At 45.5% G+C, this 60,948-nt stretch overlaps 3 protein-coding genes across 8 annotated transcripts; 1 reads left to right on the top strand and 2 right to left on the bottom strand.

The window, feature by feature from the left end:
- Positions 1 to 361: 361 nt before the first annotated feature.
- SMC3 (structural maintenance of chromosome 3) lies at positions 362 to 17,821 on the bottom strand. Of its 2 annotated transcripts, none has more exons than XM_078582117.1 (28): positions 17,591 to 17,820; positions 17,315 to 17,404; positions 17,077 to 17,178; positions 16,809 to 16,985; positions 16,602 to 16,732; positions 11,967 to 12,045; positions 11,731 to 11,888; positions 11,577 to 11,652; positions 11,024 to 11,152; positions 10,814 to 10,958; positions 10,395 to 10,525; positions 10,158 to 10,310; positions 9,886 to 10,075; positions 6,817 to 6,950; positions 4,958 to 5,116; positions 4,579 to 4,884; positions 4,324 to 4,500; positions 4,134 to 4,217; positions 3,844 to 4,053; positions 3,672 to 3,761; positions 3,483 to 3,604; positions 3,263 to 3,415; positions 3,082 to 3,189; positions 2,954 to 3,014; positions 2,094 to 2,228; positions 1,449 to 1,536; positions 1,285 to 1,357; positions 362 to 692 (listed from the first exon to the last, which is right to left on the bottom strand). In XM_078582117.1, the coding sequence occupies exons 1-28, from the start codon at positions 17,723 to 17,725 to the stop codon at positions 572 to 574; spliced, it is 3,717 nt and encodes a 1,238-aa protein (XP_078438243.1). In that variant the 5' UTR covers positions 17,726 to 17,820; the 3' UTR covers positions 362 to 571. The 2 variants fall into 2 exon arrangements, 1 of the variants encoding a protein (XP_078438243.1); XR_013582835.1 differs by lacking the exon at positions 362 to 692 and adding an exon at positions 1,665 to 1,746 and having other exon boundaries at positions 1,321 to 1,357; positions 17,591 to 17,821.
- Positions 17,822 to 36,360: 18,539 nt separating this feature from the next.
- On the top strand, positions 36,361 to 41,052 carry LOC144708562 (uncharacterized protein At1g76660-like). Of its 3 annotated transcripts, none has more exons than XM_078581949.1 (4): positions 36,361 to 36,784; positions 38,782 to 39,601; positions 39,675 to 39,829; positions 40,728 to 41,052. In XM_078581949.1, the coding sequence occupies exons 1-3, from the start codon at positions 36,656 to 36,658 to the stop codon at positions 39,821 to 39,823; spliced, it is 1,098 nt and encodes a 365-aa protein (XP_078438075.1). In that variant the 5' UTR covers positions 36,361 to 36,655; the 3' UTR covers positions 39,824 to 39,829; positions 40,728 to 41,052. The 3 variants fall into 3 exon arrangements, with proteins under 3 accessions (XP_078438075.1, XP_078438076.1, XP_078438074.1); XM_078581950.1 differs by lacking the exon at positions 40,728 to 41,052 and adding an exon at positions 40,098 to 40,632; XM_078581948.1 differs by lacking the exon at positions 40,728 to 41,052 and having other exon boundaries at positions 36,362 to 36,784; positions 39,675 to 40,052.
- An 8,388-nt stretch (positions 41,053 to 49,440) lies between these two features.
- Positions 49,441 to 54,772, bottom strand: CLC-E (chloride channel E). Of its 3 annotated transcripts, XM_078581639.1 has the most exons (8): positions 54,366 to 54,771; positions 53,900 to 54,293; positions 52,828 to 53,028; positions 51,729 to 52,195; positions 50,504 to 50,986; positions 50,289 to 50,411; positions 49,990 to 50,198; positions 49,441 to 49,885 (listed from the first exon to the last, which is right to left on the bottom strand). In XM_078581639.1, the coding sequence occupies exons 1-8, from the start codon at positions 54,732 to 54,734 to the stop codon at positions 49,837 to 49,839; spliced, it is 2,295 nt and encodes a 764-aa protein (XP_078437765.1). In that variant the 5' UTR covers positions 54,735 to 54,771; the 3' UTR covers positions 49,441 to 49,836. The 3 variants fall into 3 exon arrangements, with proteins under 3 accessions (XP_078437765.1, XP_078437766.1, XP_078437767.1); XM_078581640.1 differs by lacking the exon at positions 50,289 to 50,411; XM_078581641.1 differs by lacking the exon at positions 49,441 to 49,885 and having other exon boundaries at positions 49,999 to 50,198; positions 50,284 to 50,411; positions 54,366 to 54,772.
- Between the last annotated feature and the right edge of the window lie 6,176 nt (positions 54,773 to 60,948).

Below are 60,948 nucleotides of genomic sequence, written 5' to 3'. Positions count from 1 at the left end.
GACGAGCTGGACAAGCAATAGTTGATCAAGTTCATTTCAAGTTGTAGTCATTTGTGTTCTTTCTTTCATGATCCATCCTGTTACATCAGCCAACCAATGTTTTTATCTAGCTCCGATAAAAACTATGATTGTAGCCACTCAATTCTGGTTGAAGCAACTGGTCAGTTTAATGGGTCTGCTTGAAAATTTAACCAATCTCCAACTCCCATCTTGTGTTTACATACTTTATAATGTTTAAATCACTTATCATGATGGCCCTCTGAGTTAACATTGGCAAGCCATTCATGTCGCAAGCCATTAGGTATCTCATCAAGATGTCTGATTGAATAGGTTACAATCTCAGTGTCCATGGCAGGACGTATCAAATATCCAGAGGAAATAATGGCAAGAATAAAATCAGACACCTCAGGCTAACCCAAGAGACTGCAAGATTTAATCAAGTGGAATTTATAGCTTACAACAGCAAGAGCACAAAGCGTGCACTAGAGAGGTTTCGAATAATTAAGAAGGCTAAGGATAGATACCTTAATCTACAGAAGACTTTATGGCTGAGATGAAGTTCATCAGCTAGCTAGGGCACTTCACCACAAGTCACAAAACTCCCTGGATCTATAGTTATGCTCTTGGTGCAGTTTTCTGTCTTGTAAATGCCGACCAACCGATCCGCCAGCTCAAACATATTATTCCTAAGGCTGTGAGTGATATAAAAAACAGGCCATATTAGTTGAAAAGATCATCCAGTTGTGACCAGACTACGCTGGTGCAGCGCATGTTTCTGAATATCAACAATAACACGTCTGAAAGAGGGGAAGAGAAAAAGGGAGGAAGAAGAGACGAAGAGGGAAGATAGTGGGAGGAGATTGGGAGGAGAGAGGGAAGAGAGATAGAGGGATTGGGAGAGGGGAAGAGAGAGAAAGAAGAGAGATAGAGAGAGGGACTGGGAGAGGGAAGAGAGAGAGGGGTTGAGAGAGGGAAGAGAGATAGAGAGAGAGAGATTGAGAGAGGGAAGAGAGATAAAGAGAGAGAGATTGAGAGAGGGAAGAGAGATAGAGTGAGAGGAATTGAGAGAGGGAAGAGAGATGGAGAGAGTGGGATTGAAAGAGGGAAGAGAGATAGAGAGAGAGGGATTGAGAGAGGGAAGAGAGTTAGAGAGAGAGGGAAGAGAGAGAGAGAGAGGGATTGAGAGGGGGAAGAGAGATAGAGAGAAAGAGAAAGGGAGGGAGGGAAGAGAGAGAGATGGAGAGAGTAACGGGGTAAAAAGGGCTGCGAATAATTGAAAATCACCTTATGATTATAAACTGTGCATCTTTCGTCCGGTCCTTCACATAATGACCGACGATGGAGACGTTTTTAAAATCTGCAAGAACATGAAATTTTGTTGAATTCAAGGATAGACGGCCAGAAAAACAGACAGTAAACGAAGATGAGCTTAGGTCAGAAGATAGTACCCAGAGCTGCATCAATCTCATCCATCACATACAGCGGAGTTGGTTTGTAATGGTGAAGGGCAAACACCAGAGCGAGAGAACTCAGGGTCTACAACAAAAATTATAGTTGTGATCATATACAACATAAACAGAGGAGATGATGACAATATATTGAATGGTGAAGCAGGAAAAGGAGAAATTTCTTCACAGAGAAGTATCCACTCATGTGATACAAACATCAACAATTTGCCTCTCCACTGACGGAAGACGATAAATTCACCATTGTCATCCACACAGAATCATCATCATCTTCATTCATCTGCAGACAAATGACAAGAATGATAATGACTCATCCTATCATCATCTGGGAAGGTCTGAATAGAGAGCCCCAAATACAAAAAAGTCATCATCATTGTCATCATTCATCTGCAGCATGGATGATGATGATTAGAACTATGATAGCACTGCATTGTCATCAATATCTGCGTACCAGTGACGATGACAATGAGAATGGGGATTCAGTATCTTTGCTGCAAAGAAATGACGATGTTCTAATACAATGGACATTTAGAAGCGGAATTTATCATCCTGGCGGCAAAGAAATGGTGATGTTCCGATTGTGGTTCAAAAAATATTTATTATCTTTTTGTATCTCGATATAGGTACCTTCTCGCCTCCAGATAAGTTGGCAATATTTTTCCAGCTTTTCTTCGGAGGCCTCACGCTGAAAACCACACCTTCTGAGAAAGGATCCAAGGAATCAACGAGTTCCAACTCCGCATCACCTCCAAGAGTTATCATCTGCCACGTATACAAAAAAAAACTGTAATAAATTGAAGGAAAAGATGAGATAGTGGACTGCAGAGAGAATTTCTGAGAATGTGGAGAAGAGACAGAAAAATCGGGGCAAAATGAACTGATCTTTATTACTGAACAGATGCCCCTTTTATACAAATTTTCACAGAGAGAGAGAGAGGTTAATGCTTTTGTCCAACGGTCAAAAACTGACCGTTGGAAAAAAGCTGCAGAAGAGATTCCTTTTTCAAAAAAGACCTCCAACAGCTATATTTATAGCTGTTGGAGGCTGGGCCTGATATAAATCAGGCCCATCATATATTAGGTCCTTAATGGACCTAATATATTCCCTAAATGGGCCCCTCACTATTGGGCCCTTAATGGGTCCTTAGTGGGCCGTTAATGGGCCCTTATTGGGCCTTTATTTAAATCCATTTTAGGTTAGTTTTTCCATTAGATCCCTAGGATTAGTCTATTACACGTACATGGCCTCAGGCCCATAAGTTAGTAAAATTAGCCCTAACTGGGCCGTGATGATCTAACAAAAACCAGTATTTAGAATGAGGATAAATCAAGCAGATTAAAATCAATAGAAAAACGGAGCTAAGTTAAATGCGAAAACAATTCAAAAAGGGAAACCAAAATATGCCAGATTAATTCAACAAGAGTACAAACAGAGACTGAAAAACCATTGAGAAGGGTAACGCCCAAGAAGAAGAGAGCCAGCGAACCTGATACATTTCTTTTAGCTTAAGAGATATGGTATTGAACCCTGCCATAAACTCATCTAACCTGCGTTAAAGCCGTTCAATCAGAAGAAAACTCGCGCAAATGAAAAAAAGTAAAGAGATTGTCTCACCTTCTCTTCCTCAAGTCATCATATTTTTTCTTAAGGTCATCACGTTCTTGAGTAGCCGCATTCAACTCCTCTAAACGTTCATTGTATAAGGACACCTTTCTTCGGTATCTGGAGTGAAGTATACGAATTAATTTGCTTCCTAATTAAACAGAAACACCAATAAACTTAGTCAGATAATTACTCTGCAATAGAATCCAGATTAGGAGTCATGTCTTTGAGCTGAGATTCAATCAACTGAACCATCTCTAAAGATCTTTTCAAATCACAGTTGGCGTTCTCCAATTCATTCAATTCAGTTTGAAGTTTAACAGGGTCAATAGCCTCCTTCTGAATTCTGCGAGAACGTGTCAGAGAAATCAGATTAAAAAACGAATTACGATTCCCAACTAGTTCACACTTACTGGTCCAAATGCCTGGAAAGACAACTCTGTAGCTCATCCAGCTTTTTCTTGTACCCTTTATTTTTCATTTCCCACTCTTTAGCTAGTTTCTTGGCGTCTTGCAATTTATATTCTGCATCTACCTGAAGGATGCAGAAATGAAATTTCGTAAGTATAAAAGAGAAATATTCAAACTCTGGGTAGAGAAACCTCAGAAGTCCTCATGCCGTCCATGGTCTTCTTCAATTCATAATATTCTTTTTTTGCGCCATCTAGCGCCTCCTTGTGTTTATCAATAAGCTGAAGAAGAGAAAGAGTAACAGTCAAACGGAGGTTTTTTCACCTAGACAAACAGCAAGGTTACAAATTATCATTTTTCTACCTCTTGTGTTTTCTTGTAATTGACTTGAACGCTGAATGCTTTCTGCTCGATCTCTTTAAAAGAGGCCATAATATTTTCTTTTTCTCCAAGAAGAGTTTCCCGTGCTTTCTTCGAATCTTCAATAACCTTTTTTAATCTTTTCAAGGTCTTTTCATTCGAAACTATCTTTACATTTTGGCTGTTGATATCAGTACTTATCTTGTCGATATTCTGAGAAAAAGTAGCGATGCGTTAACTGAAAAATTCTCTCAAAGCTCCAACCATAAAATAAAATTTAACGTTATACTCACAGATTGAATCCTCGAAACCTTGTGCTTTTGAATTTTCAGCTTTTCACCCCCTGTATTTTCAATTTTTTTCTGAAGTTCAGTTGCCTGCAAGATAAAATCCAAATTCATCAGAATTAAAATGAAACGCTAGTTTCAAACTTCACTAAGAGAAAATAAACATAATAACCTAAGAAAATAGAAAGAATATCACCTTCTCTTTCAGTTGAACGGAGCATTTCGAGAGCCTTTGAAGCTCAGATTCTTCGGCAGAAATGATTTTATCCAGCTCTCTCAGTCTATCTAACTCATCATTTCCTGGGTGCGATGCTTGCTTTAGAGAATCGAGCTGTTTCTCTATGTAACTTTGTTGGGCATTTAAACTATCAATCTGCATCAGAAAAAACAAGCCTATTAATGCTTCAAAAGAAAGAACACCATAAGAAAGAGCTGAAGATAAAATATATACCTCCTTTTGACATTTCGCCAAGTCCGACTCCAACTTAGCAGAGGCCTTTTCTGCAGACTGGTAAAGCCTGACAGCATCGTTGATTTGACGACGGAAATCCTCAAGCTTGTCAGTTAACTCAGCGAGCTCTTTCTCAGAAGCAACAACCACTTCACTAGAGACACTAGCCCGAATAGAAGCGCCCATCTTACCACCGCGGGGCCTTGCCCCACCACCAGACATTGTCCCAGACTTTTCAAACAACGCACCCTCCAACGTTACAATACGCCGGAATTCAGGATCAGCACTGTATGCAATCCTTGTTGCCTAGAACATGAAATTTAAAGGTCTAATTGTTAACATTTATGAGACATAAACTTAAAAGAGAAAACAGCAAAACCTGGTCTAAGTCTTTAGCCACAAGAGTGTTGCCGAGTGCAGAGAAAAATGCCAATTTTGACTTTTCGTCGTCAGCGCGGACAAGGTCAAAGAGTCGAGGAACTTCTTCAGGTGTTTTCACTTTCTCCTTAAGTCTCCTGGATTTATCCCCTTGTTTTTCCTAAATCCATAGCAGAATGAGATACATAATCAAAATATGTGATGAAACAACCACGAGATTCCTATCCTTCCGGATATTTCCCCTTAAAAAAAGTGTGACAGTTCCATCATAGGAAACCAAAAAACATATAAGAAATAAAATAAAACAACAATTATATTTAATATCCAAGTAAGAATTGGTTAGAATTGCAAAAAAAATGAACAGACCAATAAATTAACACGACGGCAGTTCTAAATTTGAAACTTGGGGTATGGTGTCTCACCAGTGCCCATGCGAAAAGAGTATAAGTGGGTCATGAACAAGGGCTAAAATATCCCAGGGAAAGCGAAAAAAGATTAAAAGAATGTGAAGCTTTTGCATACATTTTTATGCAATCGGGAATGAGATACAAGGTACTGTACCTTCAAAAGAAAAGCATTTATTATCTCCGTAGAGAATCCTCACCCCTAAACAACGATGTGTGTGGAGTAGTGTTCGCCCAACCGATATCCATCCGTCATCCGGTATCGGACAACCGATATCCGATATCCGGGAAAAAATGGGACGGTGTCGGATATCGGATATCGGTTGATATCCGTCTAGAAGGGGTTAGACGGATATCGGTATCGGATAGGGGGGGGTGAGGACAAATATGGTATCGGATATCGGATTTCCGACATCCGGATTTCGGAGATGGATACCAGATGCCGGATATCGGTTTTTGATATCCGGATATCGGAACCGATTTCGACCGATAAAAATAAACTATGTTTTACATTCCACCTGTTAGTTTTAATCGCATTCTATGGTATTTGATTTATGATCAATGCCCATTAATATATAGTGTGCAATTTTATTTTTCTTCCATATGGGATAACAGGATTCAAAGTTAATGTAAACTCTGAATCCCGTTATCCCACATGGAAGATAATAGAAAATTTTCTCTGTATAAATTAAATGAGGTCGATAAATTATTAATATTAAAATAATGTTTATATCTATTATCGCTATATTTTAAGAGCATTATATATATATAATATTTAATTAATAAGTACACCGTCCAATAAATAGAAACAAAAATTTCTAAATCTTTCCATATGGGATAAACGGATTCCGAGTTTAACAGAAACCCGAATCCTTCTATCCCATATGGAAAAAATTAAAAATCCGCAACTGTATATAATAGTTGAGATGTATGACCAAATAGAAAGCTCTTCCGGTTCACCCGTGCCCACGTTATCTATGCGAAATGTGGGATATCTAATAAATAAAGTTATTTTTATTATAATTCGATGCGGATATCGGTTTTCGATATCCGCATCCGATATCCAATATTGTCATCTGCCCCGTTGAGACGGAGACAGATGCCGACATTGAGACGGATATCGGTATCGGATATCGGCACTGTAGCAACCGATATCCGATACCAATATCCGGATAAAAAAATGGATACCAGAAAATGCCTTTCCGGTATCCGATACAGCATCCGTCCCGATACCAGCATCCGGTACCGGTATCGGGACGGGCGAACCCTAGTGTAGAGATTGAAACATGAACATTTCTAAGGCAATAATTTTCCTTACAAAGTCATCCCATCCATTTGCGGATAAGGTCAACTTTTCATGAGAAAATTCCGGTAGAAACACTCTTAAAAGTCTCCTCAACCATAATTATTTCCAATGGTTTGAACTAACAAGACAATAACACCAGAGAAAATTTACCAGTATCATAAATGTTGCAATGCCTAGATTTTTCTTCCGAAGCAGCTCAACGCATGCCTGTGCAGCAGAAGTTGTCTCCACAACAATGTAATCTAGACCAGGGCATGCAGTTGATATGGCAATATCATACTTTGCTGTAAGAAAACAAATTAAATTTTGATTAAAGAGATTATACATACTGGCCAACTTCAGACCAAAAAGTTTTCAGCCATGGCGAATGAAAACAAGTTTGTTTGATTTTTCTATTGGAAAATCTCTGATAATGAGTGTGGCAGAGGAGAGAACCCAATGGAACAGACAAATGAACGATGAAGATAAAAAAACGGTAGAAGATTATCAGAGGATGCAGCAGTCCCTACTACATCCGCGACCTATGACCATGCCACAAGATGAGTGGATGTAGTCTGGCATACCCTTCCCTGTCAGGGGTGCATACATATCAGTCAGTCATAGAAATCAGAGGAATAATCGACCATCAATGTATGCCGAGTCATATGGACACTAAAGATCCCCATAAAAGTGCGGTTGTTTGGGTAGCTGCACCTTACACTGAGGTTGTTTGGGTCCTTGAGGAAGAGATAGGTACCTGAAATCCCCATAAAATACTTTATGCGCCTGAGGGGTGAAGAAGATTGGTTCCATCTTTTCTTTGAATGCTCCTTCACTTGGGCAGTGTGCCACCCAGTCTATGGCAAGAAGGAGGTTGTCTCCTCACAGGAGGCCTTCTGGGAGTATCTACAGAATGGGTATCCAGGGGCCAAGGGGAAGACGAAATGTTGTTTACTGTACTCTGGGCAATATGACTGCATTGCAACAAGATCATTTTCAAAAGATGAGAGTTGTTGCAGGCTGGCATAGTACATGATGCGGAGAGTTTAGTCTCTGCTTGGTTTAGACAAAGGTTAACTTAGGCTGTGGGACCCCATGGGTCAGTGCGTAAGTATAACTTTCTACCACTTAATCATATAGGACAGATCATTGATCTCAGGTGACCCTTCCCCCGTGTTTTCAAAAAAAGATCAAATATAAAAAGAGGTGGTTAACTCTGTTTCCCCAACGGTACCAAGAAACAAAATACAATTTTACACTCAAAACCTTGATATCCTGCAGACTCGAACAAAAACAGCAACAGCTCTTGGGATTGTTTGTCTATGAATTATTTTAAGGTCCCAAAGCATGCGCCATTCCTGCACAGAGGCATGTGTGCTAACTATGGGGTCATGTCCAAAAATATTTTAAGCATTTAAGACTTAACACAAACAAGTTTTTCAATTTTTTCCCAAAAAAGATACTATTTTGCACCCAAAGCCTAATCATCCGGTAGCCTTGAAAATATAACAGAAACCAAGGGGGTGTTGTAATACGATCCCGTCTAAGGTCATATCGTCTCTGATGTAATTAGAGGATAAGGAGAGTTCCCCCGATGAAGAAGAAAAGGGGAATGGTCAGGGAGAGGCCAAACAAGGGGTACGGATCAGCCGAGGACGAGCCGCCTGAAGATGCAGTGAGGTAGAGACAATCACGAGAATGGGAATCGTAGAAGGAGAGAGGACCCAGACTTGCAGAGGGGAGACAGGAGGCCTTACTTCAATCTTCTTATTGGCTGCCCTCCTAAAGGGAGGGCATCCCTATTTAAAGGAATTATACAATAGAGATAAGACTAAAATACCCTTTTGGGCTAATATGACGAGACTACCCCTAGATATGTTGAGGATACTATCAAGGATTCTATCATGTTGGTGTTCTGGCCTTCCACATTTTCCCCGAAGTCTGGGAGTTCTACTCAGCCTGAATAGGCAATGGCTCTCTTTTTTTCTTTTGGATAGACCACTGGTTGCCCCGCGGCCCCCTGCGAGAAGCTTTCCCTCGGCTCTTGGCACTTGCCCAAACCCCAGAGGCCACATTGGGAGAATGCTCACATGAAGCCCGAGAATTGAGGCGCTCTGTTAGACCAAAGATTAGCCAATCTCTTGGGCATGCAACAAGATCTGTACCAGATCCGCCCTCGACCCGAAGAAAAAGATGGCTGGGAGTGGATTAGTGATCCATTCTCAGTGCGTAAAGCATACAAAAGGATGTGTCAGGGAAATGTGGAAGGCCAGGCTACCCACATATGCCGAGCCATCTGGCGTCAACATGTCCCGCTGAAGGTGAAGATATTCAGGTGGCTATTATACCGAAAGAGACTGGCAACACGCATATTCCGCAAGAGGATGTACCCTAATGCATCAACGGTATGTGTGTTGTGCACATGAGATGACAAGGATTGTAACCATCTGTTTTTCGGGTGCTCCTTTGCACGCATTACTTGAGCCACACGGCACAGTTGGCAGTGAACGCATCATTAGAGGCATTCTGGGAGTCCATGCAGACAATCAGTACTAGACAAAGAGAAGTGGGGGGCCCAAGCATTGACAGTGCTTTGGGGAATATGGCTACACAGAAATGAAGTGATCTTCAGAGGGAGGAAGACCTCAACGGACGGACTCACCCATGAGATTGAGAGCCTCATGGCAATATAGTTCCCTCAGGGGGGGGGTTGGAGTGGGAAGAAGTTGAGCATACATGTCATAGAGCTTTAGGATTTGAGTCATGTAATGTTCGAGTGGTTACCAATTTATTTGGTGACCGCCTTAAATATATTCAGAAAAAAATAACAGAAACCAGTTTTAAAATTGTTCCACTGAAAATTACCCTGGTTTAAGAAAAAATGACATCAGCCAATTTTAAAAAGTTGCCATTTATGAAGCATCCCCAGTGCAAGTGGCCGTACAGAAATTGAAATCCATGGGCATCAGCAACAGACCACAGAGCAAGAACCAAAAAACAACAGCATCTCACATCTGACGGAATACACAGAAAAGTGCGAAGAGAGGCTTGAAAACATGGATGTATTGTCAAGTCAACAATCAATTTGATGGCTGAAAACGTTATCATACAGTAAGAAATGAGAACCTAACTTTTTGCATATACTTGTATGTAATTTATAGGCAAGGTGGACCATGAACTGATTTCAGTTTGAACAGTAGCATTCTTTTGAAAAACTCAACAGCAGCATCTTAACGTTACCATCAATTGCCCCCAGGTCTCCCAAGCGTCCCAAAATCCCATTGATTTGTTTTGTTTCCTTTGCTTCCAAGATCGCTTTTAAAACAGCGCTCTGGTTTTTTTCAGATTCTAAAACTGAGCGGAGTTCTGTAACCTTCTGTCTTGCCGCCTGTTCAAAGGGAAGTAACTGTTCTCGCTCTTTGATCAACTCCTGCCCAGAGAGCTCAGATGTGAATCCCATTAATAAGACCAAATAGACGTAAATAAGGGAAGGAATGAGGTTTAAAACATACTAGTTCAGCCTTACGAGCGACTGATGCTGCATCATTGTGTTTCTGCATTTCATTCTGAATTCTAAAACTGTCAGATTTTTTTGCTTCGATTTTTACAGATATTTCAGACATTTGAGAAAGGGCGTCATCAAGTGAAGCTCGGGCAGAATCGTGCTGAAAATGTGTTTAACAGGATCGAAGTTAACTTTATTGAAGAGAGGAACGAATGAGACAATAACCAAAAAGATAATTATATACCTTTTCGACTAAAAGTTTCTTTTCCGTGCATGCAACATCCAGCCTTCCTTTGTGTTCAATCAGTTGCTTCTCCCATGGCTCTAACTCCTTGTGGACATCAAGAAGCTCAGACCTCAAAATCTCTGTTTCGGCTGTTATCACAGCATTTTTGAGTAAATGATCATAACAATTGCCATGAAATGTCTATAAGATGGTTTCTAAACACAAACACCACAAGGACCAAGGTGGTTCAAACTTCATTAACTTTATGGGATAAACAGTGTTCCAAAATAACAAACGAGAGGCCATACTCCAAAATAACGTTTTTGGAATCCTTAAATGAGAAACAAAAAGAGACAGGCTTTGACGACTAATCGTCATGCTTTACAAGCTCTCGTGAGGATTTTACAAATCAAACGTGAAAATTGTGGTAGTTGCACCTTTAGAATCTTCTTTGATATTATCTAGAATTTTCTCTTCTTCTCGTAAAAGCTGTTGCAATCTGGGCAGTTCCTCTTGAAGACGAGGAATTAGATCTTTTGCTTTCTCAGAATCTTTTTCCATTTCTTCAACCCTGGACGAATCCTGAAAGAAAAGAGAATTGGAGCCAGAAGGCTATATTTGTATTGCTCACAAATCCGTAACCTTACCTTGTCAAACTTCTCATCTGCTTTAACTATCTTTTGCTTGAGATGTTTTAGATCTTCCCGGTATTTTACATCCTGCCTCTCAAACTCTTTGAATTGATCTTTGCAGCCTTTGAGCTCATTCTCAAGTTCCTAAAACAAATAAACTTGGTGTCCGACAGTCATGAAACGCTAGCAAAAAGAAACAGAGAGGAACCAGATTCTGGTTCATGACGGGAAATACAAGAAAGATAGGTACCCATCAATCGGAAAACATGTGCAGTTAATCTAGAGTACAATAATTCACTAAATTAAACCAAAATCGAAGAGGCAAGGAAAATGGATCCGAAAACAAGTAGACAGAATAACCGAAAGAACATTGATTGACAAATAAGAGACATCAACACGCAGTACCCATCCAGATTAAGGAATGTAAAAAAAGCATACACGAAAGTGTTTAAGAGGATAAATGCCTCTGAGCTAGACAATTAAGACCTCTGAGAATGGTGTTTGCGAATTCAGATCCCAAAAGCTAAAAAAAATTATATTATAATAACATAAGGGGATAAATACGAGCCTCATGTTTCTCTAGATATTTGTTGTGCACCACCTCCAGCTCCTTGAGCTTTTCAGAATTTTGGCAAATCTTCTCCCTGTAAGAAGGAAGAAACGTGTCAGCCATAATATCTTCAAATGGAAACGATGATAGCTAATGAAATCAATAAATTGACCTCTCTGTTTTAAGATTTTCTTCTAAGGTGGATACATTTTTCTTTAGTTCGGATACATGGAATGTTGCATCATCAGAAGCCAATTTAGTGGCCTTCTCCTGCCATTTTAGGAGGGCCATCTCTTTTAACATGAAAGCTTCCGCTTCATTTTTGACACTCTGAGAATGAAACATGGCAGTCGTTTATCCACGGCATGCAAAAAAGAAAAATAAAAAAGGCATTATTTTTTAACAAACCTCCAGGTTATCTCTTTCTTTCTCAGCTAGTTTGACCATTTGAACAACCCCTGATCTCTTCTCGTTGAGAGATTCAAGCCTACATCAGTTCCAGGAAACAGAAGTTGTAAAAGATGAGAGAATAATGGACTATTTTCACAAGGGCACCACATGGCAACATAAAATATGAACATAATCATTAAAGGTTTTAAAGTCCACATCTATGAAGAGAAGCATTAGAAATCCAGACTAACAAAAGCGCAATGTCTCTTCCCACTAAAATTGTTTTTGTTGTCTCATCTAAATCGTCCATACCATGCTAATACAATCCTCTATCCCCAAGGGTATCAGAGGCATTTTAGCCCATTAGGAGCACTTTAGTCATCTGATGTTTAAGGTAGACTGCTTCTTTTTCTTATAAATGTGTGTAGCCCTCCCTTAAGGAGGGCAGTCAAGACTTAAGGTAAGATCGACCTCTTGGCTCACTATCTCGATCCTCCCTGTCTCGGTACTGCCCCCTTCATCATCCAGTGATCCCCTATCCCCATGATCATCTCACCGGATCTTCAGCCGTCTCCCCTCCAATCCGATCCCTTCCCCTGCCGCGTGGTTCTCTTTTCATCCTTGACGATCCTCATCCCTGCAATCGTCAACCCTTCACAGCGTCATCAGGCAGGTCATCCCTGGTTGATCCCTGCCTCCTCTGTTCAACCCCTCATATCATTCCCGTTTCTACTATCCTATCCTGGGAACATATAGCTCGCCTCAGCCTCTATTCCCCTCCCGTGACGTCAGATGATGTGTGCTGGAAGTCCCTTAGGAGGATGGCGGGTAGCAGACAGTCGAGCTGGGGAAAGGTCCTTGCGGTGCTTTGGACGTTGTGGCTTCACCGCAACGAGGTGGTATTTAAGGGGAAGGCTGCGTCACTGGAATCGGTGTTACATGATGTAGGGAAATGTATGTCCTACTGGTTCAGTAGGACATAAGGGAGGGAAAATGGACCCGGCGGGCCAGGCTTGTACTATGTCACGATCATATATGTCAATAGTAATTCTGGATTGACCACCGAGTTTTGGGTGGCCTTCCCTCTTTTAATTCACAAAAAAAAAAGATTGAGGTTCTTATCACATGCCTTGACTCAGGTTCTACTTCCTACATGATGAAAAATCCCCATCTCTACTGCATACGAACCATGCGCTAGTAGTCATATCGTGTGGCCACTGCCTTTGGTGATGCTGTTACAGTTGTGAGTGTGGGTGCTGTGAAATTGTTCTTCCCAGGACTAACAAGTTGCCGGTGTAGGTATTGTGAAAGTTCCACAGGAGACGTGTGGTGCTGTACCACATGTGAAGCACTTTAAAAGGCAATCCACATGGGAAAAGACGACATCACAGCACAGACAGTTTCACAGCACAGTCAGTGTGTCCAGAGGCAATAGCAGCAGGAGGAACGCGGCCAGAGGAAGAAGAAGATACTTAGATAATCATCCTCTGTCGACATCTATGTTTCTCTTTCTATTACGAATCACCGAGCAACGATTTTGAATTTGGCGTGGTTCTTCTTTTCAAGAATTACTGTTTAAGAATTACTTGATTGGGATATTCATCCAAGAATTCAGTTCGGAGACTTCGATGCACAATTGGTGTATCAGGTTCTTCCTGAACTGTCACACCCTGGCTTTACTAGAACTCTCTCAGCCATTCTTCTCTTATATTTTAAAAACTATGTTTCTCCATTTACTTTGCAAGATCATGGTGAACACCCTTGTTTCTGATTTTGTCATCTAACCAAGCCCATTGGAGGACCTATCCTTCTACTGATTCTCTATAGTGATATCTTAGCGTCTTTTGTCAGAATCCATAGTGATACTCAGGATCCTTCACCCATTTTCAACGCCTCTTGTACTTGCTGATTAGCTGCCTTTGTCACTGATACCACTGCGACAGCCTGATTCAAAGCCTATTCTCTACAATTATTAAACAAGTTCGGTTGGATAAGTCTCGGGATATGTCAACACATCCACCTCCCAATTCTTTCAGTATCATATCATCACCCTCGAATCCTCTTCAACTGCACAATAATATGGCATTGATGAACAAAAGTTGGCCATATTCTTGAACTAACCTGAAACTTTCTATTCCAGACAAATATGACACTCTATTTTAGGTACGGCTACTCTGACCAGAGTCCAGTAGATCAACCATCTTCACCCTCTATCTCACATCAACCTATGTCCTCTTGAAAAGCGGTCGGTCCATCTTCTTGCTCATGCCTTTGAAAGAAAGTCTAATAGATCAATAGTCCAGTTCTATGGTATGAAAACAATGTACCAGGGATCAAGTGATTCCCAAAGTGACGAGACCTTGAGCTTTTTCAAGTGCAAGTATAGGGACCTTTTGCCAACTGGGGAAGGTTTTTGATGACAACACCGGGATATATCATTTGCGAGAATGCTGAAATGAATAAAGAGCCCTGTGAAAAACATGCCTGCTAGGGCACGGCATCCTGCATTTAAGCAATCTACTCAGAGTGACTCAGTCCCAAAGGAACCCCAAAATAGTTGTTGCCTGATATGCTCTTAAAAGGAACATAACAACTACAACTCAAGGGAGGGGACAACATTAGAGACACGTGCAGGGACCATCAATTGTGCGCTGCCTCTTTAGAAGCACAACCTGCGAGAGAAAGAAACACATTCATTTTTTCAGATCAAGAGACTCAGGCTGACCAGAGGCCAGAGTAGCAGGATATCCAGGGCCAGAAGGAAGGGAATCCAGACAGACCTTCCTCTATCGTCTTTCACCACTCTCTATTATATTCTTTCAATAACAGATCTAGTAATTGAACTTCGAATTCAGAATGGTTGTTTTCTACGGAAATTGTTTGACCAGAATAGTCTTACAAGAATTCTGTTTAGAGTCTTCGACACAAGAACCACGTGTCATTTTCCTACAGTGTAAAAGACATTTGAGAACTTGATAAGATCTTATATTTATACCGATGGTCCTGGAAGCTGATTCTGACGAGGAATTGTGGCATATATTTTATCCTTACTCTTGGCAATGACCAGTGGAGTCCAAAATAGCAAGGATCATGTTTCTGGTAAACATGCATTGCAACTCTAACCAGAAATTGAATGCATTCCGTTGAAGATTGCATGTTATTTGATGCTTCTTCTTTGTGTTCCTTACTATTTGAGAATCCGAGAATAATGTACAATATCAGTAAGAGGTTAATTGCCTCCAATGAAGCAATGGTTTTTCCTGTTTTAATCTGCCTCGTCTCATTCTTCCCGCATTCTCTGCTCTTCTCCCATCTGGATCTTGAATGAAATACACTGCCGACTGTTAGTCGGACGTGTCTTGTTTCTTTTATTTCTGTTTGTTCTTCTTAATCAGTTGTAACTCAATAGGCCCAATAACGTGGGCCCACTTGTAATCCCATAAGTATGGGAAGACCTAAGACAAGAAAGTAAGTTTTTCTCGTTTAATCTATCTCTTCACCGTAACCCTAAACTCTGAGCTCACCACCAGCGTGTAGCAAGGGAGATCGGCGATCAACACCAAGAACTGGCTTCCCGCATGATTACCCCTGCGCCCTAAGCCATGTGCGAATTCCATCACCTTAAAATAGTGACCAACAGGAAGCTACAGCACATGGGAATGTGACTAAAATATAACTGACCATTTCACTGGCTATAACTCACTTGCCAAGTCTTGTCATGATAGGACAAAAGGCATATAATGTGCTAACAGAACACTTGAGATAGAAGACGAATAATATAATTGAGTAACACAGCTGTAACTTGTTTGATTTCTCTAGAAATCTGAACATTTTGAATCCCATGTGAATCATCGCTAAAACAAATTTATATGGAAATTAAATACTGATATTAAAATGTAGCAGTTAGTTGTTAACTATTACCTAATGGGTTCATGATTATTCTACACTTGATCAGATATCCGTGAGTCATAAACCCCAGGGTTAATAATTCAAGCACCCTAGTTTCCAGACTTCAACGTTACAAATCTGCTTCAACGTTAGCAAAAAAAGGTTACCTCGCCACGGCATATGCTATAAATCTGATAGGTTCTTTACAATAACCTATCTGAAGATACTTAATAGAAAGGGGGAGCACCTGGAGTTACCAACGGGGAGGGGTTCGCACATGCAAAACCTCTTTAAATAACCAGCTGCGCAGGAAGGCTGGACAAAGATTTGGATTTCAAGATCTGGAAGCAGAGCTGGTTGGGAGGCTGGGAGACCGCAGCAACGGAATCCACCGTGGCTAGAAGAGGAGCCTGACAGGGTAATTCTGGCATCGATCTTTCCTTTTCTTCTCCTCTCAATCAGTTCTTGAGAAATATTGAATTAAGTCTTGGACGTGAAGTTTGGATTTGAATATAGCATAATTTTGCCCGATTACTCTACAAGATTTTATCTCGTGATATTGATACAAGATTTTCAAGTATCAAAATCTTAGAATAAAGGAGGAAAGACCATCTTTAAAACAATCGCAATTAAAGGTTCATTATCGAGATCTGTAGCTCGGTAATCAGTCTATGTCTAATCCAACCGAATAACATATGAAGATAAGCGACAAATGAGCTCTAAGTGACCTCAAAATTTACAAAATAAGATGATGGTGCAACTCACTGTTGATAAGATTCTTCAATCTTCGTAACATACTGATTAGTCCCAATAATATCTTCAAGATATTCCAGAAACCCTTCATCATGAGGCCCATGGGCCTTTGGTTTCATGAGGGAAATTTGCTCAACTTCACCCTTCGAGATCAAAATAAAATTTTCAACTCGTTATTCACCAAACGGGAGCCTCAAATGTAATGAAACTACAGAAAACCTGGAGAATCAGGAAGCGGTTGTTATCCAGGTCCACTCCTTTTTCTTTCAATTTCTTCGTCACCTCTGTAAAATTACTAGCACGATCATTTATGTAATACTTCGATGAATTGTCCTGGAATGCAGCTCTGGTGATGATAAAATCACTTCCAGGGACAGCTTTGTAAGTTCCATCGTCCTTTGTTTCAAAAGAAAGACATGTAAATTGTTAGGAAGACATTGAAAATAAGTGTTAGAAAGCTAATGACCTCCTCCAGAAGACAACTCACCAAATCAATAATTTCTTGAAAATGAACAGATACACAAGCGCTGTTCAAATTTTGATGGTTGGTGGAGTTGTGAATTAGCTCTGACACCTTGTTCAACCGCATCTTCAAAATCATGGCAAAATAAGAATACAACGAGTTGAGCGAACGGTAATACATTCAGTTGTAGAGAACATGATAAGGAACCAGACGCAATCGAATCTGAGCCCGGAAATTTTCGAAATTATTCATAAAGGCCAACCTGTTTTGCCCTCTTTCCGAAGACGAACAGCATAGCGTCAATCACATTACTCTTCCCACTTCCATTCGGTCCGACTACGGCCGTGAAACTCTGAATCATAAACAGCGGAGATAAACCCGTCAAAAATATCGATGGGGGCTGACGGAAAGGAACGGAAACGTCTGAAATCTCCACAAACCGCCATACATTGAGTAAAGGAACAATCTTTGCCGCTAAATTGTGTAAAAGACCGACGCCCAAAATCTCAGCGCGAGAATCAGAGAGAATGGCTCTCACCTTGTGGAACGGACCAACCCGTTGTTCGCCGGCGTACGATTTGAAGTTTCGCATGACCATCTCCCTGATGAACAGCCGCGGCCTTCCGACGACTCCAATGTGCAAATCGGACTCTGCCGACTGCGACGACTCCATCGCCCGGACCAGCGGGAAGAACAACGAAGATCAACGAAGATCAACGAAGAACAACGAGCGAGAGAGAAGGGGAAGAAGAAGAAGGTTTGGTTGAAATGAAGCCTGGGAAGAGAGCGCGGGAAAAGCCAAACCATCACTCGCGAACAGAAAAGAAACCTGGACCGTCCGATCCCAAAGCCCGAAATCTCGGCCGTCCGATCAACGCCTCCTGTCGCTGTTTAATTTGGTTAAAAACAAAACACTATCTCCGTAAGATTTTTATTTCTAATTTTAAATTTATTCCTTTTGGTTCATAAATAAGGTTGTTGGACGACGGATGACGGATGACGAAACAGACAGATGACTGATGGAAGTGCTTTCAGTCATCCGTCATCTGTGATGAATGACTGATGACAGAAATGACGGAACGGATGACAGAATAGTGAAGAAATCTCTCTCTCTCTCTCTCTCTCTCTCTCTCTCTCTCTCTCTCTCTCTCTCTCTCTCTCTCTCTCTCTCTCTCTCTCTCTCTCTCTCTCTCTCTCTCTCTCTCTCTCTCTCTCTCTCTCTCTCTCTCCCTCTCTCTCTCTCTCTCTCTCTCTCTCTCTCTCTCTCTCTCTCTCTCTCTCTCTCTCTCTCTCTCTCTCTCTCTCTCTCTCTCTCTCTCTCTCTCTCTCTCTCTCTCTCTCTCCCTCTCTCTCTCTCTCCCTCTCTCTCTCTCTCTCTCTCTCTCTCTCCCTCTCTCTCTCTCTCCCTCTCTCTCTCTCTCCCTATTTCTCTCTCTCTATCGCTCACTCCGCCCTCTCAGTCTACTTCTCTAGGGTTGGTCCTTTGGTGCAACCGGTGCAATTTTGGGCCGATGTGCGGTCCGGCTCGATGTTTCGGACCGTACATCGGACAGAGTTACAGCAAATCTCACCGCACATCGGCCACGGTCGTGCGCGGTCCGATTGTGCGATTTTGGCCCGTTTTTTCTAAAACTTTGAATAAGGGTCTGTGGGGCGCGGGCTCCAGCGGCCGTAGGGCACTCAGGCATTCGAGGTCTCGGGCTGAACCGCTGAAGAGTTAGTCTATGTAGACTTCCCTTACTCTCTCTCTCGTAATACTTTGAAGACTTCCCCTCGTCAATCTCCATCAAGCTTCCTCTCTCTCACTCTCATTAAAAGTTTCTGACCGTTGCTCCCGACCTCCAGCTGAAGACTGAAGTTCGGTTTCCCTCTTCACTCCCAAAAAATTGTGGGCCAAAATTGCCTCCATTGCAAGGTATCATGTATATACGTTACACAATCCAGCTATCTCATACTTGATCAGATATTTATTTCAGCCCGATAATGATTTAGATCACATACTGTGTGATCTAAATCATTATCATTTTTATTTTATCTCATGGCTTCTTAGTGAAGCATAGACGCCTCAATGGTAATTGGCAAAGCATAGATGTCATGGAGATGAGTTTCAGGATTCATTGACGCATCAATGGTAAATTATCATGTTTTTTCATTATTATTGGGTTAGTTTAGTTCCTGCAAATTGGATGTTTTTTCATGTTTTTTCATGGATAATTATCATGTTTTTTCATACCCGAGATTAGTTTCATTTTATCTCTTGGCTTCTTACTCCCTTTCTCTTAATTACTCCCTACTCTCTCTTACCCCATGATAACACCCTAAATTTGGTCTTTATTTCATGCTATTAGCACAATTTTATGCAGTTAAAGAGCTTAAAAGAGGGTTGTTATCATTGATTTACATAAAAATACTGTTTTCAAGTGATTTTTGATTTTTCCCTAATTTTCTGTTAATTCTATGAATTTTAAGGGATTTATTTGAGCTTGAAATGATTATTTTTGAATGAAAACGGCAAGTTTAATATTTAATTTTGAGATTTATCAGTACAGGGATGAATCAGGAAATTTTCTAGAATTTTCTAGGATTTTTCTGAGATTTATTTGAAGAAGAAATACAATTTTTTAAGAAAAAAAGATATATTTATAAGAAAAAAAGAGTATTAACATTATTTACAAACTTTGAAGGGCCTTTTTGTAAAGTTTTGTTGCAATGATACCCTCAAAACAGCTCTCGGTCATGGTTGCAGGCGTAAAGATATGATTTAAAATGTTATGGGGTTTTATTGCAATTATTTAATATTTTTCTTAATATTTTTAGGAGAAACCAAAGGAGAGAGAGTGCGCAAGGGGCATATACACAATTATTTTTGGGCGGCGTCTAGCAGCAATTCCAGGTTTTTTAAGGACTTTTCTGCAAAAAGGAGAATTCAAAATGCGCCAGCCAATGAGAGAGTGACACGTCATGGCGTGTTAAAAAGAAATGAATAAATAAATCAATTTAAATCCAATGGATTAAATTGGTTTAAAATTGATTTATTAATAACTTTTGATCCTGAAGTCTGATTGAGATGATTTTTTTATGGATCTGTTCGTCTTGATTCCCTCTTTCTATCTGTATGGTTGGATCAACCAGATACAGCCTATATTGATAGATAAACATTAATTACTAAACAGGGTAAAATTGAGATTTTTACCATGTAACATAAGTATAAAAGCTAAATTTCGAGAGGGGGAGCTCATTCTTGATGGTGCTCTATCACAGCTGCAAGACAGAGAGGAGCCCCATTTGGTATTTTTTCCTCTTTGTATTTGAACTTTTGGTGTATTTTGGATGTTGTTAGTTGCATTTCTTAATCATTCTTCTTGATCCATGTTTGAACTTCTAAATTGCTTGGCTTGAGCGGAATGTAAAAGCCCTGACTAGGATTGAAAGGAGAGATTGAGAGATCTTCTAGCTATTCCAAATGCATATAAAAGAAAACTATAAAAAAAACTTATAAAAAGGGTTAACATTCTTGGAGATTAAATTTTCCTTTTTATTATCTAATAGTGTAGTTACTTCTGAATTATCTGACGTAGGACGACTACGGGGTAGGCGAGGAAGGGCGGGACGACAGGACTAGGGGTAGGATAGGCGTGAGGGATAAAAAAATCCACAGAAATTCACGGTCGGATCCAGACTTTAAAACCGATGAAAATCTGGTGGTGCAGCTCCAACCCTTATCGAGGGCGGGAGTACTGTCTTCCCCCACCGCGACGATGCCTAAACACCGAAATCAATACGTCGAATTCACGTCGCGAGGAAACACTCGAGAGGTAGATTGAAGAAGCAGAGAATCCAAACCAATTCAGATTCCGACGGCGGTGGAAACTTCCCGAGAAAACACTGGACGGAGAACACGTCGACACCAAAGAGTTCAGGTGTACCTCAACACCGCAGTGCGTGAAGAGGTTGCGGGCAATTCTGAACGTGACGAGGCTGGGCGAATCTGGGCGTTGGCGCCCACTGGGCGAGGCGAGGCTGGGCGTTCGGGCGTTGAACGCCCTGGTTAAGGCGCGGTTGTTGTGGGGCAGCGTCAGCGTGGCGAACACCGCGCGCGCTGGCGGTGCGCGCGGAGCGCACGGAGCGCCTTGAGCGCCGCACGCTGCGAGTGCGGCGGAGCGCCGATGGCGTCAGGACAGGGGCAGCCGGTGTGCGGTCTCAGGCGGCCCTGGCGAAGGCTGTTAGGGCAGGCGAGGGCGGCGCGCGGACGGTGCGCGGCCAGCGCACAGGCGGGCAGTGTGGGTGGCCCCTTGGCGGACTACCTGGGTAGCCTTGGGCGAGAGAGAGAGAGGGAGAGAGAGAGAGAGAGAGAGAATGGAGAGAAAGAGAGAGAAGAGAAAGAGAGAGGAGAGGGGAGGCCGACGTCGCAAGGTTGCGGCAGCGGCAGCGGTGGCGTCGACGGCGACGGCGACTAGGGTTTGGAAGGTGGAAGATAGGGGAGGCTGGGCAATCCTCCAAGAAGAGTTAAACAAAAACTCGATTATTGAATTATGATTGCCTAATGTTTCTTGAAAACAATGGCCAATATATAGGCCTTGGAGGAAAGAGAAAATGATGAGAAAATAAAGACGAGAAAATAAAGACGTGAGCCGTGTCACGCCAAAGGGCAGTTGTGGATGTGCCTCTGGCGTCGTGTCATGACGCGCGTAGGGACGTGCGTGGGTGGAGACGTGCTTGTCGACGGCTGTGGCATGTTGACTTTGGTTGACTCCGGTTGATCGAGGTCCATAGCGGGCGTGTTGACTCCGGTTGACCGTGGTGACGCGTTCGATGCTGAAGTGTTGGCGTCCTCACCATCATTATCAGACCTACAAAACCAACCAAACCAATTCAAAATTTCCCTCTCAACCTCTCTAATTGACCCCTTTGACCTTCTCTTTGGATCAATTGACGTAAATTTAGAGCTCCCTATTTCTTCAATTCATCCCATCTCTTCTACCCCCCTTTCCAAATTTCTCATCTAATTAGGGCGATTTGATCTTCATTGAAGATCAAATTAACTCTAATTAGGGTTGAATTACCAAGAAAACCATCAAATTTAATTCCTTACTAGCTTCCCTTGGACGATACCTTTACTTATCACTATACATCTTAAGTTAGGGTTTTATAAATTTTATTGTATAAGCTCAAATTGAAAACGACAAGGGTTTAAAATTGCATACAATTTACCCCTATCTTTGGCTTATCACCCCTATTTCTCACTTTAATTCTCTCATTTACTCTCTACTCCTCTCTCTCATTCTCTCGAATACTCCCTCTCCCTCTCGTACTCTCTTTCACTCAATTACACCCTCTCTCTCACTCTCTTTCTCTCAAATACTCCCACTATCCCTTACCCCTATTTCTCACTTTCTTACTCCCTCTTCCCCCTATTTCTTATGTTCTTACTCCCTCTTACCCATGTTTCTCACTCTCTTACTCTCTCTATGACTCTCTTACTCTCTCTCATTCTCCCAAATACTCCCTCTCTCTATCATACTCTCTTTCTGTCAAATACTCCCACTATCTCTTACCCCTATTTTTCACTTTCTTACTCCCTCTTACCCCTATTTCTTACTCTCTTACTCTCGCTTACCCCCGTTTCTCACTCTCTTACTCTCTCTCATTCTCTCAAATACTCCCTCTCTCTCTCGTACTATCTTTCTCTCAATTACACCCTCTCTCTCACACTCTCTTTCTCTCAAATACTCCCACTATCTCTTACCTCTATTTCTCACTCTCTTACTCCCGCTTACCCCTATTTCTCACTCTTTTATTCCCTCTTACCCCTGTTTCTCACTCTCTCACTCTCTCGATGACTCTCTTACTCTCTCTCATTCTCTCAAATACTCCCTCTCTCGTACTCTCTTTCTCTCAATTACTCTCTCTCACTCTCTTTCTCTCAAATACTCCCTCTATCTAATACCCCTGTTTCTCACTCTCTTACCCCTATTTCTCACTCTCTTACCCCTATTTCTCACTTTCTTGCCCCTGTTTCTCGCTCTCTTACTCTCTCTTACCCTGTTTCTCGCTCTCTTACTCTCCCAATGACTCTCTTACTCTCTCTCTCTCATTCTCTTTCTCTCAATTACTCCCTCTCTATCTCACTCTCTTTCTCTCAATTACTCCCTCGCTATCTCACTCTCTTTCTCTCAATTACACCCTCTCTCTCTCGCTCTCTTTATCTCAAATACTCCCACTACCTCTAACCCCTATTTCTCACTCTCTTACTCCCGCTTACCCCTATTTCTCACTCTCATCTCTTCCCTCACTAGATATCTAGCGGGGAAAGAGTTACCCCTCATAAAAGAAGCATCACTGAGGAGGATTTTCCCCCTCCTTTGTGGATAGCAAAGTTTCGGGGAAAGAGAACCTGAATTGACCGCTTGACAGATGTTTCATTCATGTCACCTTCCTTTCAAATATTAGGATGGAAGACGGTGAATCATCACATGGCCTAGAGTTCACAGTTATGTCTACGGAGGATGAGTCATCAGACAGTGGCACAGACAGAGGACAAAAGAAGCTCCGCGTTGATAGATGCGATGCATTGAGGCACTTCACATGTGAGGGACGACAAAAATTCATATGCAACATATGTACTGTAATTGTGGACCGCAGCAAATATCTGAGCAGCACTCCTCTGTGGAGACATCTGGAAAAATTACATCGGAAGGTTTTCGCATCCTTGAAGGGCAAGGGGAACAACATCGTAAGGGAGAGGTCAGTGGCTGAATATTTTGATGCAAGAGGTAGTAATAAGCAATATTATATTGGTTGTACGATAGAGAATATGAAGGAGGAACTAGTGCGCTTCATATGTCTATCTGATTCACTGTGGACAATTGATGCCGGACGTCGTCTCAACGGCGTCCGACCGTCACCGAAGGAAGGAACTCGGTGTCGTATCGCTAACTGATCGGATTACGTCCACGACGTCAACCGATGGATATGCGGAGAACAGAAATATATGTATGACGATGACGAGGACGATGATTCTACAACGGTACGTGCAATGCGCCGACAAGCTACGAGAGCCAACCCGGAGCGGGGACGGGGTCGCCAAGCTGGGTCGGTCCAGCCCTCCAAGTCGTCCGAGGTGGGTCGAGGGCGCGCACGCCGTCGAATGGGGCAACTCCCACTGGAATGCTCACACGCGTCGGGGCGTCCCCGACTGCACCGACAGGTAAGACGCCGTCTTTGTTTCGTCGTTCTCTCAATCTGTCCCACTCACCTGTAACCCGAGCGCGGTGGAGGCAATACGAAAGAATACTGGCGGAAATAAATGACGTAAAGAGGCTAGAAAGCGAGTACCTTCGCCGCGCTGGCGGCGGGATTTTCGCACCAACTGGTTCCGGAGGAGGAGTTGTCGGGTGCGCCGCAGGTTGACTGGTGCGGAGGGGCGGTAGTGCGCAGTCAGCGCGAGCGTGCGGGAGATGTGGTCGACGGTGGTGGGCGCAGTCGGCCTTGGCGCAGCGGCGCGCGCGATCAGCGCGGCGGCGGAGCGGCGCGCGGCGCGCGGCGGCAGCGCGCGCGCGGCGGCGCAGGCAGCGCGCGACGCGCGCGTGGCGCGCGCGGCGGCGCGCGGCGGTGGCGCGCGCAGCGGCGCACGCTGGCGATGGCGCGCGGCGGCGCGCGGCGGTAGCGGCGGCGGGCGCGCGGCGGCGGCGCGCGCGCGGGCGCAGCGGTGGCGCGCGACGGCGCGCGGGCGGTGGCGCGCGCGGCGGCGCGGCACGCGAGGCCGCACGCCCGGCGCGCGTGCGGCGTGGCGCGGGCGGTGAGCGCGCGCAGCGGTGCGCGACGGTGCGCGACGGCGCGCGCGGCGGCCGCGTCGGCGCGCGGCGGCGCGCTGGCGGCGCGGCGGCGCGGCAGCTGGCGCGCGGCGGGCGCGGCGCGCGCGCGGCGCGGGGCGGCGCAGCGGCGGCGCGGCGCGGCGGGGCGTGGCGGCGCGCGCGGCGCGGCGGCAGCGGCGGCGGGCGCGCGGCGGCAGCTGCCCTTCCTCTCTTCCTCTTCCTCCCCTCTTCTTCTTCCTCTTCCTCTTCTTCTTCTTTCTTCTATTCTTCTCCACGACCTGACCTTCTTCTCAAAATACCAATCTTCAAAATTTAGGTCAAAGGTAAGGGAAGAGCCCACCTTTCCCCTTATATATGGGTGAAGATGGCCCTTCCTTAAGTCCAATAACACAAAATAAAAGGGAGAGAAAATAAGCAAGAAAATAGGAAACGGGCTTGTCAGGCCCAACATAAGAAAAAGGGAAAGGGTTCCTCCCATGGGCCCTTCCCGCTACACGACAATACGAATAAAGGGAAAACTATAAGATAAATTAACCGAAGGTGTCGGTGTGCTCGGTGGTCGGCGTCCGCGTCATGCCGAGTAACGGAATGCGAATCCGTGTTGCTGCGGCGGCTCGCCGTGGTGGCTGGACTCGCCTCGGTGGCGAGCTGGGTAGTGCCGGCTCCTCGGGTGTTGGGTCGGGAAGTCCTGCTGCTCCTCTGCTGCTGGCTCGATGACGCCCGGTGGTGACGCGCCATCAACCCTCCCGGTGGGAAGGACTCGACTCCGCGAGTCGGGGTGGAGGATCGGCGACGGTGGAAGGAGGTCGGGACGGAGGCGTCGGAGCTCTGTTCAGAACCACGTGTCGTCCGCGCAGGTGTGGCCCGCCCAACGTACTCGGAATCTCCTCGATGCTTCCCCACCTGCATGGTCAATTACCTCCTGCAGTACACAATCGATTGCCTCGTGCCTATCGGGTGAAACAATTGGGGGAGTGGTGTCGGCAAACTCACTCACGTTGAAGGGGTCTAGAGAGGTTGGGGGTGGGGAGGAAGAAGGGGCCCGGTACTGAGCTAGGTCCGCCACATTGAATGTGAGCCTATTCCCACGTAGGAGGAATTTCGACGACGACGGCGTTGTCGCCCACTCTACGGAGGATCCGGACGGGCGCTGCGAGCATGCAGCCGTTGCCGTCCGGGAGAGTATCTCTCGGCCGAGTCTGACCATCACTAGGTCTCCACGTCAAATGCTCGGGTCGGCGATGCAAGTCGGCGCTTGCTTGTACAATGCATTTTGCTGCGTGATCCTATCATGAATGCGATGATGTAATGCAGAGACATGCTGGGCAAATGCAAGTGCGTCCTCGGAAACCCTAACATGAGGATCTATGGGAGCTAGGTCTAGGGTCGACGGGGTGCCTGGCGTGAGGCGATCTCAAAGGGGCTCAACCGGTGGTTCTGTTCACCGAGGAGTTGTATGCGAACTCAGCGCGTGGTATGACAAGATCCCAAGACGCGAGATGTTCACCTCTGAGGAACGTAGTAGGTTGCCCAAGCTACGATTGACCACCTCCGTCGACCGTCGGTCTGCGGATGGTAGGCAGTCGAGAACTTGAGCCGTGCCCAAGAGGCTCCACAGGTCCTCCAGAAGTAACTCGTGAAGCGCACGTCCACGATCGGACACGATCGAGGATGGCAGGCCATGGAGGCGCCACGATCTCGGAAGAAGATCTGGCGACCTTCACGGCGTCCGACGTCTTCGCGCAGGCACGAAGTGGGCCATCTTTGAAAACCTATCCACGACTACCATGACGGAGTCGTGGTGCCTCGCGGTGCGGGCAGTCCCAAAACGAAGTCCATGCTCACGTCGTCCTGGGGCGCCTCGGCGTCGGTAATGGGGTATAAAGTCCGCGCTCTTCTTGACCTGCTTGGCCAAGGCACATACACGGCTGGGCAACTATGTTGCCAACATCGCGCTTTAGGGAAGGCCAGTAGAATTGGCCTTCCATGGCGGCGATCGTCTTGTCGCGCCAAAATGACCGCTAAGGCCTCGTGACATTCCCAAGTGAGGAAGTCACGTAGTGATGTGCGAGGTACGCACAATCTGTTCTTAAAGAACAGGTATCCGTCAGTAAGGACATAGTCCTTGTAATCGTGGGATGGTCCTCGTCGGACTTCCGCGTTGATGGGGCCGAAATCAGGGCAGTTATCGTACCCATCTCGGATGGTCTCAAACCCCAAGACTGTCACCTTCATGACGTTGAGCACGTGGGTTCTCCGACTAAGGGCATCGGCCACGACGTTGTCCTTGCCCTTCTTGTGCTTGATGACGAAGGTGTAGTCCTGTAGGTACTCGACCCACCTGGCGTGCCAATCGCTCAGTTTCTGCTGCGAGTGCAGGTACTTGAGCGCCTCGTGATCCGAGAAGAGCACGAACTCCGATGATAGGAGGTAGTGTCTCCAATGCCGTAAGGCTTGGATGACCGCGTAGAACTCCTTGTCGTACGTGGAATATCGAAGCCTGGCATCGTTCAGCTTCTCGCTGAAGAACTCCACGGGGTGGCCCTCCTGGCTGAGGACGCCTCCGAGGCCGATACCTGAGGCATCGCATGTAACCTCGAACACTTTCCCAAAGTTGGGAAGCCGTAGTACCGGCGCCTGTGTCATCATGAGCTTTATCTGCTGGAAAGCTCTCTCTGCTGCCGGTGTCCAGGCGAACGACTCCTCCTTGAGGCAGTCGGTGATGGGGGCCGTAACGGAACTGAAGTTCCGTATGAATCGTCTATAGAAAGTCGCCAGTCCTATGAAACTCCTAACGTCGTGCATGTTTGCCGGGGTCGGCCACGACGTGATGGCCCGGACCTTCTCCGGGTCGGCGGCTACGCCCTGGGCGGACACGATGAACCCTAAGAAGGCAACCTCGGACGCTAGGAAGCTACACTTCTTGGGGTGGGCGTAGAGCTGCTCCTGCCGTAGGATGGTGCAGACCTGCCGAAGGTGGTCTGCATGCTCGTCTCTGGATCTGCTATAGCGAGGATGTCGCCGGTGACGACCACGAACTTCCTATGAAGGCGCGCAGCACTCGTCCATGAGACGTTGGAAGGTACTGGGCGCATTGGAGAGGCCGAAAGGCATAACCCTCCACTCATATAAACCGTCCTTTATCTTAAAGGCGGTCTTCCATTCGTCGCCGGGACGGATCCGTACTTGATGGTACCCACTCCTCAAGTCTATCTTGGAGAAGATAGTGGATCCCGCCATCATGTCGAATAGATCCTGCACACGCGGAATGGGAAAACGGTACTTGACCGTTATCTTGTTGATGGCACGGCTATCGCAACACATGCGCCACGTGCCATCCTTCTTCGGCGCTAGGAGAGCGGGTACGGCGCAGGGGCTCATGCTCTCCTGGATGAGGCCCTTCCCAAAAGCTCCCTCACTTGCCGTAGCAACTCCTCGTGCCGCGGCTCCATGCGGTAATGCGGTAGGTTGAGCGGCACGCCGGGCACCAAGTCGATGGCATCTGTATGTTCCTCATCGGGGTAATCCGCTGGTAGCTCTTCCGGGAAGATATCTCCGAACTCCGATATGAGAGCCTCAACCTCTGGGGTGCGAGGGGTCACTGCACTGTCAGCAGGGACGTCAAGGGTGACGGCCAGACACATAGGTGTATCGTCACCCTCGCGGCCAAGGTCGCGAGTGAATAAGGGTCCTCGGACTATCACTAACCCTACTGGTCGGGTCGCGGCCGGCTTGCTGGCGGCCGTGGTGTACGGGTGCCACGTAACTCGCCGCCCCGGTGCGTAAAGGAGCAAGTGTTCACGCCCTGCTAAGGTAACGCGTCGTGATCATATAACCACGGCCGGCCGAGGATGATGCTACCCACCTTCATGGGTAGTACATCACGCAGCACGTCCTCGGCGTATGTGTTCACCTTCAGGGGCGCGCACCGACGCTTCACAGATAGTGATGAAGCGCCGATCCATGAAACGTCGACGCGTGGGGTGCTCTATCGAAGTCAACCTAAGCGCTGACCATAGTATCTGAGATCGCGTTGATGCAACTACCGCTATCCAGAATCACCTTACATGCCTTGCCGCTGATCTTGATGTATGCGTGTAGAAGATCGACGTGCGGATGGCTGCATCATCGAACGGTGTCGGCTGTTGAGCGCCCGTGGCAGTCTAGCGGAGTTGTCAACCCGCGGTGATATCCTATCTCTGCTGCCGGGGTGTCGACAGCGATGTTGGCTAACGGCCGGACGGACGCACGGCCTGTCACGGGTGGGGCTCCTCGCGCCTCGATGATCTGGATGAACCCTATCTGTCCATCGGGCTCCTGCACTCAAGGCGCATTCCTCGTTCCCGTGATAGTGGTCCTCCCGGGTACGTCGGCTCCATCGCAATAATCCTGTTCGGTTTCCCGACATCAATCAAAAGTGTAGATGGGCATTGGTGCGCCCGGTGCCCTCGCCCTGGCATTTGTAGCACGTGATGTGTGCTTGACTTGGTGCAGCGCCACGGGCCGGGCATCGCGGTCGAGGCCCGGGCTTGCAGGGTAGACCCCACTGAGGTGGTTGGGGTCGTTCCTTGGCCCCCGGTGACCGGTGCGACCCGAGTGGTCGCGGGTAGGGTGGAACGAGCGGGTGCAAGCCGAACCGTAGGAACTCGCGGCGTGGTGTGCGCGTTGGGCGCCGGGGTGTCTTCGACAGGTGGATCCATGTGCTCCACTAGGTGGTATGCCTCATCGACCTCTGCCGGTTGGCAGTCAAGGACCTTGCTGCGCAAGGCGGGCCGAAGGCCGTGGGCAAAGAGGCCGATGATGACGCGGGGGTCCTCCACGAAACGGCAACGCATCCGGCATTCCTCGAAAGCCTCGATGTACTCCGACACGAGTCGACCTTGCTTAAGGTCGAGCCACGAGAGGAAGAGTGTCATCTGGTACTGGCGAACGCATTTGTTCCTTAGCTTCGCCATTTCTGCCCATGACATAATGGGCTGTCCTCTTCGCTCGCCGAGAATTGCTCATTCTCCCGAAGATCTTGGCTTGTCCGTCAAGCCGTGTCTCTGCGTACTCGACGCAAAGGTCGTCATCCATCCTGTACCACCTGAAATACGAGTTCATTTTTGATTCCCAATCAATGAACTCCTTGGGCTTCCTCGAGCCCTCGTAGACGGGTACGTCGGCGCGCACGCTCCTCTGGATGCGTGCACGATGCTCCTCCCGCCGACGCTCGTCGTCATCATAGTGCCGCCGCACGGGTAGTTTCGCCGCGGGTCCATGGGGCGACGGGCGGGAATGGGTCGTGTCCGCGGTCGTCCCGTGGTAGAGACGACCATCTCGCGTGCTCGGTCCCAAGGCACCGGGTGATGTGGTGGTGGGCATGCACCGCCAACCCCGTAATATGGCGGGGTGGCGGCGTGGGTAGTCCTCGCGTCGTGCGGTGGCTCGTCGAACCGCGAACCACGGGAGGAACGGGTCGAACCGACGGGCGGATAGTCACGGCTCGGTCGCGCTCATTGGCGTATAGGAGATCAGGTCGAGCATAAGGGACCCCGTCGTGGCCACGGGTGTAGTCATCCCGCGGGCGATGCATGTCCCAAGCGCGGACATCCTGTGGGTCGCGTATGGGCTCCCTGGCTAGGCGTACCGGTGGTGGTACGCCGTAAAACGGGCGATCAGGGGCCTCGTAATCATCAGCAAGGTCCGGGTCGGGGTGACCACGGTATTCGGGTCTACCAGCCCCGTAAGGGGGGCGAGGGGGGCCTCGTGCAACCGGTCCGCCGCCAACTCGTGCTCGGACACTCGGGTGTCGGCGAGCATCCGCTCCAAGCGCTCCGTCCTGGCTGCCGATGCGCGACGTTGAGCTCCTTGGTCTTCCGGAGGTTCTTCTCTTGGCGGGTACTGGCGAGTGGCGCTTCGTCGTCCTCGTCCTCTACCCCGTGCAGGGGTCGCTCTAGGGGAGTACTCGACGACGGGAGATTTCCCGCGTGGTCGTCGCCTCGTAGTATCCCGGTCTTCGTAGTCACTCGACCGGGAGTCGTCGAGGACGCGCGGTGTGCCGCGTGGGGAGTGCTGGGATCGGCGTGAACCACCGGGCGATGCCGGTGATTTCGATGTGCCTGGAGCACCCGTGACGTCGGGTGAGACCGGCGTGGCCTCGGTTGGGGGGAAGGTAGGTTCCGCAACCGGTGAGGCGGTTGAGGTCCCGAGGTCAATCTCGTTGCCTCTCTCGCCTCGCGCGACGGTTCGACTCGTCGCGGGAGGTAGAACCTCCGCGTTGTGCCATCCGTGCGGATCGCGCTCTCACGGCCATTCCTGGTACGGATATGGATGCACGAAATTGATGGATGCGATGCACTAGATGCGATGCGATGCGATGCGACGCCGGAGACGTGCCGTGGCGACCACAGCCTGGCTCGATACCAATTTGATGCCGACGTCGTCTCAACGGCGTCCGACCGCCACCGGCGAAGGAACTCGTGTCGATCGCTAACTGATCGGATTACGCCCACGACGCCAACCGGCGATATGCGGAGAACAGAAATATATGTATGACGCGATGACGCAGGGGCGATGATTCTACAACGGATGCGTGCAATGCGCCGACAAGCTACGAGCCAACCCGGAGCGGGACGGGTCGCCAAGCTGGGTCGGTCCAGCCTCCAAGTCGCCCGAGGTGGGTCGGCGCGCACGCCGTCGAATGGGGCAACTCCCACTGGAATGCTCACACGCGCGTCGGGCGTCCGACTCGCGGACAGGTAAGACGCTGCGTCTTTGTTTCGCCGTTCTCTCAATCTGTCCTACTCACCTATGTAACCCGAGCGCGGTGGAGGCAATACGAAAGAATACTGACGGAAATAAATGACGAAAGAGGCTAGGGAAAGCAGAGTACCTTCGCCGCGCTGGCGACGGGATTTTCGCACCAACTGGTTCCGAGGAGGGAGTTGTCGGGTGCGCCGGAGGTTGACTGCGCGAGGGGCGGTCGGGCGCAGTCAGCGCGAGCGAGCGCGGGAGATGTGGTCGACGGTGGTGGGCGCTCGGCGCGGCGGCGGCGGGCGCGCGCAGCGGCGGCGGGCGGCGGCGCGGCGGCAGGCGGCGGCAGCGGGCGCGCTGGGCAGCGCGGGCAGCGCGGCAGCGCGCGGCGGGCGGCGGTGGCGCGCGGCGGCGCGTATGCGGCGTGGCGCGCGGCGTGGGCGCGCGCGACGGCGCTACGGGCGGTGGGCGGCGCGCGCGGCACGCGAGGCCGCACGCGCCGGGCGCGGTCGGCGGGCGGCGCGGGCGGTGAGCGCGTGCAGCGGGTGCGCTGGACGGTGCGCGACGGCGCGCGGCGGCGGCGTCGGCGCGGGCGGCGGGCGCTGCTGGCGGGCGCCACGGCAGCGCGCGGCTGGCGCGGCGGGCGCAGCGCTGGCGGCAGGGCTGCGGCGTGGCGGCGGGCGCTGGCGCGGCGGCAGCGCTGGCGGCGGCGCGGCGGTGGCGCGGTGGCGGCAGCGGCTGCCTTCCTCCTTCCTCCCCTTCTCCTCTTCCTCCTCTTCTTCTTCCTCTTCCTCTTCTTCTTCTTTCTTCTATTCTTCTCCACGACCTGACCTTCTTCTCAAAATACCAATCTTCAAAATTTAGGTCAAAGGTAAGGGAAGAGCCCACCTTTTCCCTTATATATGGGTGAAGGTGGCCCTTCCTTAAGTCCAATACCACAAAATAAAAGGGAGAGAAAATAAGCAAGAAAATAGGAAACGGGCTTGTCAGGCCCAACATAAGAAAAAGGGGGGAAAGGGTTCCTCCCATGGGCCCTTCCCCCGCTACACGACAATACGAATAAAGGGAAAACTATAAGATAAATTAACCGAAGGTGTCGGTGTGCTCCGGTGGTCGGCGTCCGCGTCATGCCGAGTAACGGAATGCGGAATCCCGTGTTGCTGCGGCGGCTCGCCGTGGTGGCTGGACTCGTCTCGGTGGCGAGCTGGGTAGTGCCGGCTCCTCGGGTGTTGGGTCGGGGAAGTCCTGCTGCTCCTCTGCTGCTGGCTCGATGACGTCCGGTGGTGACGCGCCATCAACAATTATTTGGAAGAAGTATTTCATAAGACATATCTATTACATCGCTAAATAAGAACTAGTACGGGCCATCAAAGCCAAAGCACATGCTCTTTACAAATATATGAAAATAACCATACGACAAAAACTAGTTGACATTGCTTGTGTATCACTAATACTGGATGCGTGGAATTCTGAAAACAACATTGCATTATTAGGGGTGACTGTGCATGTGATTGGGATATGCCAATTGAAAGGATCACACACTGGGGAAAACCTTAGCACAACTGTCCTCCAAATATTGGCTGAGCTTGACTTAAAGTCAAAGGTATGAATAACAATGTAATCAATAATAGTTTGTGCTACAACATTATCATATTCCTGATGTATTTTTACGCATGTGTGCGCAGTGCCCACAGACAATGCGTCAAATAACAAGAAGATGATGGCTACTCTAGAAGATGAATTGAAGCAAGGGAACCATCATTTCACTGCGAGTAGTCATGTATTATGTGTGGCACGTGTAATCAACCTTGTAATCCAGGACGGGCTCAACTCGCTACGGGTTACGGAGGCACCATCTAGACAAGTCATTCTGGATGATAGTTATATTCTTGGAGCCAATGACAGTGACGAGTTCACCCCAGTTGATGACTTTGCTTCATCCACTCTGGGCGACGCAGTGCTCCGTTTGAGGGACATTGTAACTGCAATATGTGAGTCAACACAACGCATCGAACGCTATGTATCACTATGCAAGCAGTTTGGATCATCGAACCATAAGAAAATCCCCTTAGACTGCACTACAAGGTGGAATTCAACATATGAGATGCTTGTCGCAAGCATCGAAAAGAGGGATATTATTGACATAATGGCGGTAAATGTCTTGAAGAAGCCTGTGTTGGTTGATGAAGAGTGACAGATGATCAAAGATTTCGCAGGGATACTACAGCCCCTTGTGATGGCCACGTCCCTCGCTTGTCGATCTAAGTCACTAACTGCAAACGAAGCAATTATCATCCTCAGAGCGATGACAAAACATCTTCAAAGGAATCCGATAATCAACCTTGTTTCAAGTGAATAGTGTTATATCTTCACGGCAACAGACTTCCGTCTATAATGCTTGCCAAGCAATGAATACCAAGCTGAATAAATATTTAACCATCCTCAGTCGTAACCGGGCCTTCATCGTTGCTGCGCTCGTTGATCCATCCATGAAGGGACGGTTAATCAACCGTGACTACCGAGACATAGTCATAAGTTACGTAAGGAATTTATTAGCTACAAGTGATTAAACTATGACTGATTCAGCTCCCGCTAGGTGTTTTCGTCCCGCTTGGACAACGCGGATGATCCAAAGGTTGATTGGCATGATGATATATTGGAACAATGTGTTGTATACTTTTAGGTGACATGTAGTGGCATTTTGACTTCATTTTCGTAAACAATTCATAATTTTCAACATACTGCTTTAAGATTTACAAGCATTATTTTTCCTCATAATAGCAATTTAATCTCGACATCATATTCTTTTTCCTAATAATAACCCCATTTTAAACCTAATGACATAATTTCCTTAGATTTACAAGGTCGATAATTATTGTCTAGTTTCAGATAAAATTAAAATATTAACATAATGGACTAAGAATTACAATCATTGTAATAATTATCCACGTTAGGATCCAATTGACTAATGAGCGATTTAATCTCGAAATCATATTACTTATCTTAATAATAAGCCCACCTAGCACCTAATAAATAATGTTCCCAAAATTATTAACATAACTTCCTTAGCTTTACACCCACGATAATTGTTCTCTACTTTCAAATAGAGTCAATGAATTATCATAAATTCAATGTTTAATTCATTATTCGAAGGGTCGTATCAATTTAGTGAGTGTATAGCTGATAACTCCCTAAATTTAGTGTTCAATTCAAGTAATTAGCTCATTTTTAATCATTTTATGGATTTTAGTTACATGTAAATCATCATTCCAAGTAAATTCAGATTTCATTATAACTTTTATGTTCATTTATGAATTTTATGGAATTCATTAAATATTGGAATAACTCTTTTTAAATCAAAATGGCAGTTTAGAAAACACAAATCAATTTTAAATAATGTGGGGATGAATTACTGATTTTTTTCAATTTTTCTTCAATCTTATTCAATTTGTTCCAAATTTAATCGAGGAAAAAATGAATTTTAAAAAATATTTCAACGGTCTTATCCAATTAATTTCGGTTTTCCTGTGGTTTTTCTTAGGGAAATATGGAGGAGAGAGAAGCGTATTATATAAAAACCTATAACTATAAAATACTGTATTACTTAAAAAAATAGACCTATTACTATAATACCTTCTATTTGAAGTCATAGGTGTATTTTTTTAAAGTAATGAACAAAAAATGCTATGGACGAATGACAAAACTAATGAACAAAAATGTTATGGACGGATGACGAAACTAACGAACAAAAAATGTTATGGATCGATGACGAAACTGACAAACAAGAAAGTTTTAGACGTATGATGAAACTAAGGAACAGAAAATGTTAAGGACGGATGACGAAACTATCAAATAAAAAATGTCATGGACGGATGACGAAACTAGCGAAAGAAAATGTTTTAGACGAAGGACAAAACTAAAGAACGAAAATGTTATGGACGGATGACGAAACTAACGAACAAAAAACGTTATGGACGGATGACGAAACTAAGGAACAAAAATGTTATGGACAGATGACAAAACTAACAATAAAAAAATGTTATGGACGGAGGATGAAACTGACAAAGCAAAATGTTATGGACGGATAACGAAACTAATGAAGAAAAAATGTTACGGACGGATGACCAAACTAACGAACAAAAAATGTTATGGACGGATGATGACGGATAAAAAATGAATGACGGATGACGAAAATGGCGGACAAAAATGTAATGGACGGATGGCGAAACTGACGAACGAAGATGTTATGGACGGATGACAAAACTAAGGAACAAAAAATGTTGTGGAAAGATGATGAAACTAACGATTAAAAATGTTATGGACGGATGATGAAACTGAGGAAGCAAAATGTTATGGACGTATGACGAAACTAACGAACAAAAAATGTTATGGACGGATGATGAAACTGACAAAGCAAAATGTTATGGACGGACGACGGAATTAACAATGAAAAATGTGTTAAAGACGGATGACGGAGCAGGTCCGTTCAGTCCCATTCGATCAATCCAAAGCGTCATCCGCCATCCGTCAACAATCCCATATATGATGTTTATTTCTAATTTTATAAATATCTTTTGCTGCCCTCATGAACAGTCAAATCCCAGATGCCGCTGAGAGAATAGCGTCCGTTGACGGGACGTCTCTCTTAAATGAAGAGAGAGAGAGAGAGAGAGAGAGAGAGAGAGAGAGAGAGAGAGAGAGAGAGAGAGAGAGAGAGAGAGAGGAACTCTCGCAAAAGCTTCGTCTCTATTTATTGGGAGAGAAGAGGGGAAGCAGTCGAGCGAAGCTGGAAGAACTGCAGCAGAAGGGGGAGAGACAAAGCTGGACGGCGATCTAGATTGGCGACTGGCAGAGGAAGGGAGAGTGAATGCTGGAGAAGGCGACTGTTTTGATCTAGATTGACGAGCTGGAAGAGGAGAATCGGCTCCCGGAGTTCTTTCGTCTGACCTTGATCGCTCTGATTGATTCTTTTTTTTGAGGGAAATTTGATTTTGGTTGGAGTTCGACGGCGAGAGATGTGAGGCGCGGTTGAAGTTTCTGTTTTGTGAGATTTCATGGCGGTGAATGGTCCCCCGGAAGGCGGTAATGGAAGTGGCAGGGGTGGTGCCGGAGCAGGAGCGTCGATTAGCGCCGCTACAGCGGCTATGGGCTCTGCGGAGTCGAGGTTTCCTCTTCCAGAGCTGGTACATTACCCGTGATTACGCGTTCCTCTGCTCGATTCTTCAATCCTGTCGTGTTAAAGTAGATTGTTTTCCTTCGCTCTTCTGTTTGTGCCGCTATTTGACCGATTCCTGATCGCTATTCTGGATAAATGGTGCTGTGAGAGTTGAATTTGACGGGTTTTGTGTGAGGCTCCTTTTCAGATCTCATCGTTTTGTTAATATTACATGCGCTTAGATCGAAGCACTTGGGGAACTTGCTATTAATTTTGCACCTTCCGAAACCCAATTTGATGGATATCAGCATGGGTTTTTTTTGGCTATGTGTTTCAATCGTCTCAAAATATGAATGGGAAAATGCCACAAGATTGAAACGACACATATTCAGTTGATACGCGTGGTCTATCGTATTTTCTCATTTACCTCTTGTAACGAGCACCGTATAAGATTCTTCTTTGAAGTTTCCTCTTTTAATCTTGTGTGAAGTCGTTATTCCTGCATTTCATATTTTCCATAGAACCCGTGGGTTAAACTTTGTGGAATTGAGGCCATATCTCGCGGTAATAATGCTTGATTCTATTGTTTATGTTTTGCTTTGGATCCAATGGAGTGTAAGAGAGAAAAAGAAGAAAATGAAAGGAACGTGATATATTGCGATTTATATCAGGAGACATGTGGATTAAATGGCCCAATGAGAATGATTGATCAAAGAACAACAGAGTATCTGTGTAGTTCAAGGTTAAATCACAGAAGAGAGAGAGAGAGAGAGAGAGAGAGAGAGAGAGAGAGAGAGAGAGAGAGAGAGAGAGAGAGAGAGAGAGAGAGAGAGAGAGAGAGAGAGAGAGAGAGAGAGAGAGAGAGAGAGAGAGAGAGAGAGAGAGAGAGAGAGAGAGAGAGAGAGAGAGAGAGAGAGAGAGAGAGAGAGAGAGAGAGAGAGAGAGAGAGAGAGAGAGATAAAGTCAGGAAATATGGCTCAAATCTCAGTCTCCTGGATCTTGAAAAAGGGTTCTCCCGTTAACAACTTCCTCCGTGCAAATTACTTATAGTCATGACCCTGTTTAGTCTACATTTGCCCCTCTCTTGGTCACAAGCTTCATGTTCAATCCTTGATAAGTTCGACAGACAGTTACTTGTCTGTCCAAGGACATTATAACTGATTGAACTTGGATCAATCACTCAATTCATAGTTTGAGCATCTCCAAAGTTGCATATTGCATCTTGTCTTATAGAACCACAAGCCTATATTCATGATCGGATACATTTGTCTTTCCCTTGGCCTTTAGATTCTTATGCTTGCTCTATTTCTCTTATCTTGATTGTTGATGGCGACTAAGACTCTAGATTCTTATATGTATCGAAGAATCTTGTGAAAGAATATAGTAGAAATTTAATGTGGAGGATGATTTCCTGATATCGCAAAGTGACCTCGAATCCACAGATTGATCTGAACTTGTCTTACACAGACGCAAACGTAGGCAAGGAAAGAAAGCATTAGGATCTACCGCAACTGACACTGTCATGGACAGACAAGCTCTATGTCACATTCCCTTCATTTTCTGCCACGGCTCCCACTGCGGCTCCGGTCTCTCATTGGCTCCTGACCAACTGGAACTGATTTCTTGAAAGGATTTATGTTCCCCGTTTTGCCCACCAGCTTTTTATTCAAAGGATTTCGCAAATGCCGAGACCTTGTCAAAAGAACCTATCAGATTCACATTAAACCATTAATCTGAAAACTTGCTTTTTATTTCAGCAGTGTTATGCATGCGAAGGATTTTTTAGTTCCTGTATTTTTCGGGTTGTTTGTGATAATGACACTTATTATCTCATTCGTGCCATTAAAAAGTTTTTCTACTCATCTTGATTTCTCGGCCTACTCGCAGTAAATATGGGAAGCATGTTTTCTTTGTGTAATTATGCAAGGATATATGATAACAATGGCTATCACGATTTTTATGTTTCCCATATTTCTTTTCTGGATTTCATCTACGTTGTTCATCGCTCCGTTGACATGCACGCAGCCGCAGCAAAGGCGACGGCGCTGGGGAGGAGGCTGCCTGGGAGGGCTGTCCTGCTTTGGTTTGCAGGGGAGAGCTAAGCGGGTAGTGCCCTCCTCCTCGTCCCGCACCGATGGGCTAACCAACGGTCTCCGGCTTCGTGGTAACCTGGTGGCAGCGACGACGCCATTGCCATCGGCAATCCAGCGTGGGGCCGGTACCATGCCCACACCGTCCCTGCTCGCACCGCCCTCGTCACCGGCATCATTCACTCAATCCCCTTCTTGCCTTCTGTCCCCCGCCTCCCCCGTCGATGGCGCCAGTGCCATCAACCTCAGCCCCGCTGCCACCATGTTCGCCACCGGGCCCTACGCCCACGAGACCCAGCTCGTCTCCCCGCCCGTGTTCTCCACCTTCACCACCGAGCCATCGACGGCGCCGCTCACCCCACCACCCGAGCTGGCCCACCTCACAACTCCCTCCTCCCCTGAGGTCCCCTACGCCCGCTTCCTTTCTGGCAGCACCCTTCTCCCTCCAGCACTGCCCACCACAAAGAATTTCATGACATCCCCGGACTGCCGGGGGGGAATCTTCTGTGCCGCCGCCTCGGCCCAGTTCTACCTTGACCAGGCGCTCCAGCATCCGCCACCGTCGTCTTCATCGGTGAAGCGTGATGATGAAATCGAGGCCTACAGAGCTTCGTTCGGGTTCAGCGCCGACGAGGTCGTTATAAGCCAGAATTACATGGACGGATCCGACGGAGACGAGCCCTTCTCCATTGCCCCGCCTTTGCCACCGTCGTCGGCGCCTGCGGATAACCTTCCGATGATGATAATGACGAAGGGTTGGTGGTTTTTTTATGGCAGCGTGGGGTTCGTAAGAAGCGGTTGGTGATGAGCTTTGCTGTGGTGGTGCAGGAAAAGAGGAGATAGAGTTTGTTGGCGAAGGAAGGGGGAGGATAAGTAGGAGCTTTCGCTTAGGCAAATGTGTGTCGGATGCTGAAGTGGACTACAGGAGGTCAAGCAGTGCCAGGGAGCCTCTTGTCGGCGGGCCCACCTTCCGCTGAATATAGGTGCACCTTCTCTATATCTCTACCTCTAACATGTTGGATTTGAAAACAGACGTAGCTGTAGGTAGTGGTTAGTAGAGAGAAGATATTGGATGTGTTGCCTGGGTCTAATAGTAGTCTTCTACTAGTTCTCAATTTATCTTCAATGTTCCTCTCTATCTATAGGCGACTGTGTGTTCAATGCAGATGGTGGTGATCTAATGGTAGTTTGATCGTTTTTTATTAATCATTTTCTGTCTAAATGTAGCTTTATTTTATCTGAATTTGTTAGGGACATGATAACTGTGACATCAATACCAGACACCCATCAAATCTACTAGGATGTAGTATCATGAATAGGGTTCAGCAACCTGATTTGATTGGCCGATCTAGATCTAATCTGCGGAGTCATCGATCATATTCCCTGGTTGTTTAACAAAAGTACATCATAAAGCATCATATTGAAGCATGATGAAAAAAATATGCCATTCATCTGATGCCAGGTATGTTTTTCATTGATGCCGTTTGTATAGAGTATAAAAATTCTGACTCTGGTTATGTCATATTGATGTATTGAGTTCAATTGACCTTAATCCACACGTCTCGTGAAGAAATTCATATAAACCCAATGGACACAGAAAAAATAGATGAAAAATTAATTGTGTCTTGCCTCTAGTGAGATAATCGGGACATTTCCTTTATGGTAATTACTCTGTTTTCCAAAACCCGTTGGATTTGATGAAACGATTTCTGAAGTATTTTTTCTCATGGTATTATTTAGTTTGACAGTTTTGTTCAAGACCTTCAAATTTCAATAAATGCCCTAAAATTAAATTCGAGTATTCGGAAAATAAAATAGATGCATTCTATTTGTTCTTTCTTATTCTTCAATTTGACTGAAATCACTTGAGGATTGTGTCAGCTCTGCCAGAGCAGAACAGACCAGCAGCTAGCCTCCACATTTAGGGTTTCAGGGAAATGCAACATGATTTTGTGCTCAGAGTCCGGGGTTTAAATGTCCATGAGATACACTAGCGGACTTAGGTCCAAGCTTGGGCAGGGAGTAGGCCATGTCTTGAGTATTTATTAAGTGACTTAAATTACAGAAAGATGTCACTTAAACGATCAAACAAGACGTATAGCACGGGGCTTTGTTTAACGTCTCCCTCAGGTGGATATGCCTAGAACATGATGTATTGTTTATGTAAATAACATGTATTTCATGATCATAAACCCAGAAGATACACAAAGTTATTATTTATGATAGCACAACATTTGTGATTGTCAATGAACACCGCTCTATTATGTGACATGCTCGGAAAAATACTGATAAAAATTTTATGAACATAAATGTCATGTTTTAAGTATTTTATGCGTAAATAGTACGCATTTGCTATCATGTAATGAAGATTAACGTAAGAGATACATGAAATTCTACTTAAAATGTCATCATATTTGTGATATTAATGACCCCCACTCTGTTTTATCTTTATAAGAACACAAATGAAATGGAATTAACCCCCTGACTTGATTTTTTTTGAAATATACCCCCCCCTTGACGTGATATTGAGCTTTTATTTAATTTTCTTTGTGTCCTTATTATCTAGAATCAGCTTCTATACGATAGTTAGAATACAATGTGATTGTAGTGAGGCTATATTATGTTCATTATATAAGTAAAATTGATATTTTTGTGTTAAGTAGTTATAAACCACAGTTTTAATGCATATTTTGTTTTTATTTATTCAGGGAGTCCAATTTTATCACACTTGAACAATATTGATGTGGTAATTCTACATAAATTTCATGAATACTTATTCATGCATTTCACAAATCTGTAATGTTGAGGCTTCTAAGATTTTCATTAAAAAAATCAAAAAAGTAATGGAAAGTAATATGTAAAATTTAAAGAGACCGACAAACTATCCCCTAATGCAGCTAAAAGTGATACCTAACAAGGAGAGGGCCATAAAGCTTACCAGGAGAGGTGACGATGCACAATAGGGTTGTCTATTCTTTGCACCACAACCTTCGGATGTTACGCGACAGGTGAATGACACTGAAGACCTCATGAAGCGCATATTGTGCAGAGAAGCCATTGCACATGGTGGCCCAAGCCACCATTATAGGGCACAAAGCATTGCAGTTTGGTGAGAGTGGAGGTTCTAATCCTGGCCATGATTGAGAAATGCAATCAAGCAAGGCAATGTATGAAGTATTATTCCTCATTTAAGGCCAAATGTCATGGCTAAAGCAGACGTCTTACTGAGTGCCACTGGCATTGCTCATACCACTTGTTAGATCCGCTGGCGGCTTGCGCCGATTCTTAAGGATGATGAAGATTGTACATGATTGAAAATGAATGTAAAACATAACTAGGTCCATCACATCTTCTCGTAGTCAAATCAAACAATCTTGAGGGAAGGCCTTTTGGATCAATACTAGAATGACTTTTCTCCTGAGCATCCCATTACTAAGAGAGACTTAAGGAAGTAAATAATCTTGGCCAATATTAGGGTAGGGAAGTTTGTGTTTCATCAACAAACTAACAATGTTCGTTGATGAACGAACAACCGAGAATTCCTGTTCGTGTTCTTGTTCGGTTCGTTTGTGTTGGTTCATGAACGAATAGAAACAGGACCAAAATTTTAAATGAATGATCAGATGATTAATTGGTCCACTAAGATTTAATTCATCAAATGCATTATTATACTTCACATGACTTAAATAATCAGCTAAAAGATTTAATTAATCAAATGTAATCAAATTTTTGTACACGAGATTTCCAAAATGAAGGAAAAAATGGTACAGTTCAAATATGTATTATAAATAAATACAATCAGAACTTAATACATCTTAAAACATGTGAAAAAAATTTGACATGGCAAGTTTACATAATGATGAAAATCTAATACCTTTCATTAAATCTGTTATCACCATAGTTCAGTTTTATGCCCTTCTATTTTGTGTTCTAATAAATTCACAAAAAAATCATGCGATGTATTTAGATTGCATGGTTGAGCTGCAAATGATGATAAAATGATATATTTGTCGGGGATCAGAAAAATATAAGTCTGTTCAATTCTCCTGAAAAATAATGTGCAATTTAATTGAGAAGCACATCGGTTAGAACCAAAATTAAAGCTTTAGAGCTTTAAGTCAGAAAAGTACTATTCATATTTAGAACCTTTTTGTACAATTATTCGTATTAATATTTTTTATAAAAACACACAAACTGTTTAAAGTTTATTTAGTCAGAAGAGCTCATAAAAAAAGTACTATTCATACAAGTCTGGTATCTGAAAATATATTTTTATGCATATGGAACTATATCCACAAGTATTAATGTATGGTTTTATCAGTTTCAACAGGAAGTCCGCTGCTTTATTTTTTAAGCCTAAAGTTGTTATTTTTAAGCTCAGCATAGTCACTAGATGTTTAATTGACAGAATCAATGAGTAGATGTGAAACCACAAGGATTAATATATACCTAATGATTCAATCAGTGCATTTTTTTTTTACTTAAAACTATGGATGAACAAATATACACTTAATATATACGTAATCACTGATAGATACCTAATGATTCAGTATTTTTAAAATCTTAATATAAACATTATTAGATGGAAAAAGCCTAGTGCAATTTGAAAACTAAAAATACTGTTCTGCCAACTTAGGTTCATAAACATCAAAGGAGTTGAGAGGCAATACGGCTGACATTACTTTGGACAGCAACAATCATTGCTGGAGTGAAGTTGTGATGCTCCCAAAATGTGATGTCATTCTATTGAGTACTCATCACTTCTCTTCCATGTTTTGTAGGGTTGTGGGGCTCTAACTTGAAGTATGTTGGCTTGAGAGATAGAATTTTTGCAAGGATGCGCTTGGTACTTATCCAAATAAGTATGTCTTGAACTAGACAAAATTTCTCTGTGTCACCTCCATTTGTATCATCTGTGTGTTTCATGTTGTTATCACCGTCTGGATCAGAGTCTGAGTTGATGACAACAGTAGTCGGGTGTTGGGGTTGCTTTACCAGTCTCCGTTGGAGTAGTCTCACACTCCTCCGTGATGTGCACCTGTTTCTGGGCTCCTCCTCCCTCCATTGCCTCCGTGTGGCCGTCAATGTACCTTTTTTTTCCAGAATTTACATAAATTTTCTATGAGAAATGATATTCCAAGTCAGTAAAAAATTGTTCAGAAATAATTGTATTTAAAACCAATGACATCCATTGTTGTGTATACCAAAATTTCCTAATGTGACTTTTGATGATATTCGGTACTTGGTAAGAAATTGAAAAGTAAACGATCAATGAGTTCACTTTTTGTACTACAAAGAAATAAAAATATGCATGATTAAAAATTTCATATACTTGGAATCCCCGCGCTACCATCCTTTGTCTACATTTTCTTTGTCTGAATCCTCTTCCACTAGTTCAACCTCTTCAATCTTAGGTAGTGACTCTGCTATATTGCTTTCTGGTTGTTGTTGTCTCAACCAATATTTTAGAGTCCTCAGTATGGACATGCTCCCCGCCGAAAGTCTTGAACATTTATACATGCAAATTCCACGTCCAATGGAGAAGAAGTGTTCAACTGGTGCACTAGATGCGCATATAGGAAGAAAATCTAGTGCCAAAATGGAGAGCTTAGGGAATCTCTTGCAACCGTCTCCTTGCCACCATAGGAGAGCTTAGGGAATCTCTTGCAACCGTCTCCTTGCCACCATAGGAGAGCTTAGGGAATCTCTTGCAACCGTCTCCTTGCCACCATAGGAGAGCATCAGTTGAGACATGCGACATTTATAGATAACTCTGTGACTCGTCGTCCACGTATAGAGTGACATATTCTTGTCGCAAGAACACCTGTGCAAGCCTCATCTTGATGGACGGTATGTAGCTCTCATCCATCATGTTTTCCTCATCATGATTCATGCATTGTTTTCGACTCACTCCTTCGCCTCCACTGTTGTTGTTATCCCTCAAATTTGTGACTTCCTTCTCATTAACATTGTTCAGAAGTCTATGCACATATGCCACCAAGGTGTCACGTTCTTCTGGAGTAATGGAGTCTAACTTAATATGTGGGTCTACAACTGATGCAATCGAGAAGGCAATATTTCCTTGAATGCGAGCCTCGTACTTGGACAGTTTTGCTCTCATGGCTCTACACGTGATTTGGATGGAGGCACGTTGTTCCACCGTGAGGACAACACCGTTTGGGAAAAGGCGTCCTTGGTCTATGGCATCAATATGTTCATGAAGGTGTTCATCAAGGATTTGGAGCAATGATAAAACTGTTGCCTTCGTCACACGTTTGGAGCTGCAAACAATATCTGATGCTTCACAGAACGACTTTAAAATTGGAACAAAGTGTGACACCATTTGCCACTCATGTTCATCTATCACAAAGTTCTTCTCCGCCATGCTCTCTAGCTCAAAAATTGCCATCTTGTACAACGCCTTTCTCTTTTGATATACGACTTGCAACATTTCATGCGTGGAATTCCATCTGGTCTTCACATACAACACTAATTTTCTAATATTCAACATCTTTAATTGAGTACACCATTGTACATAGCTCCTCCGTCTTTCATCCGAAGAACGAACGGGTGCAACAATTCGACGCACTCGTGTAACGCGATCTCCCGAAGAGGCAGATCGGCCAACCCATCCACTAGTACTGCTGCCTCATTGGGTGTTAGTGGAGGTGGAATGCCTAGTGCCTTCAAACCGTCCTGCACCACAATGTTTATCACATGCGCAATACAAGGCATGTGCCGGTTTGGATCAAAGTTGGGATTCACTTTATGTACTGCAATAGTCAACGATGTAATCATCAATCTATTGTTACATGCATTCTCTGTTGTAATAGCAATTACTTTCTTACCCAGGCCAAAGTCGACCAACACCTCTAGAAGAAGTTGTGTGAGGTAACTCCTGCTATGTGGAACATCAATTTTCTTCATCGCCAGAACACGTTCTTCAAATTTCCATTCCTCTGTGACCTAGTGCACCATGATTCCCAATAAGGGAATCATATTTTCACTTGTCCATCCATATATTGGTAGGCAAACACTTCTAACATTTGATAGTGAGCAGACTAGCTTTTGGTTCTCTTGCCCAAAGAAGGCCTTCTCGTATTTACGAATGGTCTTAGAGCAATGTATTCTAATCTTGTGTTGCGCACAATAAAGCGACACCTCTCTGAAACTTCTGTCGTCAACTATGGACCACGCTTGGTCAATGAGACATATAAATCTGGTGAGCATATCATTTGTTCTCTTACATGTCATACCTAGTAAGAAGGTATTTTGCCCTCCGGGCGAACCCAACATTCCAATAATAGATTGTTGACCTCTAGAAGTCGGCTCCTCCTTCGACTTTGGCGATTTGTTTATCTTTGAGCCGATGGTGCAGCTCCTTATGACTCTTCTGCAAGTGCCTCCAAAATATTGTTGTCGTCCCCTCATTCTTTCTCTCAATAGTTATAATTCATGGAGGGGTGTTCTCCCTGCATAAAGTACATTCATACTGGTTTACATCAAACATTTCAAAATATTGCATAGCCTCTGATTTTTGACCTTGACTCTTTCTCTGCGAGGTTGTCAGAGTAGTTGTGCTTGACGCGCGTTTATGGCTACACTCTTGTGCTATTTCAGCATTTGCATTCATTTGATTTGAATTACTGTCCGTATGGCCTTCGCCAACATTCATAGAGGACAAGCTTTTCCAAGACTTCTTCGCCAAGAATAAAGAATAACGCAATTGTTCATGTATTTCATAACTTCGCATTATCGTTTATGTTAAAATCTACAAGTCAATAAATCAGCGTATCATTCGGAATATGCACTAGAATCAGAACAACAAATACAATGAATAAAACCGATATTCTCGTAAACTTTTAAAGAAAATATTATCGTGTTTGAAGCAAAGAAAACACTGACATACTGCATGTCTTGGGCCAAACAATTTAAGAAACTCAATTGTGTTTTTCTTGATTATCGTCAAGAAACTGTTTGTACCTGAAATAAGGTACGAACAAGGTCCTGCCAATGATCTTAATTGGTACACCATAGGACTTATAACGAAAGAACACAATATCATCCATGGGTTACCTACTCATTCATGCAAAAGAACTACTAGCTCTATTAGCCCATACTAACACCTGTATTCTCATACATCATCATCTTCTCTATTCAGTGCAACCTGTTAACGTTCTCCTTGATAATTAGAACCGTTATTTCATCTATAACTTCATGATTATATCATTCAATAACTGTCAAGAATTCTTGCCATCGAAGATTGGTGGATTTTTTCATTTCACTTGACATCACTTGTTTCAGTGGTGAAAGCATGGAGAATGCTCTCCGGGCTTGCTTCAAAGGGATCAAGATTGGCAAGATTCTTGTAAACAGGGAAGGAGACAATGGTTAGCAGGTTTGTTCTACCTTTCACATTTATCTATCTTCAGGCTTCCTTTAACATGAGATATTCAATATCAGAACTAATCTACCATAACCTTCCCCCAGACATCTCTGAGAGCTAGAACAAACCTGTGAATTTCTCTCATCACATACTGACACCTCATTATCTTACCAATAGTCTAAACATTCGCCAAAAGTTTAATCTATGTATGGCATGGTATCACATCATTTTACTCTCATTGTCTGCCCAAAAAATATATCTCTTTTCTATGCCTCGTAAAAAAAGGTTTTATAAAATCATATGATTTTCATTTGGTACTCTAAAATGATCCAAGTGGTATATCATATGTATCATTGACTAAGTTGATCACTTCCAAGAAACATCTCAAAAAGTGTCAGGGCGGAGATGCATTCTCACTTGAAAAAACTTTAAATGTAGTTTCTTAAAACCCTCTTTTCAAGAAACCTTTAAACATCATATTCCTAAACCTCATCTCTGTAAGCCAGACCTCCATTACAACCTTCAATTACAAAAAATGATAGAATTATGTTACAAAATTGAGAGAATTATGGTGCATCTCATCTGTGAGAAAAATCCTTTGTGATGAAGAACAAGACCACCAAATAAACTACAAGATTAAACTACAAATAAAATTTGTTTATCTTAGTTTAGGTTTCAATATTCAATGAAAAAATGAACGTTCCTGTGTCATGAGCTTACCAGTAATGAATAGTCCGCGTTTGTCCTTGCCTTTGATCTCGAAGCAAACAGATTTTGACTGCCAGAGGCGACGACAGAGACGCTGTTCTGACGGTAGACAAGGGGAAAGGGGGGGGGGAGAGAGCCGGAGAATTGGGGGGGGAGTTGGGGGATGGGAGTGGCGGGAGGGTGGGGTTTGGAGGGGGAATCGAGGGAAGGGAGTGGTGGGGGAGTGGGGTTTGGAGGGGGAATCGGGGGGAGGGAGTGGTGGGAGAGTGGGGTTTGGAGGGAATTTGGGGGGGGGGGGTTGCATGGGGAATCTAACCTGTTCGCGAACGGTTCGTCTGTTCGCGAACGGTTCGTCTATTCGCGAACGGTTTGTCTGTTCGCGAACCGTTCGTGAACATGTTCGTGTCTGATTTTTCTTATTCGTGTTCGTGTTCGTTCGTTCGCATGTTCGCGAACGAACGAAAATTTTCTTCCCAACCCTAGCCAATATTAATCATTATTATCTCTTACTGGCCAACCCTACTGCTACATACTTGATGACTTTGGCTGCAATTGATAAGGTCGGAGATGGTAAATTGAAATCTTGGTCCTATTAGAGGTAACTTATATACTAATAACCTTCCACATGACCCTAACTGTGTAACCATGAGGTATACCGGGATTTGCTCCAGAGATATCATTTTCTTGAGAGTTAAGTAGCCCATTAGGAAACTCCGTGTTTATTTCTCCATATGGGGTTAATGGATTCTTTTAAGCCAATGAATTACAAGGCAACATGCAGGGCCATCAGAGAATAAAAAAAGGTTAATTATTCCCAAACCCCTTATTTATTTCCATCATCAGATTAAAGGGTTGTCTCTCATTTAAATACATGTACCCATCCCCTACGGATCAGGTAAGGTGTAATCGTTGGGACCAAAATTTTAAGGAGATGGAAATGGAAGGGAAACCGAGGGATTCTTAAAATCTGGCCTGCTCTTTGGTGATTATGCTCTCTCTCCCCCTCTATCTCTCCCTCCCTCTCTCTCTCTCTCTCTCTCTCTATCGCTCCCTCTCCCTCTATCTCTCTCCTCATTTTCCTATTCTGTAGATCGTAATCATAAGTTTCATGGACTTTATTTGCTTATTCCCCTCTAACTGTCGAGATGTATATCTCTCTCGCAACCATTGATAATTATGTGCCAATGAAGAAATCGCCATCATCACCAAGTGACTTTTTGATTTTCAATATATTATTTGCTTATTGTATGAAGCAAAAGAGAATATTTAATTTGATTGAACTACCATCTTCTTCAATGTGGCTACAATTTAAGTGTGCGGCTCTTATAGTTGAACTGATTAAAGACCATCCATGACTAAAAATTATTCACAGCTCAAACTATTATATAACTTTGGTTGGTTCAGTCAGAGTCACTTACCAAACAATGGTTTGTTCACGAACCTTCGCAAACGACTCAAACAAACTCGGAATTATTCGGCTGCTCGCTCGCGACGAAAACATGACTTCAAATCTATCGTCTTATAGCACAAATCTGCTACACCCAATAATAGTAAAGATCTTTGACTTGTTCCGGTGCGAGGACCAAACATATATTGGGAGATTTGAACAGAAAAATGGCAGCAGCCACCGCGACGGTGCAGATGATTCCAAACTGGTTTGAATTTGATCCATCAATGAATCTTGTTGATTCAAATGCCAGCACTAGCATCAAATACAATCATCACCAAGGTTGTATTTTGCTGTTTCGATCTTTCGCCAAATCCGAGGAAGCACGATGCCTTGGCATCAGTTCCAGTTTTGATGCATCTGTTATATGTTTGCTAGCAGTTGATATAAGATTACCGGCCTGCGACTTTTGATGGAACAAGAAGTAACATCTAAATGGATAAATCTCGCTACCTCGATCCATCAGAGCCACAGAGGAAATCCCTCACCGAGCGCGCCCTGGAAGAGAAGCAGACAAAGCACACGGTTTAGTAGGCTTTCGAAGACGATGCTTGATTCGGTGTATCAATGAAATAATTAATGGTAAATGATTCGAGAGTTACCGGCAAGCGACCTCTATCGATTCCCGATCTAGAAGGCCGATCACGCGGCCTCTATCCCCGAATGCATCGGAGACGACAGGAACACGGTTTGCTTGCTGGAGATCCATAATTCTCTCGGCAGATCCAAGATTCATGCCAGGTGTCACCGCCTGGACCATACATCCTCCGCGTTGGGCCAGACAGAAATCGGAAACTGAAAGTTCCTCTTCCTGCATCCAGAGGAAGATGAAAACACCAGCTGAGATTTTCAAGATAAGACAGACTCAAATTTGAATCCAATACGTAATAGTCAACCTTACACAAATAAAACCCCAGCAGGTGGCATCCAAGGCACAGCTGGATCGGTCTACAAGCACAACCCTTGGGTTGGTTGTACCGGCACCGTGTTTTTGCCAATGAAAAAAGAAAAAAAAATCCAAAACCTACTACGTAAAATAGATAAGATTAACGCTAAAACGCAAACTTGAAATCTGAAACTGCAAACCCTAAACCTTGAAACATAATTGATCCATACCATGAATTGAATTTCTTTCGATTCTGCAACTCTGCTCACGTTTTCCAATGTCAGTAATCCTACCAGGCAATTCTCTTCGTCGACGATCATCACACAAGGCTGCTTTTCTGTAAACATGAGGTTTACGGCGTCCAACAATGTCGTCTCGAGTTTGACGGAGAAGAAGCCTGTCTTCATCGCTTCTACTACTGAGAGCCTTTCCACCAAAATCTTGCGCTGGGAATCATACACGCACAGCGAGCTCTCCACTTCACACAAATCGGGAATCACAGAGTCACTTTGGCCAGGTTCTGCTTCTGTTAATTTGCTACTTTTGTTTCCAACACTGTTTTTCCTGCTCTTGGCTGAGGAAATTAGAGTGGACAATCCCACGGCTCCCAGAAGGGGGAGAACGATGCGATAGTCATGGGTCAGCTCGAACAGCAACAACACTGCAGTTAGAGGAACTTGACACACTCCGGCGAGCGTTGCTGCCATCCCAACCTGAGACAAGGATGAAGAGAAAACCATTATAACCTGAACCCAAAACTCAAAGCCCTTTTTGTTTGCCATGTCCAGACGACGTTCATGTGTGATCAAGTCACACTGGACGTTAGCAGAGCTGGGCCAATTTTGGGTCGGGCCGGACTTAGCTCCTCAAATTTCACCCAGTCTAACTTAATTGACTACCGTTAAAATCCATTAACATTTTTTTTTGAAAAGCCCCATTAACAAATATTAATTCTACTCACACAGAAAAAACAGAACTCTTTTAGCTTAAACAGATATATTATTTAAATTATATTCCTATTTTTTTGTCAGATCGCAAAAAAAAACTCATATCTGACGTGGATAAACAAAATCGTCATCCAAACCCTGAAACAAAGATGGATGCTGGTATCTGCTATCCTGATGGATAATGGACTCGGATATTGGTACTGTAGCAACTGCTATCCGATATTCGCCATCTGATATCCAGATATCAGTAAAGACATATATCAGTTTCCTTTACCAATATTCGGTTCAGCATCCCCCTTGATATTGGGCGCTGGACGGGCAAACAATACTCATGACGTCATCGGCACTTCCCAGCTCCCAGGCCAGTTGACACGGACATTATCTGATGTTGGCAAGTTGATGGCTGACATTGACAGATAATAACTTCAATGGAAGTCAACCATCAATGTTTACCTCCTCCACATCGTCATGGTCATCATCAACGAGTGAAAGAGGGCTTTTGATGTACCAGGCCGTAAGCTTGAGGGGATGCCACTTCGAAGATGTGAAGCTGCAGAAGGGGATTGGAGCCGGAGAGGGCGTAGTCGATGAACTTGCCGTAAGCCATCCCCGTGGCGGCTCCAATGAACAAAGAGGGGGCGTAGTATCCACCGACCAGCCCAGAAGCTCGGCATAAAGAGGTGGCCAGGATCTTCACACCAACCAGCTGGAGTAAAATCCCAGTGGGGAGGCCAACCACCAACGGGCGCGACTCCAGCAAGACGTCGACGTTCTCAAAGCCCCAGTAGAGCACCTCAGGATAACCCAACGCCAAGAGACCTACGGCAAGGCCCCCAAATGCAGGGAAAATGGTTTTTGGCGCTCCTGTTTTCCGCTGGACCTGGTCGACCATGGATAGCGCAAAAGATGTGCACTTGGATAAGGCCAACGACACCACCCCGCACAAGATCCCCAGCAGCAGGTAAAGCGGAAGTTCTGGAGGCAAACCCACAAAAAGAATCAGATTTTTTTTAAGCCAGCTGGTTCTTGCTGTCAAACCCAGTAAGGTTCAGCAAGCAAACCCTCCAAAAAATCGGATTTTATAAAACAGCCAGTTTCTGCCACTAAACCCAGTAAAATTCTGAAGCAAAGTGGAAAATAGAATCGGAATTCTGATGAGCCAGTTTATGCCGCCAAACCCAGAAATCTTCTGGAGGCAAGGCCGAAGAATAGGAATTTTGAAATCAGCCAGTTTCTGCGCCATACCCATTAAGCCTCTGGAAACAAACCGGAAAAAAATTCTAATTTATAAAAAATATGATGGTTTTGAAACCCAGTAAGATTCAGGAGGGATACCGAAAATAAAAGAAACTTTTGAATCAGCCCGTTTCTGCTTCCATGCCCAGTAAGATTCAGGCGACAAATCCGAAATAATAAAAATCACTGTTTTCGAATTAGTCAATTTCTGCCGCCAACCCCAGTAATATTCGGGGGCAACCCGAGAAGAAAAACAGAATTTTTCCGCAAAAGCCAGTAAGATTCATGAATTAGTTATCTTGGTTCTTTCACGGTTCGGATGCATCTAGGTTAAAAGGGGACAACTGCGGATAGAGTAAGTTACTACCAACCGCTTGGAGATCGGAAGTCATACTCAGGCACTGTGAAAGCTGGATCGGATCCAAGACCGACTTCTGAGATCACAGACGCGATCACAGCACTGAGGATCACCACCGACGTGGTGTTGGTGACAGAGGAGGATGATTCTTCAGCAGATGGCCAGAGAACAGACTCCACAGCGAAGAAGCATCCACCGACCGCAGCATTAAATCCTGTACAACCATGCGGCATCGATTTCAGGGGAGATATTTCAAAAAATCTCCAAGGTACAAATGTGCTCCACAGTAAGAGGATTGTGACCCATTTTAATACTGGGCCAGACGAAATATGATATTAAAAGCGAAATATAAATTTAGACGATCAAGAAAATTATAGAATACTCAAAGAAACAGTATATATGAATCACAATAGATTAGTGAGGTATTAAATATTAGTTAAAATATATTTCGAATATGTATATCAGATATCGAAAAAACTGATGATATCGTAATCCAACCTTTGAGACGAGGATGGATGACAATGTTGGGACAGTTAACTGCATCAGATATCAGCACTGTAGCAATCGAAACCCGATATCGTCACCTGGCATCAGGATATCAGTATGTACGGATATCAGAAAGCCCATTTCCGAGATCTGGGTCAGCATCTGAGATCGGCATCTAATTTCGGGGTTGGGACAGGAAAACACTAATTTCAGGGGAAATATTTCAAAAAATTTCCAAGGTTTCAGAGGAAAGAGAAATCGTCGATGCTTCAGAAATCCTTAAATTCCAAGGTTTCGGCGGATTAATCGCCTCAGCTCGAGTGCGGAGGAGTAAAAATGGCCGATGCTACTGAAATCCGAAATTTCGGGGTATTTTCATAGATTTCCAAGGTTTTCAGCCGATGCTTCAGAAGTCTTCCGGACTTTCGAGGGATTGCAAATCTAAAAACTTCCAAACTTAGTAGATTTACAAACTTTGACGTCAGAAATCTACAAATTTCCAAAGTTTCAGAGGAGAAATCGCTGATAATTCAGACATCTGTAATCTTGAAGCTGAAGAACAGAATTGACGGGAGACTAGTACCTGGAGAAGGCCTAACCTGATGCGATTCCTGCAGCAGAACCCGCAGCCACAAGGGATAAGGTTCTTCCACCGCCCTTTGTGAGCAGAGCTCCCACACCCTTGGCTATGGAAGCCCCAATCTCAACGCTAGGCCCCTCCGGCCCCAACGAGTTCCCCGTTCCCAGCGTGACAGAGGCGGCCATGGCTTTCAACAAGGGCTTCCCCATCTCCTTCGCCGAAGAGAGAGGCCCCCCATAGCTTCCTTCTTCTTCAAGCAAATCGCGCAACTTGTTCAGCAAGCTGACGATGACCCCCCCGCAGACAGGCACCAAGATCACCCTTTGCCACCTCTCCGCGATCGGTTCCTCCCGCAGGAAGGAAGTCCCCTGGAATGCCGCGCCTTCCCAGAAGAAATCCCGTATTCCGTGGACCTAATCGAGGATTAAGACCTTGAATTGAGGCCAAAAACCGCAGATTTCTACCATAAATCGGAAGAAACTCACGGCGTTGTTGAAGAGGACGACGCTGATTCCTGTGAGGAGGCCGATGACGCAGGCGGCGACGATGTTCGGATCAACGAAAGGTAGGGACTCTTCCACGGCGATGATCACGCCATTCGATCCGTCTTCTTCTTCGATTCCATCGCCGTTCGAGGGTTTGGATGTCTCGGAGACGCCTGATTGATCGCTGCGGACGCCATGAGAGCTGCTTCCTCGGCCGATTCGATGGCGATGGCGGATTCGCTGGACGCGGGTTGAAGAAGGGGCGGAGAGCGAGGAGAGAAGCGAGCAGGGGGCGCCATGGCCGTCGAGCGAGGAGAGCTTGGAGCAGGAGAGGGCGGGGGTGCTGATCCAGCGGTGGAGGGCTGCCATGTTTTCTCCCCCTCTTTGTCGCCTCCCACCGGTGACTTTCTTTAAAGGGTCAGACATTTAGGACTGAAGACCGGTTTAATTGGACTGAACCGGTAGCGGTTTAATTGGACTGAACCGGTAGGGGTTTAATTGGGCTGAACCGGTAGGGTTGGACAGTTAGGATCGAGGACTGGCTTCACCAAACCGAACCTGTAGGCTTGGACATTTAGGACCAAGGACGAGTTTCAAAGGACTGAACATGTGGAGTTGGACACTTAGGACGAGGAACGGTTTCAGAGGACTGAACCGGTAGCATTGGGCAGTTAGGACCGAGGACCGATTTCACCAAACTGAACCTGTAGGATTGGACATTTAGGACCAAGATACGGTTTCAGAGAACTGAATCGGTAGGGTTGGACACTTAGGACCAAGGACCGATTTCCCCAGACCAAACTGGTAGGGTTGGACATTTTGGACCGAGGACCGGTTTCTCAGGACTGAACTAGTAGGGTTGGACATTTAGGGCCTAGGAACCGTTTCAGAGGACTGAATCGGCAGGGTTGGAGATTTAGGACCGGGGAATGGTTTCACCACACTGAACACGTGGGGTTGGGCATTTAGCACCAAGGAGCGGTTTCACCGAACAGAACAGGTAGGGTTGGACATTTTTGACCCGTGAACGGTTTCATAGGACTGAATTATACCGATTTCGCCGAACTAAACTTGTAGGGTTGGACATTTAGGATGATGGACTCGTTTCTCCAGACTAAACTGGTAGGGTTGGACATTAGGACAAAGGACCAGTTTCACCGGAGTAAAATTGTGGGGTTGGACATTTAGGGCTGTTGAGGTTTTTGTGTTTTAATGTACATTAAATTAAAATAATAATCATGACTTTATAAATTAATAAGTTCCTTGAAGTTAAAGGTTTTTAAAGGTTTTTGAATGCTTTTAAAAAAAATGTTTTAAAATATTAAGAGCTATTAATATAATTGTTAAAGAAATTGTTAAAATCTTCTGTATAATTAAAAATGCTTTTTAAATATTCTGAAAATGTTTTTAAAATGTTTTAAATAATATAAAGGGCGTTTTAGGTTTTAAAGTGTCTTTAAAACATTGATTTATATTTTAAAATGTCAAAAAAAATAATAAAGAGAAATTAAAAGAATTTTATTGAATGAGAAATGGTTTTTTAATCATTTTTTTTGGATTTATTTTGGGTTATAAAGGGCCCAATAAGGCCTAAATGGGCGGAGCCCATTAGCCTTAGTGGCGGACCCGACGGGCGGACTTAACCAGTTAAGTCCGCAGTCGGGTCCACAGTAGAAAGTTTAAATAAAGAAAAAAAAATGGGGCGGGCAAGATTCGAACCCGCGACCTCCGCCCTGGCAACGTGGCGCTTGACCAGTGTGCCACGTGTGCACTTTAATATAGAAATAAAATTTCTATATTTAACTCACTTCAGACCCGATAAATCGAATTAGGAAATTTGATTTATTCCAAAGGTCGGGTCCGACGGTTGACTTTCCAAAATTCATTTGTCATTTCTAAAAAATCATATTTTTTCCGACTTTTGGAATTCCTATATTAAACCTAACTACTTTAATTAGCACTAATTACTATAATTAATTTTTTAAATAAGGAAACTTTCTATAAAACTTTGAAAGATCATAAAAAAATAATTACAGCTCCTTTTGAGCTCAATTTTTTTTTTAAATTCTCAGAAAATTGCAATCTACCCCTCTAGCCCTATAAATACCCCTTCAGAGAAAGGGTTGAGGCATCCACTTTGAAAACCATCTCTCTTGAGCTCCTCTTTGAAGAAGAAACTGCTCCCTCTTGTGAAGTTCTTCCCCTGCAATCAGTGTGCTTGTACTTCTCGACTCTCAAGGGAAGTTTTTCATTTTCATCATTCATTCATTCATTTACTGAATAGGGTGATAGTTTCCTCTACAATCATTGAGTTAGTGGTGATTTTTATGAGATTTTGTGAAGGATAGTGAAAGGATTGTTATTATTTTTGAAAGTGATTAAGAGGAATTGATTTGTTGATCTTGAAAGTACTTATGAGACAGGTTTTCAGAATTGATCTTGATATCACATTTGAATCTTTAGTGTGTTTGATCATTCATACATCATTGAGAGCGGTGATTGACCTTTGATCAATCACGGGGAGCGGTATATCGTTTCTTCCACTAATCTGAACAAGTGTTGAAGATCGAGAAGGTAGGGAGGTGACGTTGGTGGCACCACGGACGTGACGGTGACGAGGGAAGTGGACGTACGAGGAAGAGCTCGTGACGGTCTACCCGAAGGCAATTCGGGGGTGAAGCTCGTGCACCCAAGGATGTGATGTACCATTGGAAGACTCCTCTACAGAGGCAACTCGGTGAGTTGGGTTAGGGTGCCTTACAATGGAGGATCCTTAGTAAGGTTATCCTGAGTCCTAATTTGGACTCGAAGGGGGGGGGCCTTGGATTGACTCGATCACTAGCGGATCGAGGAACCAAGTAAATCTTGTGTTCGAGAGAAAGAAGGTGAGCGACAATCCAAGGAATCTTAAAAGTAATTTAGGCAAATTAAAAGTAGATAAGCTAATTCACCCCCCCCCCCCTCTTAGCTTCCAACAAGGGCCGAGGCCCGATTTCACCGAACAAAACTGGTAGGGTTGGACATTTAGGAGCGAGGACCTGTTTCACCACATTGAACCAGTGGGGTTGGATATTTAGGACTGAAGATCGGTTTCTCCATACTGATCTAGTAGGGTTGGACATTTAGGGCCGAGGACCGGTTTGGCAAGATTGAACCGGTAGGGTTGGACATTTAGGATCATGGACTGGTTTCTCCATACCAAACCGGTAGGCTTGGACATTTAGGACTGAGGACCGGTTTCATCGGAGTAAATTGGTGGGGTCGGACATTTAGGACCGAGGACTGATTTCACCGAACTAAACTGATAGGGTTGGACATTTAGGACCGAGGACCTGTTTCACCAAATTGAACCAGTGGGGTTGGATATTTAGGACTGAATTTCGGTTTCTCCAGACTGATCTAGTAGGGTTGGACATTTAGGACCGAGGACTGGTTTCACAAGACTGAACTGGTAGGATTGGACATTTAGGACTTAGGATCGGTTTTACTGGACTCAATTGGGACCATATGTCCTCAATTTGGGGGTAGACCGGTTTGTCAAACAGGTTTAGGTCTAAAGGTCTTAGAGGCATGGAACCAAAATTATATTATTTGGTATTTATTGAATATTTTTTTATATGATGCTAAAAATATCAAATCAAACTCAACTGAGAGGTATGACGTAATACGATGGGCGTGCTGGGATCGGAAGGCTCGTATTACGTCACAGGATAAAGATGAGTGGGTTCGTAATTCTTTATGAAAAAAATGAATGCACGTTGAGAAAACCACTTAATGAGCAAAGGAGACGTCTACGAAGAGGGAGGAGGATCAACGTCGTCCACTAAGGAAGATATTGATCAGATTAGACTCCTAATGACCCTTAGGACCAACTACGACGTCTAAGGAATAAGGGGCGTTTAACGGCCAAAAGATGTCCAGCGTCTAGAACCAACGATTAACCCTCTACCGCAAGAAAGTCCTACCTCTCGACAAAGGTGGCTATCCTATCGATAAGTTGGTGAGAATCCGACAAAGGAAGCGATAGGGGAAGACGTCACTGCAGTAGGTAATAATACTGGCAATTAAAGGGGGGAGTCGAATAGGAACCTGTTTGACGAGAGTCCACTGGTTGACAAAAGTCCACGGTGTCGAATTGAAGCGACGTCGGGACGGCACCGCGCAAGTGAGCGGTGACTCACAGGTGGACGGTCGCAGGCAGTCGCGTGGCACGGTGCGCAGGGCATGCACACGCGGGCGTTGGGCGGCTGGGCACTGGCGGGCACTGGCTGGGTGCGCGCGGGCTAGGCGCGTGCGGACACCAGGGCGGGGCCGCGCATGGGCTGTGCGCATGTGGGCGCCGGACGCGCGCGAGAGCGGCGCCCACATGTGGCCGGGGCAGCGTGGACAACGGGGGTGGCCACGCGGTGGCGTACAAAGAAAGCGAGGCGGCGCGCGCAGGCAGGGCGCCTGCGTGCGACCGGGGCAGCGCGGACGGCGGGCGGCCACGCGGATGCGTGTAGGGGAGGCGACAGCGGGGCGCGCGGATAGGGTGCCTGCAAGTGATCGGGGTAGAGCGGACGGCGGGGCAGCCACGCAGATGCTTGCAGGCAAAGGGGCCAGCACTCGACGATGGACAGCAGGGCGATGCCAAGAGACCTCCTGATGCCGGACGTCGTCTCAACGGCGTCCGACCGTCACCGAGGGTAGGAACTCGGCGTCGGATCACTAACTAGTCGATTCACGTCCGCGACATCAACCGATGGGTATGCGGAAAACAGGAATGTATGTATGACGATAACGAGAATGATGGCCCTAATCTGGTACGTGCAATGCGCCGACAAGCGATGGTATGCCAACCCGGGGCAGGGACGGAGTCGTCAAGTGGGGCCGAACCGGTCTTCCAAGTCGTCCGAGAGGGGTCGAGGGCGCGCACGCCGTCGAATGGGGGGTAGTCCCCACTGGGTTGCTCACACGCGTCGGGGTTTCCCGACTCGTACCGGACGGGTAAGACGCTCGTTTGGTTTTCGTCGTTCGCTCAACCTGTCCCACTCACCTATCTAACCCGAGCGCGGGGGAGGCAATACGAAAGAATACTGAAGGAAATAAATGACGTAAAGAAGCGAGGGAAGCAGAGTACCTTCCTCGCGAGGCGACGGTTGACTCGTGTATGAGCTTCCATGAGAAGGACCAGAGGTGTGGGTGTACGCCAGTCGCAAACACCGGGCAGGGAAGGCAGTCAGGCGCGGCGATGCCGGTCGTCAAGGCAGCAGCACAGAGGGTCGGCGGCCGGGTGGCTAGTCGCGCGGGCGGCGGCTCGGGCTGGCCGCGCGAGGGGCGGTGTGAGGTGGCTGCGCGGCGGCGGTGCAATCCGGCGCGCGCGCGGCTGGCGGCTGGCCACGCGTCGGCGGCTCGGGATGGCCACGCGAGCAGAGGCGCGAATGGCCTGCGTGGCGGCGGTGCAATCCCGGGCGGCTGGTCGCGCAGTCGGCGGCTCGGGCTGGCCGCGCGAGCAGCGGTGCGAGGAGGCTGCGCAGCGGCGGTACAACCCAGTTGCGCGGCGGCGGTGCAACCCGGTTGCGCGGCGGCGCGGCTCGAACGGCGGCCGCGGGCTCGTCGGCGGCTCGGGCTGGCCGTGCGAGCAGAGGCGCGGGAGGTTGCGCGGCGCGGTGCAGCCCGGGCGGCTGGTCACGCGGTCGGCGACTCGGGATGGCGCGCGGCGCGCGAAGAGGCTGCGCCGCGGCGGTGCAACCTGGTCGCGCGGCGGCGGTGCAACCTGGTCGCGCGGCGGCGCGGCTTGAACGGTGGCCGCGCGGGCTCGGTTGGCGGCCGTGCGATCTCGACCGGGGGGCACGGCAGCGGTTCCCTTCCCGTCCCCTCTTTCCCCTTCTCCTCCCTCTCCTTCTTCTTCCTTCCTCTTCTTTCTTCTCCTCTTCTCCCCACGACCTGACGCTTTTCTTTCAACGTACGATTCTTCAAATTAGGTTAAGCGTCAGGGGAAGCGCCCACCTCTTCCCCTTATATATGGGTGAAGATGGGCCCTTCCTTAAGTCCAAAAACAGCAAAACAAAAACAAAAAAGGGAAAGGAAATAAGGAAAGGAAATAAGGAAAACAGGCTTGTCAGGCCCAACATAGAAAAGGTGGGGGGGGGGGGGAAGAGTTCCTCATATGGGCCCTTCCCCCGCTACACGACAACACGAGAAGAGCAAAAAGCTATAGAATAAAGTAACCGAAGGTGTCGGTGTGCTCCGGTGGTCGGCGTCCGCGTCATGCCGTATAACGGAATCCGGGATCCCGTGTTACTACGGCGGCTCGTCGTGGTGGCTGGATCCGTCTCGGTGGCGAGCTGGGTAGTGACGGCTCCTCGTGTGCTGGGTCGGTGATGTCCTGCTGCTCCTCTGCTGCTGGCTCAATGACGATCGGTGGCGACGCGCCATCAACCCTCCCGGGTGGGAAGGACTCGACTCCGGTGAGTCAGGGTGGAGGACCGGCGACGGTGGAAGGAGGTCGGGACGGAGGCGTCAGAGCTCCTGTTCTGCCAGCCAAGTGTCGTCCGCGCAGGTGTGGCCCGCCCATCGTACTAGGAACCTCCTCGATGCTTCC

Source organism: Wolffia australiana, chromosome 10, assembly GCF_029677425.1.
Source record: "Wolffia australiana isolate 7733 chromosome 10, ASM2967742v1".
Lineage (NCBI taxonomy): Eukaryota > Viridiplantae > Streptophyta > Magnoliopsida > Alismatales > Araceae > Wolffia > Wolffia australiana.
The sequence above is the reverse complement of the archived record's forward strand: the minus strand, read 5'-3'. Positions and strand labels throughout refer to the sequence as shown.

What these genes read in the sequence shown, in the direction of transcription:
- SMC3 (XM_078582117.1), bottom strand. Translation starts at nt 17,725, where the DNA reads ATGGAGTCGTCGCAGTCGGCAGAGTCCGATTTGCACATTGGAGTCGTC. An exon ending in TATCAAAGAAGATTCTAAAG is followed by an intron (nt 10,526 to 10,813) that starts GTGCAACTACCA and finishes CTGTGATAACAG; the next exon opens with CCGAAACAGAGATTTTGAGG. An exon ending in AGAAACTTTTAGTCGAAAAG is followed by an intron (nt 10,311 to 10,394) that starts GTATATAATTAT and finishes ACACATTTTCAG; the next exon opens with CACGATTCTGCCCGAGCTTC.
- CLC-E (XM_078581639.1), bottom strand. Translation starts at nt 54,734, where the DNA reads ATGGCAGCCCTCCACCGCTGGATCAGCACCCCCGCCCTCTCCTGCTCC. An exon ending in TCGTCCTCTTCAACAACGCC is followed by an intron (nt 54,294 to 54,365) that starts GTGAGTTTCTTC and finishes ATCCTCGATTAG; the next exon opens with GTCCACGGAATACGGGATTT. An exon ending in TGCTGCAGGAATCGCATCAG is followed by an intron (nt 53,029 to 53,899) that starts GTTAGGCCTTCT and finishes ATGGTTGTACAG; the next exon opens with GATTTAATGCTGCGGTCGGT.
- LOC144708562 (XM_078581949.1), top strand. Translation starts at nt 36,656, where the DNA reads ATGGCGGTGAATGGTCCCCCGGAAGGCGGTAATGGAAGTGGCAGGGGT. An exon ending in GGTTTCCTCTTCCAGAGCTG is followed by an intron (nt 36,785 to 38,781) that starts GTACATTACCCG and finishes ACATGCACGCAG; the next exon opens with CCGCAGCAAAGGCGACGGCG. An exon ending in GATGATGATAATGACGAAGG is followed by an intron (nt 39,602 to 39,674) that starts GTTGGTGGTTTT and finishes GTGGTGGTGCAG; the next exon opens with GAAAAGAGGAGATAGAGTTT.